General features: G+C 40.5%; 1 non-coding gene and 2 pseudogenes across 1 annotated transcript; all 3 read right to left on the reverse strand.

Moving 5' to 3' along the window:
* Positions 1-2585: 2585 nt before the first annotated feature.
* Positions 2586-48093, reverse strand: LOC107975631 (suppressor APC domain-containing protein 2-like; annotated as a pseudogene).
* On the reverse strand, positions 21445-22281 carry LOC129144571 (borealin-like; annotated as a pseudogene).
* A 19942-nt stretch (positions 48094-68035) lies between the features above and the next one.
* LOC129135590 (small nucleolar RNA U2-19) lies at positions 68036-68109 on the reverse strand. Its single transcript, XR_008536563.1, has one exon. It is a non-coding gene; the product is annotated as a small nucleolar RNA U2-19 (small nucleolar RNA).
* Between the last annotated feature and the right edge of the window lie 3980 nt (positions 68110-72089).

Below are 72089 nucleotides of genomic sequence, written 5' to 3' on the forward strand. Positions count from 1 at the left end.
AAATGAAGACATTTCCAGATTTTTTCCCCTTGTTCATATTTCCAGAAATCTTTTTTATTTCTTTAGATATATAAAACACTGTTACTTTATATTCTCTCTGACAATTCCAGTATCTGGGTCTACAGAGTCTATCTGTTGCTTCTGCTGGGTCTCACAGTGTATTGTTTCCTTGTGGTATTGGTGAATTTTTAAAACTGGAGATCTCATTCTCTTTTCTTTTCTTTTTTTTTGTAGAGATGGGGTCTCTCACTATGTTGCCCAGGCTGGTCTCAAACTCCTGGCTTCAAGTGCCGGGATTCCAGGCATGAGCCATGATGCCCGACCAAGATGTTCCTTTTCCTTGGAACTTGATCAACATAAAATCCTGAGGCCTGGTGTGGTTGTGTTCCTCTGGGGCAGATTCTCAACCAGGGACATTTCTGCCCCCAAGGACATATTTTGACATCCTAAGACATTTCTGGGTGTCATAACTGTGTGTGCACGCACGTGTATGTACCTGCACATGCAACTGGCACCTCGTGGATAGAGGCCAGGGATGCTGCTCACATCCTGCAAGGAGACTGACCCGCCCAGCATCACTAGGGTGGGCTCCAGGCAGGGTCCGCATGTGCCTCTGCCAGCCACCTAGACCCTGCCAGCTGGGGCCTCTTTAAATTCTCTTTAAATTAGCTGGGTGTGGTGGCACATGCCTGTAGCCCCAGCTACTTGGGAGGCCGAGATGAGAGAATCACTTGAACCCAAGAGACGGAGGTTCCAGTAAGCTGAGATCACACCACTGCACTCCAGCCTGGGTGACAGAGCGGGACTCTGTCTCAAAGAAACAACAACGAAAAAAGACAATGTGAGAATATTGAAAGCTCAGAGAAAAGAACAACTCTCACAGACAAGGGATCTGGATAACATTTGCAGCTGATTTCTCGGCAGAAAGTGGTCTCCAGGGCCACACACTAGCCTGATTACAAGCGGTAAACTTGGAGGACCTATTTTGTTTTCACCTTGCATGGAATACCAAGGCTGAGATGCAGTTTTTCCAGAGGTGACAGCCTGTCTCACATTTCTACTTCAGCTGTGGGGTCAAGCTCTACGTGGGCGGTCTCCTGATGAAGTCACCCTGGGACAGACACTGTTCTGTCTTCTGCTTGCAGTCCTATAAAGATGCCAGGATCCCCCAGGGCATGGTAGGCACCCTCAAAGGCAGATGTGGGGAGGCCCTGGTGGACAGACCCCAGCATGCTGATGAAGTGCTTCTCTCCAGCTGCCACTGGCCCACCCACTGCACTGAACTCCACCTGGTGCTGGGGCTGTGGGGCACAGGCCTTCAGGACCCGCTCCCTTTCCTGCCCAGGAGGTCCAGGCCTGGCATCCTTATGTCCCCTGGAAAGCCCACTCCCATCCTCAGGGTAAGGAGGGCAGCTGCACGCTGGGCTGACTTGGGCCTGTCCTGGGACACCCCTGCAGGCCGGGTGCAGCAGGGGATGTGGCTCTGTGGGGTTGCTGTAGGCAGGTTAGCATGGAGCTGGGTTCTGGAAGGGTGTTGCCGCGCTGCCTACTAGGACCCCTCCTCTGAGACACGGGTGCCTTGTGGGACAGTGCACAAAAGTTCCCTGGACACAAGAGGTCCCTGCGCGCCACACACAATGACCCCGCATCAGGGTCCCTGCGCCCCACACACACTGACCCTGGATCGGGGACCCTGGGCTGCAGAACCCATCCATGATGTTGCTGTGCCCCTGGCTCTGGTGGCACTGGGACCCTCCAGGCTGGGCTGAGCAGGGTCCCCCCACCAGTGTGTTCCAGCGGGAGTGGGCCTGGATTGGGGGGCAGGGATTGACACCCAAGGGGACCTGCCCCAGCCTCCTCCTGTACTGTAGGGGTTCTCGTTTTCCTTGGCTGAGGGAAGTGGCCTCTCCCTGCTGAAACTTGGGGTCGGGCTGGGTGTGAGAGGAAATGGGGGTGAGCAGGACTCCAAACCTTGGGAATCCTGAGTGTGTGTTTGGGAGGGTTGGGGGGGCAGGCCTATGATGTGCCTGGGACCTGTCTGGGGGCCCTCCTGGGGAGCCAGGCTCACACACTGTTGTGTGGGGCTCAACGTGGGGCAGTGTCCTGGCCAGGATGAGGAAAGCCATCACCCCGGGGTCTGCGGGAGACACATGCAGGCTAAGATCTCGCCCACCCGGCTCCCCGATCCACTGCAGCCAGAGTCCCTCAGCCTTGGCCAGGACCTGAAGTCCGAGCGCCATCCCTGGGTCTACCCGGCCAGGCGGGCAACCCCCGCTTACAGGTCATCCCCACCCCCTCCATCTGCTTCCGTTAGAGTGACAGCTACCTTGTCCTGGTGCCCTGGTTGAGGGGGGAAGCTGCCCTTGGACCCGCATCGGAGCCGCGCAGCGCCTTCTGTTGGAGGTTGTTGGAAGTGCAGCCTGGCGTGAGCAGTGCCTTTCCCTGTAGATGGGACCCAGGGCAGCACAGCTGGAAATGCGGGATGGTAACTTGTGGAGGGGATCCCCACTGTCCACTGACAGCGGCAGTAGTAGCTGCGGACTATGCAGACTCAAGACAGCCCCAGCCCGTGTCAGCACCAGGAGCTAAAACGGAGTCAAGGGTTTGGTGTGGGGACCAGCCGGGGGCAGGCCTGGGGAGCCCATTTGGCAATGGGGGCAGGAAGGCGCCCACTCTGGGACTGTGTCTGGGCCGGCCGGGGGTCTCCAGCCAGAGAGGGTGGGTGTGATGGGGCGCCCAACCTCGAAGGGCTGAGTGCCAGGCTGGCCCTGGGGGCCCGCGCTGCCCACACGGACTAGATGAAGTCCAGAGGCGCCCACGTCCCGCTGGCTCAGGGCACGGGCCTCAAACAGCTGCTTAATGAGTGCTGACTTCTCCTGCTCCAGCTGCGTGATGCGCTCACTCTTCTCTGTCACCTCCTGGGTGAGGAGTCGGTTCTGCTCATTCAGCATGAGGATGGTCTGCTGCTGCCGGCCCAGGGACGAAGTGGACGTGCGGGCAGGATGGGGTGGGGGGCGGAGGAGGACGTGGACAGGGCCTGGCTGGCACAGGCCGCAGCCAGCAGCTCCCTCAGGCACCGGGCCACCTCCTGTACCTTGGGCAGTAGCCGCCCCAGTGGGCGGGGGCTCCCGCAGCCCCGTAGTCGGTGCTGGAGCTCCTGCACTCATTGCTGCTGCTGCTGGTACCAGCCGCGGCCCCGCGCCGTCATCTCCAAAGCCTGCAACAGCACAGCCTTCTCTGCTCCAGCTTCTTTATCTGCTTCAGCAGGCCGCAGTCCACGCCGCTGGTGATGGTGTGACTCCGACGTTCCCCTGGGGCACTGGGGGCCCGCCAGGCATCCCCTGAGTCCGCCTCCCTGGCCCTGGGCCCTGCAGGCCACTGCACCTGCGTCCGCACTCTGGCTCGGTTCCAGCGCGGTGCTCTGGGACAGCTCCGGCTCCACGGGGCGGGGCGCCGCCTCGGCCCGGGAGCACAGCTGCTCCGGGCTGCGGGCCGCGCCGCTGGGACGGCCAGATGGCCACGCACGCCCAGGGGCTGGGGCTTCCTCTCCAGGACCGTCTGCGGCTCTTCAGCGGGCGCTAACACCAGGCGCTGCCGCGGCGGCGGCGGCGGCGGCGGCGGCGGCTGGTCCCTGGTCCCGGCCGGGGCGCGTGTGGGGTCCCAGGGGCCGCCATCGGGCTCAGCAGCGTGGTGCGCAAGCCGGCCACGAAGCGCTCGAAGGTCAGGTAGCCGCTGGCCTGGGCCACCTGGCACAAGCCCTCCAGCACCCCGCGTGGCTGCTCCCACGTGTTGGCGCCCTGCCAGCGAGACTGGATCTCGTGCAGGTGCCTGCAGCCGCACCGCCTGTTGTCCAGGATGTGGAACAGGGTGTGCAGGCTCTGCAGCAAGGCGCGCGGCAGCCCCTCAGTGCTGGGCGCGGGCGCAGGCACGGGGGTAGGCAAGCGGCCCCGCTCGGCCACGGCGGCCATGGCCACAGGTGCCCGGGCTCGGTCCCCTCCTCCACCCGCGTGTGTTCCCGGGCGGCCCCATGGAGGGGCCGGCACAGAGCGCTCCCAGATTTTTTAAAGCTGAAAAAAATTCATTTATCTCTAAATTTGCCATACAAGTAGTGTTAAAGTCCTTCAGGTTGAAATAAATGAACTTTAGGCAGTAACTATATAAGTAAATAAGCAAGCTATATGAATATATAAAGCTCTTTGGTAAAGGTGAATACTTAAACATAAAAACAGTATTATTATAATTTTGGTTTGTAACTCCGCTTTTTATTTTCTACAGAATTTAAAAGACAAATGCATAAAATATAATTATAAATCTGGTAGGTGGTATACAATGAATAAAGATAATTTGTTAGGTGGTATACAATGAATAAAGATATAATTTGTTACATCAATAACGTAAAAAGAGTAGAGCTATATAGCAGTAGAATTTTGGTATGTGATAAGTTGATATAAATTCAAATTAGAATGTTATAACTCTAGGATGTTGTATGTAATTCTCATAGTAACCAAAAACGAAATATTCATCGAATATAAACAAAAGAAAATGAGAATAGAAACAAAACGTGTCACTACAAAAAAAAAAACCTAAAGATAAAAGAAGTAAATAATTGAGAAAATGACTGGCAAAAATCAGTAACTTTGACTTATTAAAACTTTCCATGCTACATAAATCTGAAAACTCTATTTCACATAAAACTGGAGCTGAAAGAGACAAATATTTACTTATAAAGTTAAAAGTTACATAGGAAACAAACACTAATTTTTTTTAGAAAAAATGTGAAAAGAGTAAAAATATGCCTTATACTATCATATAACTTCATGTTTTATAGCTCTGGGAAAATAGAAAATAAAATGTTCTCTTAGCATGAATCCTTCTGTGCCCCAAAAAAGCCCTATGGATTATACCATTATTACCTAAGAAGTCTATTCTCAAATGCAGCAGAGTGATAATTTTTACAAGGTAGATATTATTTTTAGATATGGAATAATATTGGTGATTTCAATTTTAATAACACTGGATTAAGGTGAAATAATGAGAAGATAAAGGTCCCTCAGCAACATGACTCACAAACATTTTCAAAAGCAGTAAGAATTTACATTAATTATCTTTTTAAAGTCAATAATCTACATTTTTAATGTATGCATATAGCATAGATAATGTACTATTGCTGGGTCCATTTATTCAATGAATAATTGCCGCTATGTATCAGACATTGTTCTAGGCCTAGGAATGGATACATAAGTGAAAAAAGCAAAGATTCTGGTTCTTGTAGAGTTTCCATTAAAAGACCATTTAGTAAAATTGTCTTTCCCCCAAGTTTTAAAATCCGTAAGATCATTTAATAACACGTATAAAAGTCATTGTGGGCCGGGCACGGTGGCTCATTCATACCAGGTGTGGTGACTCACAGTGCTCTGTCACCCAGGCTGGAGTGCAGTGGCACAATCTCTGCTCACTGCAACCTCTGCCTTCTGGGTACAAGTGATTCTCCTGCGTCAGCTTTCCAAGTAGCAGCGACTACAGGGGCACACCACCACACCCGGCTAATTTTTGTATTATTAGTACAGATGGGGTTTTGCCATGTTGTCCAGGCTGGTCTGGAACTCCTGACCTCAAGTGATCCCCCCACCTCAGCCTCCTAAAGTGCTGGGATTACAGATGTGAGCGATCACACCCAGCCTGATTTTCTACAACTTTGATAACTTTAGCATATACCCCAAATCTGTAAGACATAATATTATCATTCAAATGCAACTCATGGCTTCTCATTGTACTCTGACTTTCTCTAGCTTTTGAATTCTTGATTCTAATACCAGTTTTAAATCTGTCACAAAAGCATGGGAGTTCTAATCAAAATCCAACCTTTTATCATAATAAAAACTATCAAGAAATTATTAGTAGAGTTTAAGAAGGAAAATAAGCCTATTAACATAATATTTTATGCCTATGGGTCCCCAACAAAGCCTGCAGCTTCTATTTAAATATGAAATGTAAAAGTCACTACTGGATCCACAAACAGGTCTATGGTAAAGAAATTTCTCCTCCTAAACAGCTCCTTTTACATGATGTTACATGTTTCTATTGTTTTTTTCATTTTGGCAAATATTGATTGAATGTCATCTTTGTGTTTATGTCCTAAGTGCTGGGATACAGAATCTGAAAAGATGGACACAGCACCTGCGTTCAGGGAGTTCACACTTTTTTTTTTTTTTTTTTGAGACAGAGTCTTGCTCTGTCAACCAGGCTGGAGTGCAGTGGCGCGATCTCTGCTCACTGCAAGCTCCACCTCCTGGGTTCACGTCATTCTCCTGCCTCAGCCTCTCAAGTAGCTGGGATTACAGGTGCCAGCCACCGTGCCTGGCTAATTTTTGTATTTTTAGTAGAGACAGGGTTTCACCATGTTGGTCAGGCTGATCTTGAACTCCTGACCTCAGGTGGTCCACCCACCTCAGCCTCCTAAAGTGCTGGGATTACAGGCATGAGCCATCACACCCCACTAGGTGTTCATGCTTTAATTGGGGAAAATATACAATAAGCAAGTGAATTTTTAAAATGAGAGCTGCAATCAGAGTTAAATGCTACAAAGACAATCTCACAGGAAGACGGGGTGTAGAATATAAGGCTCTCAAACAGAATAATAAGAGAAACTAATATTTCTTACGATCTTTGTCTTTGTATTAGTGCTCAACTGAGTCTGCCGTGCTTCAGAAGCAGCCTTCATTTTATAAAATCTATTATTTCTCCTTCCAGTTTTTTCTCTTCCTCAAGCTTCCTTATCTCCTCCTGTTGAATCATTTTGAGATGCTCGAACTTGTCCTGCAGCTGTGAAACCAATGTGCAGTTGTGACACCAAAGCATGATGTGGCTGAACACCCAAAAGAATATGCTTTTTTCTGATTATCGAACACACCCAAATCATCACAGTAGAGCATGATCTTAATAACAATCTGAAAAACTCAGGAGTTAAACACTCAGATATGGAATTTTTCTTTTCTTTCATTTTTCCTTTTTTAAGATGAAGTCTCACTCTGTTGCCCAGGCTGGAGTGCAATGGCATGATCTCAGCTCACTGCAACCTCTATCTCCTGGTTCAAGTGATTCTCCTGCCTCAGCCTCCTGAGTAGATGGGACTACAGGCATGCACCACCACGCCCAGCTAATTTTTGTATTTTTAGTAGAGACAGGGTTTCACCATGTTGGCCAGTCTGATCTCGAACTCCTGATCTCAGGTGATCCTTCCACTGTGGCTTCCCAAAAACTTTTTTTTTTTAATATAGAGACAAGGTCTCACTATGTTGCCCAGGCCGGTCTCAAACTCCCAAGCTCAAGTGATCCTCCCACCTCAGCTTTCCGAAGTGCTGGGACTAACTGGATGCAGTGGCTCATGCTTGTAATCTCAGCACTTTGGGAGACCAAGGCAGGAGGATACAAATACAAAATTAGCCAGGCGTGGTGATGCATGCCTGTAATCCCAGCTACTTGGGAGGCTGAGGCAGGAGAATCACTTGAACCCAGGAGGTGGAGGTTCTGGTGAGCCAAGATTGCACCACTGCACTACAGCCTGGGCAACAAGAGCGAAACTCTATCTCAAAAAAAAATTGCATATCTTGACACAAATGAAGATAAAAAAACAACATATCAATAGTTACGAGATACAGCAAAAGCAGTTTAAGTTCACTCTCAATAAATGCCTATATTAAGAAAAAAGAAAAAGATCAAATAATGTAATTTCACACCTCAAGGAAAGAGAAAAAGAAAAACCAAGTGCCAAGTCAGTAAAAGCAAGAAAATAGTAAAAATTTGGCTACGTGCGGTGGCTCACACCTGTAATCCCAGCACTTTGGGAGGCCAAGGCGGGCAGATCACCTAAGGTCAGGAGTTCGAGACCAGACTGACCAACATGGAGAAACCCCGTCTCTACTAAAAACACAAAATAAGCCGGGCGTGGTGGTGCATGCCTGTAATCTCAGCTACTTGAGAGGCTGAGGCACGAGAATTGCTTGAACCCGTGAGGCAGAGTTTGTGGTGATCAGAGATCATGCCATTGCATTCCAGCCTGGGCAACAAGAGTGAAACGCTGTCTCAAAAAAAAAAAGTAAAAATCATAGCAGAAATAAGTAAGCTATACAACAAAAATAAGAGAAACAACAGCAAAAAAAAATTAGTGAACTAAATCTGTTTTTAAAAGATAAACAACCCTTAGAAAAACTAAGAAAAAAAGAGAAAACTCAAACAAATAAAATCAGAAATGAAAGGTGATACATTACTGCTGATACCAAAGAAATACAAATGATGAGACTACTATGAAAAATTATAAGCCAATAAAATTTGATAACCTAACAAAGAAATTGGATAAACTTTGTTAATAAATTCCTATAACCACATAATCTACAAAGATTGCATCATGAAGAAACTGAAAATCTGAAAAGACTACTAATAGGTAAGGAGACTTAATCAGTAACAAAAAATGCTACCAAAGAAAAGGTAGTACTAGGTGACTTTTCTGGGGAAGGCTACAAAATATTTAAAATTGAAATAGTAGGCCAGGTGCAGTGGCTCATGCTTGTATTCCCAGCAGTTTAGGAGGCTGAAGCAGGCAGATCACTTGAGCTCAGGAGTTCAAGACCAGCCTGGACAACATAGTGAGACCCCATCTCTACTAAAAGTACAAAAAAAAATCCAGGCAGGGTGGTGCATGCCTGTGGTCCCAGCTACTCAAGAAGCTGAAGTGGGAGGATCACTTGGGCCTGAGAAATGGAGGTTGCAACAAGCTGAGATAGCACCACTTCACTCCAGCTTGGGTGACAGAGTGAAATCTTGTCTTAAATAAATAAATAATATGGAAATAGTACAAAAATACATCCCAAACTCTTCCAAAGAATTGGAGAGTACACTTCTTCTTTTTCTTCTTCTTCTTTTTTTTTTTTTTTTGAGATGAAATCTCGCTCTGTTTCTAAGGCTGGAGTGCAGTGCAGTGGTGTGATCTCGGCTCACTGCAACTTTCACCTCCTGGGTTCAAGTGATTCTCCTGTCTCAGCCTCCTGAGTAGCTAGGATGACAAGTGTGCACCACCATGCCTGGCTAACTTTTGTATTTTTAGTAGAGATGGGGTTTCATCATGTTGGCCAGGCTGGTCTTGAACTCCTGACCTGAGGTGATCTGCCTGCCTTGGCCTCCCAAAGTGCTGGGATTACAGGCATGAGCCACCATGTCCGGCCAGGATAATACACTTCTAAATGCATTTGAAGAAGACATTATTACTCTGATACTACAGCCAGAAGAGGACACTATGAGAAAAAAAAATTATAGGCCAACATTTGTGATAAGCAAACTAGCAAATCCTCAACAAAATACTAGCAAACTGAATTAGATCGCACATTAAATACCAGATAGTCCAAGTGGAATTTATTCTTGTAATGCAAGGATGATTCAACTACACAAATCAATAAATGTGACCACATGCAGAAAAACAAAATTAGATCTTTATCTCAAACCATATGCAAATCTCAACTCAAAATGGATGAAAGACTTAACTGCTGTAAGATCTAAAGCTGTACAACTACTTTTAAAAATTAGGGATAAGTTCCTTAACTTGGTCTGAGCAATGATTTTTTGGATACAAACTCCAAAGCATAGACAACATAAGCAAAAACAGACAAATAAAATTATATCAAACTAAAAAGCTCCTGCACAGACAAAAAAAAAATCAACAGAGTAAAGAAAAGAACCATGAAATGTGAGAAAATATGAGAAATGTGAGAAATACATCTGATAAGGGGTTAATGCCCAAAATATACAAGAACTCAAACAATTCAATAGTATGAAAACAACCTCATTCCAAAAATGGGCAATGACCCTGTAATTTTTTTTCTTTTTTTTTCTTTTTTTTGAGATGGAGTCTCACTCTGTCACCCAAGCTGGAGTGCAGTGGTGTGATCTGGGCTCACCGTAACTTCCACCTCCCCAGTTCAAGCGATTCTCCTGCCTCAGCCTCCTGAATAGCTAGGACTACAGGTTTGTGCCACCACATCTGGCTAATTTTTGTATGTTTAATAGAGACAGGGTTTCACCATGTTGGTCAGGCTGGTCTTGAACTCCTGACCTCAAATGATCTGCCCACCTCCTGACCTCAAATGATCCGCCCACCTCAGCCTCCCAAAGTGTTGGAATTACAGGCATGAGCCACTGCGCCTGGCTGAATCTGAACATTTTTTAAAAGAAGACATAAAGTCCTTGCCCGTGCCTATGTCCTGAATGGTAATGCCTAGGTTTTCTTCAAGGGTTTTTATGGTTTTTGGTCTAACGTTTAAGTCTTTAATCCATCTTGAATTGATTTTTGTATAAGGTGTAAGGAAGGGATCCAGTTTCAGCTTTCTACATATGGCTAGCCAGTTTTCCCAGCACCATTTATTAAATAGGGAATCCTTTCCCATTGCTTGTTTTTGTCAGGATTGTCAAAGATCAGATAGTTGTAGATATGCGGCGTTATTTCTGAGGGCTCTGTTCTGTTCCATTGATCTATATCTCTGTTTTGGTACCAGTACCATGCTGTTTTGGTTACTGTAGCCTTGTAGTATAGTTTGAAGTCAGGTAGTGTGATGCCTCCAGCTTTGTTCTTTTGGCTTAGGATTGACTTGGCAATACGGGCTCTTTTTTGTTTCCATATGAACTTTAAAGTACTATTTTCCAATTCTGTGAAGAAAGTCATTGGTAGCTTGGTGGGGATGGCATTGAATCTGTAAATTACCTTGGGCAGTATGGCCATCTTCACGATATTGATTCTTCCTACCCATGAGCATGGAATGTTCTTCCATTTGTTTGTATCCTCTTTTATTTCATTGAGCAGCAGTTTGTAGTTCTCCTTGAAGAGGTCCTTCACATCCCTTGTAAGTTGGATTCCTAGGTATTTTATTCTCTTTGAAGCAATTGTGAATGGGAGTTCACTCATGATTTGGCTCTCTTTTTGTCTGTTGTTGGTATATAAGAATGCTTGTGATTTTTGTACATTGATTTTGTATCCTGAGACTTTGCTGAAGTTGCTTATCAGCTTAAGGAGATTTTGGGCTGAGACAATGGGGTTTTCTAGATATACGATCATGCCATCTGCAAACACCAAAAGCAATGGCAACAAAAGCCAAATTGACAAATGGGATCTAATTAAACTAAAGAGCTTCTGCACAGCAAAAGAAACTACCATCAGAGTGAACAGGCAGCCTACAAAATGGGAGAAAATTTTTGCAACCTACTCATCTGACAAAGGGCTAATATCCAGAATCTACAATGAACTCAAACAAATTTACAAGAAAAAACAAACAACCCCATCAAAAAGTGGGCAAAGGACATGAACAGGCACTTCTCAAAAGAAGACATTTATGCAGCCAAAAAACACATGAAAAAATGCTCACCATCACTGGCCATCAGAGAAATGCAAATCAAAACCACAATGAGATACCATCTCACACCAGTTAGAATGGCGATCATTAAAAAGTCAGGAAACAACAGGTGCTGGAGAGGATGTGGAGAAATAGGAACACTTTTACACTGTTGCTGGGACTGTAAACTAGTTCAACCATTGTGGAAGTCAGTGTGGCGATTCTTCAGGGATCTAGAACTAGAAATACCATTTGACCTCGCCATCCCATTACTGGGTATATACCCAAAGGGCTATAAATCATGCTGCTATAAAGACACATGCACACATATGTTTATTGCGGCACTATTCACAATAGCAAAGACTTGGAACCAACCCAAATGTCCAACAATGATAGACTGGATTAAGAAAATGTGGCACATATACACCATGGAATACTATGCAGCCATAAAAAATGATGAGTTCATGTCCTTTGTAGGGACATGGATGAAATTGGAAATCATCATTCTCAGTAAACTATCACAAGAACAAAAAACCAAACACTGCATATTCTCACTCATAGGTGGGAATTGAACAATGAGAACACATGGACACGGGAAGGGGAACATCACACTCTGGGGACTGTTGTGGGGTTGGTGGGGGAGGGATGGCGATGGGAGATATACCTAATGCTAGATGACGAGTTAGTGGGTGCAGCGCACCAGCATGGCACATGTATACATATGTAACTAACCTGCACATTGTGCACGTGTACCCTAAAAAAGTATAATAATAATAAATAAATAAATAAGACATAAAAGGCAAATAGGGATATGAAAAAATACTCAACCTCATTAATCATCAGAGAGATGCTAATTTAAACCACAATTAGATGGCACTTCATATCTGTTAGAATGGCTATTACCAAAAAAAGAAAGATAAGTGTTTACAATAATGATTTTATAAAATGTTGATGAAAATGTAAATCAGTACAGCTATTATGAAAAACAATATGGGAATTCATTAAACAATTGAAAATAGAATAACCATATGGTTCAGCAACCCCACTAATAGTTACATATTCAAAGGAAATAAAATCAGTATGTCAAAGAGATATCCACACTTTCATGTTTATTGCAGCATTAATTAACAGTAATCAAGATATGTAATCAATCCTAAGGGATCACATAGTTGAGATATCAAAAAGAAACTAATCCCCAGAAAGAAAGAAAAAAAAGAAGCAGACGTACAGGAATAAGGTTCATAACTAAGGGAAGTGAGGTGGGAGAGAAAGAGAAAATTTAAATGGTTGCTTTGGTTTCTGGTCACTTCCTAGTTTCAGTTTAAGTCTTCATGAGATTCAGCTATGCCTCTTGTTCTTGGATGCCATGACATACCCCTGTATACATCCAGACTTTTCCTTTGTACCTAAGCTAATGGATTTTTTTTTTTTTTTGAGAAGGAGTCTCACTCTTGCCCAGGCTGGAGTGCAGTGGCGCGATCTTGGCTCACTGCAACCTCCACCTCCCAGTTTCAAGCAATTCTCCTGCCTCAGCCTCCCAAGTAGCTGGAGTTAAAAGCATGCACCACGAGGCCTGGCTAATTTATGTATTTTTAGTTGAGGAGAGGTTTCATCATGTTGGCCAGGCTGGTCTCAAACTCCTGACCTTAGGTGATCTGCCTGCCTCCGTCTCCCAAAGTGCTGGAATTATAGGTTTGAGCCAGCACACCCGGCCAAAATTTTTATTACTTATATTTCAACTGTCTTTGAGTGAGACATCTGGCCTATAGCACCTAATTACCAATTTATTTTTATGAAAAAGGAAGTTCATGTTCCAATTTACCTAACAACACTAAATGTTCTTAAACTAAAGCCACCTACACTTGAGAGAAAGAAATTATGGTTTCAAAAATGTCTTCACCAAAAACGTATTTGTGGCAATTAAAACTATATTAATAGCCTTCTTTTCCATTTTATTAGAAATGGCATGGAATAAAATAATTTACCAACTTAAAATTTTCTCATTAATCAAGGCCAGCATTAGTCAACATTTGCTTATTTATAAAAGTGAAGACAATTTTCTAGTGCATTAATAGCATTAGACAGTACAAGACTCTTCTCAAAAGTAAATAGCTTGGGTTTGTCACAAATTAAACTTTGTGCATGAAAATTTAAATTATAAATAAAATAAATAAATTTTTATAAAATGATCTTAAGGGTTATTTAAATGGAAAATTATCTAAGTTCTCTTGAAAAAACACTACAGACTATACTTTTGTAAAGGCTATATTCCAATCTACATGGTAAAAAGTTACTTTTTGGAAAACAGCAAGTATCCTCCAAAAACTAAACTCTTGAGATTAAACCCCCAAATTAATTGGGCACCTAAAAATTAGTGCAAATTATATCCAACTTCAGTACTGACTTCTTTTTTGGCTTCTTTAAATGTTGCTTCTTTCTCCTTGACTCGCTGCATAAATCTGTTTCAACTCTTCTTCTTGCCTCTGACATTGATCATAGAACTCTTGTCTTTTGGCTTCAGAGATTTCTTGAAAACTAAAGAGAAATGTTTTCTTAGTCTTATATTAAAATGAGGTAGGAGAATCGCTTGAACCTGGGATGAGGAGGTTGCAGTGAGCCAAAATTGTGCCACTGCACTCCAGCCTGGGAGACTGAGCAAGACTCCATCTCAAAAAAAAATAATGCTAGTATAAACATGTAAAAAATATATATTGTATGTAACGTCCTATATAAGGAAATTTGCCAACATTCTCTCATGTTTAGCAGCACAAAATGGAAATTTCCATATCATAAGATGTAAAAACCAAGGCATAATACTTAAGATCAGAGTATATAGAGAGTATATGTAAAGAATACTAGAATTTTCCAACACTTGTATGAGTGAATTCTTATCCCCACCACTTTCCAGCATATCATACTTCTTCACATCTTTTGACAATAAAATTCAGGGAAACCTCTAATGTATGAGACAATTTTCAAAAATAGTCTAAAATAAAGCAAAGAGTCTTTCAAAATATTATTCATTTAAGATAGTCAAATTTTTAGTGTCTGCAGAGAACAACAAATGATATAACTGGATTATATACACTACAGTGCCATATTTTTGCAGCACGAGTCCTACTTGTGTGTTTTTTTTTTTTTTTTGAGGCAGAGTCTTGCTTTGTTGCCCAGGCTGGAGTGCAGTGGCATGATCTTGGCTCATTGCAACCTCCGCTGACCAGGTTCAAGTGATTCTCCTGCCTCAGCCTCCAGAGTAACTGGGATTACAGGCGCCCGCCACCATGCCCGGATAATTTTTTTTTGTATTTTTAGTAGGGACAGGGTTTTACCATGTTGGCCAGGCTGGTCTTAAACTCCTGACCTCAGGTGATCTGCCTGCCTCGGCCTCCCAAAGTGCTGGGATTACAGGCAGGAGCCACCGCACCCAGCTGTATTCTTCTTCAAGTTAGAGAAGTACACCTGCTCTCAAACTTTTCTCATTTAACTTCCAGGACACTGCACTACAGCTTTTCAGCTGGTTCCTCCATCAAACTCTTCTTAATATCTTTTGTCAAACTTTACTAATATTTTTCTACCTTTTTCTTTATCTTTTTTTTTATTTTGAGATGAAGTCTAGCTCTGTCGCCCAAGCTGGAGTGCAGTGATGCAATCTCGGCTCACTGCAAACTCCACCTCCTGGGTTCAAGTGATTCTCCAGCCTCAGACTCCCGAGTAGCTGGGATTACAGGCGCACACCACCATGCCCAGCTAATTTTTGTATTTTTAGTAGAGACGGGGTTTCACCATGTTAGCTAAGCTGGTCTTGAACTCCTGACCTCAGATGATCCACACACCTCGGCCTCCCAAATTGTTGGGGTTACAGGCATGAGCCACTGTGCCCAGCCTATCCTGTCTTTCATATAATAAATATACCTTTCATATAAATACAAAAAATAGAATACTAGGTTTTTTCTTCAATACACATTTCAGCTTATATACATATTGTATACACATATTTCAGCATAAAAATGAGATCTCACATTGTGTTGTTCCTACTAACTATCTCTATCTTCATCAAAAGATGATAAAAACACCTAACATTCAAGATGTTTTCTTTAGGATGGTTCAAGATGGGAGAAGTATAATTATTCTCATGCCCAAATTATTGTACCTTGTGTTTGTAGGGGACTCCTAAATTATCCATTTGGTTGTGTTAGCAATATTTTTACTCACATAACTGGCTGGTTCCCACATCTGCAAAGCCCATTTTCTGCAGTTTTTGGTACCTATAACATTCATAGTGCTGAGTGTGGGTTTTTTCTTTTAGATTTTCCATATTGGTACAAAGAAGCGTATCTCAGAGCTTAATGAAGTCACAGTGATTTTCATTTTCCACTAGTAAAAAAATAATAATGAATCAACCACACTCATTATCAATCCCTGACAATCATGAATGAATGAAATCATGAAATAATGAATGAATACATGAGTAAAAAACACATTTAAAACAACACACAACTGAACAATTTGATTAATAGCTATAATTCTTTAAACCATGTAAGTGTGGTTGTACTACACATACCAACTATAGGCAGGGATTATTTATAGGTTAGCAAATTTGCTTTAAAGTTATTACCTGAAGAATAAGCAGGAAAGAGTGAAATATTTTATATGCATATATGCTATAGGTTTTTATTAACAATTGTGTTGTATGTTATAAACTACCTCTGGGTATTTTGGAGTGCTAACAGAATATGTAATATAACATCACTAGTGTAAATAATTTTATCAAAGTAAATTCTGCTAGCAAAAAGGCCTTACAATTATACATACTTTAGTTGGAAAGATATTCCATGCAATTAGAAACTAAAAGAGGGAGCACAGAGAGCTATACTCCCATCACAGAAGATAGACTTTAAGTCAAAAACTGTAAAGTGATATGAAGAAGGTCATATAATGATGAAGAGGTCAGTTCATTAAAAAAATTGTAAATATATATGGACCCAATATCAGAGCTTCTAAATATATAAGGCAAAAATTAACAGACCTGAGGGGGAGATAGACTATATTACAATAATAGTAAGAAACTTACATACCCTACTTTCAGAAATGGATAGATTATCCAGCCAGAAAATCAGTAAAAAAAAAAAAATGTCAGATTTAAACTACACTTTACACCAAACAGACCTAACGGACATATGTGGAATATTTCATCTGACAGCAATGTAATACACATACTTCTCAAACAAACACAAGACATTCTTCAGGACAGATTATATGTTAGGCCACAAAATAAGTCTTAATATATTTTAAAAGACTGAAATAAAAATGTGAGTGCAGATGTCTTTTGACAGATCAATTTCATTCCACTAGGGTACATACCCAGAAGTGGTACTGCTGGATCATACAGTAATACTATTTTTAGTTTTTGAGGAACGTTTATATTATTTCCCAAAATGGCTGTACCAACTTAAATTCCCACCAATGATGTTTAAGAATTCCCTTTTCTCTTGGGAATGTATATAAACTGCTGGTGGGAATATAAATTAGTTCAGCCATTGTGAAAAGTAGTTTGATAATTTCTTTCTTTCTTTTTTTTTTTTCTGAGACAGAGTTTCACTCTTGTCACCCAGGCTGGAGTGCAGTGGTACGATCTCAGCTCACTGCAACCTCTGTCCTCCTCTTGGGTTCAAGCGATTCTCCTGCCTCAGCTTCTCGAGTAGCTGGGATTACAGACATCCACCACCACGCCCAGCTAATTTTTGTATTTTTAGTAGAGACGGAGTTTCACCATGTTGACTAGGCTGGTTTCAAACTCCTGATCTCAGGTGACCCGCCCTTTTCAGCCTCCCAAAGTGCTGGGATTACAGGCATGAGCCACCGTGCCCAGCTAACAATTTCTTAATGAAGTTAAAACAGAACTACCATTTGACCCAGCAATCCCGTTACTGGGTTTATACCCAAAGGAATATATATTGTTCTACCATAAAGACATAGGCATGTGTATCACAGCACTATTCACAATAACAAAGACATAGAATCAACCTAAATGCCCATCAGTGGTAGACTGGATAGAGAAAACATACATATACACCATGGAATACTGCACAGCCATAAAAAAAAGAACAAGATCGTGTCCTTTGCAGCAACATGAATGAAGCTGAAGCCATTATCCTAAGTGATGTAATGCAGGAACAGAAAACCAAATATCACACAGTCTCTTTTATAAGTGGGAGATAAATATTGAGAACACATGAACACAAACAGAGGAACAACAGACACTGAGGCCTCCTTGAGGGTGGGAGGAGAGTGAGGATAGAAAAACTACTATGTTTTTCCTTTTTTTTTTTTTTTTTAGTATACGTGCTGCCGAAGCGAGCATTTTTTTGTTTTGTTTTTGAGATGGAGTCTCGCTCTGTTGCCGAGGCTGGAGTGCAATGGCACAATCTCGGCTCACTGTAACCTTGTAACCTCCACCTCCCAGGTTCAAGAAATTCTCCTTCCTCAGTCTCTTAAGTAGCTGGGATTACAGGCGCACGCCACCATGCCCGGCTAATTTTTGTATCTTTTAGTAGAGATGGGGTTTTGCCATGTTGGTTAGGCTCAGGTGATCCACACGCCTCGGCCTGCCAAAGTACTGGGATTACAGACTCGAGCCACTGCGTCCAGCCAGTACTATGCTTATTATGTGTGATGAAGTAATCTGTACACCAAACTCCCATGACATGGAATTTGCCTACATAACAAACTTGCACATGTACCCCTGAACATAAATACAAATTTTTTTAAAAAAGAATTCTCTTTTCTCCATATGCTTGCCAGCACTTGTTATCGTTTGTCTTTTTGATAATAGTCATTCTGACAGACATGAGATGATACTTCATCATGTGTTTAATTCACATTTTCCTGATGATTAGAGATGCTATTTTTTTCATATTTCTTTTGGCCATTTGTGTTTCTTCTTTTGAGAAATGCCTATTCAGATCCTTTGCCCATTTTTCCTTGTGTTGTTTTCTTGCTATTGAGTTGTTAGAGTCACAGCAAAAGTATTGTATATTTTGGACATTAACCCCTTATCAGATGTATAATTTGAAAATATTTTTTTCCAATCTCTGGGTTATATCTTCATGCTATTAATTGTTTCTTTTTGTTTTGTTGCTGGTGCTTTTGAAGTTCTTTTTTCAATTTTATTTTATTTGAGGCAGAGTCTCGCTCTGTCACCCAGGCTGGAGTTCAGCGGCATGATCTCAGCTCACTGCAACCTCTGCCTCTCAGATTCAAGTGATTCTCCTGCCTCAGCCTCCAGAGTAGCTGGGATTACCGGCACCCGCCACCACACCCAGCTTATTTTTGTATTTTTAGTACACGGGGTTTCACCATGTTGGTCAGGCTGGTCTGAAACTCCTGACCTTAGGTGATCCACCTGCCTCAGCCTCCCAAAGTGCTGAGATTACAGGCGTGAATCACTGCACCCTGCCAGATTTTGGAGTTCTATTCAAGAAATAATTGTCATGACCAATGTCATGGAGGTTTTGCCCTATGTTTTGTTCTAATAGCTTTACAATTTTAAGTATTGAGTTTAAGACTTTTATGCATTTTGAGTTGATTTTTTGTGCATGCTGTGAGATAAGAATCCAATTTTATTCTTCTGTGTGTGAATATCCAGTTTTATCCAGTGAAGAGACCATACTGTGCCCAGTATATGTTCTTGGCACCTTGGTCAAAAATCAATTGACTATACTTAAGTTTATTTATGGGCATTCTATCCTGTTATGTTGATTAATGTGTCTGTTTTTATGCCAGTGCCATGCTGTTTGGATTACAATTGCTTTATAATATATCTTGAAATCAAGGAGTACAATACTTTCAGCTGTGCTGTTTTCTGCCAAAATTGTTTTGACTATGCAGGGTTTCTTCTAGTTTTGTATAATTTTAGGATTTTTTTCTACTTCTGTGAAAAATGACTTAGGAATTTTGATAGGAATGGTATTAAATCTGTAGAGCACTTTGTGTAGTATGGACATTTTAACAATATTATTTCTTCTAATCATGAACATGGGGTAACTTTCTATTTATTTGTGTCTTCTCCAATTTTTTTTAAACACAAAACCAGCATGTATTGAAAGCAGGTATCAGCTCTGATTACAACAAATCAGCTTAGAGATACCATTACTCAGAAGAAAAATATATACAAAATATATATGTGTGTGTGTGTGTGTGTGTGTATAATATATACAATATACACAAAAATCTCAAAGAAAGGAGAACAAAAGAACTTAAAAGAATTAAACTTGAAAGGTACTGTATTACTAAAATGGTCTTGTTGTAAAGTAATAACAAATTCCACAATGAGCCCTACTTGAGAAAACCATGTGCCCTCAAGCCTGGGGGTGAGGACTCTAGTTCTCAAATTCTTAGAACACAGCACAGGATTCTCTGGGGCAGAGAGGCTGGCTGCAGCATGAGGGCCTCACTGTTGACTCCATTTAACAAAGTCCATGACCCAGACACAGGCTAAACACAGGGAATGGGGCCACCAGGCAAATCACACCCGCCCCTGCCCCCATGAGCCCCATAAAAGAGAAGTGGTTTCTGAAATCTACAGACTTGGCAGGGACCACTGGGCCATAGATAGCTTAGAGAGAATTATTTTGTGATCAGTCACACAAAAACCCTAGAATCTAAGCCCTACAATTCCCTTATCCAAATTCCCACTGACGAGGGAGGTAGAAGAGTAAGACGTGGAAGCTGTCACCAAACCAGTATTTGGTCTTCTGTAAACAGGGATAAACATAAAACACTGTTTCAGCCAGGCACAGAGGCTCATGCCTGTAATCCTGGCACTACAGAAGGCCGAGACAGGTGGATCACTTAAGGTCAGAAGTTCAAGAACAGCCTGGCCAACATGGTGAAACCTCGTCTCTAGTAAAAATACAAAAATTCACCACGCGTAGCGGCACGTGCCTGTAATCCCAGCTACTTGGGAGGCTGAAGCAGGAGAATTTCTTGAATCTGGGAGACGGAAGTTGCAGTGAGCCAAGATCATGCCATTGCACTCCAGCCTGGGTGACAGAGCAAGACTCTATTTCAAAAAAAAACCCAAAGAACAAAAAAACAAACACTGTTTCACAAGTGGGCTTCAAAGAACTACTGGACACAGCAGGTGAAAGATCCCAAAGTCCCATTGAGCACCTCCCACAGGAGGAGGAGGAGGAAAAGGAGGGGAAGGGGGAGGAGAGATGAGTGCCAGAGGGGAGATGTGCTTGTTCCCTGCTGAGGTTACTGCTGCCAACTGTCCTGCTCTGCTGATTTGTACAGTTCCCCCTACTTTCTGGAATAGCCCTCTCATGGCCCAAATCTCACTTCTCTGAGCCTAAACCCCCCAGTCTCAAGCATAGAGAGCAGAAATGCCAGATGCAAAGGCTTTCTGGGTAGGGGTGGTGGAGGCAGTCTTCTAGAGAACACGGAGTTCTTGTGCACCACCTCGGTTGCAGGCAGGGCAGGGCAAAGAGAATGCTGAGGTACAGGGGGCAGAAGGCAGCCGCTCAGTGGGCAGGGAAGATTCAGCTGGAGACTGACAGGATGTTTCCATGGCATGGTCCCTGTAAGCAATGGCTGGGGTCAGCTGGGAGGAAGGGCTGAACAGCATAGCTCTACCTAACTGGTGTGGGAAGACCATGTCTCTCCCCTTCCTGAATTCCGCCAGAGGAACATGGCTCCTAGCTTTGGAGCTTTACACTCAAACAATAAGCCTGAAGGGAAGAAGTCTTGGCTGGGTGCAGTGACTCAAGCCTGTAATCCCAGCACTTTGTGAGTCCAAGACGGGGGGATTACCTGAGGTCAGGAGTTCGAGACCAGCCTGGTCAACGTGGTGAAACCCTGTCTCTATTTAAAATACAGAAAATTAGCCGGGCATGGTGGCAGGCACCTGTAATCCCAGCTACTCAGGAGGCTGAGGCAAGAGAATCACTTGAACCAGGGAGGCAGAGGTTGCAGTGAGTCAAGATCATGCCATTGCACTCCAGTCTGGGTGATAAGAGCAAAACTCTCTCCCAAGGGAAAAAAAAAAGTCCATCCTGTCAACTTTGGCTTCTCATTTATGGGTTCGTGTGCTGCTGCAGATTTGGGCAAGATGTTTGGAGAGCTTCTTAATGTTTCCCAAGGCCTACGGATCTAGCTGGGCAATACTGAGCCTCTGCAAGTCACTGGCAAAAAATCACATGCACTCTTTGCCACCCGCTGGCACAGTGAGGAAGATCTCTTTGCTATGGGCAAGAGGGCTGCCATTTCCTGAGATGTTGTAATTCTGCTCTCCTGTGGCAGGAGTGCACAGGCCAGGGATCATGAAGACCCTCAAGTCAAACGTGGGTATCAGGCCTGGAGTTGGTTTCACTATGGACACATCCAATCAGCCCACAGTTCGGGTAACAGTGTTAGCACAGCTTGACCTTTCTCTTCTGCCTTTTCCTTGTACAGACTGAGTTCTCTTCTTGGATGGAGTTCACCTTTTGACTCTTGCAGTTTGAAGATCCCTGCGTTTATTTTCCTCCTCTTCATTCTCTTCCACTATCATTTCATCTACTTGTATCACCTTTCATGCTTTAGTAGATTTCAGGGGTGTTTGAATAGCTTCTGCAGTTCGTTTGCTTATTTCGGTGATATCCAGGTCAGCTGTTGCTGCCTCTTCTAAGCCTTGTTTGTTTCCTCCAAAGGAGAAGTAGTTAAGACATTCATCTTTGCGCAGTGCCTTTGGGAGCCACAGGATCTGGATGTTGTAGAGGTTATCCACCTCTTTGAAGAGGTTCTGCCTGACTGACTCAGTTGGCTTGATTCATATTTCCATTTCGAAGTCTTTAAGAAAGGAGGTGAGCTTCCACCTCCCTAAGGAGTTGGTCTTGGCTACCCAACTGCTGCCCTTCCTAGGAGCCATGATGCTCAGTGGAGGCTGCGGGGAGCAACAGATAAGGAGCAGGAAGGCAAACTCTTCTTCAATTTTAAATCGAGTTTTACAGCTTTTTTTTTTTTTGAGGTGGAGTCTTGCTCTGTTGCCCAGGCTGGAGTGCAGTGGTGCGATCTCAGCTCACTGCAACATCCCCCTCCCAGGTTCAAGAGATTCTCCTGCCTCAGCCTCCCAAGTAGCTGAGATTACAGGCATGCACCACCACATCTGGCTAATTTTTATTTTTTTCTTTTTTAGATGGAGTTTTGCTCTTGTTGCCCAAGCTGGAGAGCAATGGTGCAATCTCGGCTTACCACAAACTCTGCCTCCAGGGTTCAAGCACTTCTCCTGCCTCGGCCTCCCGAGTAGCTAGGATTAAAGGCGTGCACCACCACGCCCAGCTAATTTTGTATTTTTAGTAGAGACGGGGTTTCTCCATGTTGGTCAGGCTTGTCTCAAACTCCTGACCTCAGGTGATCTGCACGCCTCAGCCTCCCAAAGCGCTGGGATTAGAGGTGTGAGCCACTGTACCCAGCCTAATTTTTCTATTTTTTTAGTGGAGATGGGGTTTCGCCATGTTGGCCAGGCTGGTCTTGAACTCCTGACTTCAGGTGATCTGCCAGCCTCTGCCTCCTAAAGTGCCGGGATTACAGGTGTGAGCCACTGCACCCAGTGTTTTTTTTTTTTTTTTTTTTTTGAGACAGAGTCTTGCTCTGTCACCCAGGCTGGAGTGCAGTGGTGCAATCTCGGCTCACTGCAATGTCCACCTCCCAGGTTCAAGTGATTCTCCTGCCTCAGCCTCATGAAAACCTGGGATTACAGGTGCCCACCACCACACATGGCTAAGTTTTTGTATTTTTAGTAGAGATGGGGTTTTGCCATGTGGGCCAGGCTGGTCTCAAGCTCCTGGCCTCAAGTGATTCACCTGCCTCAGCCTCCCAAAGTGCTGAGATTACAGGTTGAGCCACCGCACCTGGCCAAGATTTACAGTTCTTAGTGCGCAGATATTTTACTTCCTTGGTCAGATTTATTCCTAAGCGTTATATTTGTCATCATTATTCACAATAGCCAAGATATGGAAGCAATCTAAGTGCCCATCAACAAGGTGCAGAATAAAATACTGTAGAGCTTTTAAAAAGAATGAAATCATGTCATGTGTAAAACATGAATGAAACTGTAGGACACTATGCTAAAAAAAAGTAAACCAGGCACAGAAGGACAAATACTGCATAATCTCACTTATATGTGGTAACTAAAAACGTCACTCTCACAGAAATAGAGAGTAGACAGGTGGTGACTGGAGGAAAGTGGGGAGGCAGAGGGATGAGGAAATGGAAAATACTGATCAAACGGTACAAAATTTTAGTTAGACTAGAGGAGTAAGCTTCAGTGATCTATTGCACTGCATGGTGCCCAAAATTAATAATAAGCTACTGTATATTTCAAAATTGCTAAAATGGGGACTGGAGTGAAGTAAGGTGGCTGAATAGAACCCCTCATCAGTCATCCCCCTACATAAACACCAAATTGAACAATTATCCATGCAAGAAAGCACCTTCATAAGAATGAAAAATCAGGTGAGCAATCACAGTACCTGCTTTTAACATTATATCAAGAAAGGAGGCACTGAAGATTGTAGTAAAGAGTCTTGTGTAGCCTATGCCTGCTGACATTCATCCCCCAGCAGCACCATACTGAACAGAGAGAGAATCTATGTGCTTTGGGGAGGGAGAGTGAAGTGATCGTGGGACTTTGCATTGGAACTCAGTGACTGCCTTGTCACAGTGGAACACAACACAGGGCAGAATTCTGCTAGGGCCCACAAAGGGAACATTTTTTTTTCACCCAGGCTGGAGTGCAGTGGCACGATCTTGGCTCACTGCAACCTCCACTTCCCAGGTTCAAGTGATTCTCCTGCCTCAGCCTCCTGAGTAGCTGGGACTACAGCTACACACCACCATGCCTGGCTAACTTTTGTATTTTTAGTGGAGACAGGGTTTCATCATATTGGTCAGGCTGGTCTCGAACTCCTGACCTCAGGTGATCCGTCTGCCTCAGCCTCCCAAAGTGCTGGGACTACAAGTGTGAGCCACCACTCCTGGCCAAAGGGAGCATTTAACCTAGAACCCACTAAAAAGGAATCCCCCATGCCAGAGATAGATAGGAACTTAAGTTCCAGCTACCTCCACCACATGTTAATTAAAGTGCCCTGGGGTCCTGGATAAATTTGAAAGGCAGTCAGGCCACAGGGTCTGCAGTCCTTGGGCAAGTCCAGGTACTGAGCTTGCTCAGAGCCAGTGGAATGGGAATGCATGTGACCCAGTAAGACACCAGTTTTGGTGGCCAAGAAATGCTTGTATCACACCTCCCCCAACTCCAGGTAGTGCAGCTCAAAGAGAGATGCCTTCCACTTGTGCGAAAGAGAAGGAAGATTAGAAGAGAACTTTGTCTTACAACTTGAGTAGCAGCTCAGCCACAGTAAAACACACACTAAACCGATTCCAGGACCTACTTCCTGGACATTTCTAGACTCACTCTGGGACAGAAGGGAACTTGCTGCACTGAAGAGATGGACCCAGCCGGGCAGGACTCACCACCTGCTGACTAAAGATCCTTTGGGCCTCAAACAAACATAAGTAGTAGCAAGGCAGTAGTTGCCATGGGCCTTGGGCAGGACCCAGTAATTTGCAGGCTTCATATGTGACCCAGCACAGTCCCAGCCGTGGTGGCCACAGGAGCCACTATGTCACCCCTTCCTCAACTCCAAGCAACCTAGCACAGACAGAGAGACTCCTTCTGTTTGGGAGAAAGTGAGAAAGAGTTTGAGAGATTCTGCCTAATAATCCAGGGAATTCTCCCAGATATTATCCAAGACCACTGAGGCAGTATGAGTCGGCTAGAGTCACAGTGTTACTGGGCTTGGGGTACTCCCTAGTAAATTCCCTTTGAATACTTAGAAAACCTTCTCAAGAAGAACAGGCACAATTGAGCCCAGACTGCAAAGATTACAATAAATATATAACTATTCAATGCCCAGATATAGATAAACATTGACAAGCATCAAGACCATCCCAGAAAACATGACCTCACCAAATGAAACAAATAAGGCACTAGTGACCAATCCCAATCACATGTCTCAGGACAGAGATAAGTAACCTTTCAGAGAATTCAAAATAGCTGTTTTGAAAGAGCTCAATGAAATTCAAAATAACACAGAGAAGAAATTCAGAATTATATTAGATAAATTTACCAAAGAGATTAAAATAGTTTTTAAAAAATCAAACAGAAATATTGAAACTAAAAAAACTAATTGACATACTGAAGAATGCATCAGAGTCCCTTAACAGCAGAACTGGTCAAGCAGAAGAAAAAATTACTGAGCTTGAAGAAAGCTATGTGAAAATACAGTTAGAGGAGACAAAAGAAAAATGAATTTAAAAATAAAGTGTACCTACAGGATCTAAAAATAGTCTCAAAAGGGCAAATTTAAGAGTTATTGGCCTTAAAAAGGAGGCAGAGAGAGAGAGAGATAGGAGTAGAAAGATTATTCGAAGGGATAATATCAGGGAATGTCTCAAACCTAGAGAAAGATATCAATGTTCAAGTACAAGAAAGTTATAGAACACCAAGCAGATCTAACCCATAGAAGATTACCTCAAGGGATGTGATAATCAAACTCCCAAAGGTCAAGGATAAAGAAAGGATCCTAAAAGCAGCAAGAGAAAACAAACAAGTAACACACAATGGAGCCTCAATGTGTCTGGCAGCACACTTTTCAGTGGAAAACTTACAGGCCAGGAGAGAATGGCATGACATACGTAAAATGCTGAAGAAGAAAACCTTTTAGCCAAGAATGGTACATCCAGTAAAAATATCCTATGAACATGAAGGAGAAATGAAGACTTTCCCAGACAAATACAAGTTGAAGGATTTCATTAGCACCAAACCTGTCCTAAAATAAATACTAAAGGGAATTCATATATATATATATATAACATTGATGGGCAATAGGAAACCATTTGAAGGTACAAGACTCACTGGTAATATTAGGTTAGCTCAAGAGGAACTGTGGGTCGGGCATGGTGGCTCATGCTTGTAATCCCAGCACTTTGAGAGGCTGAGGCGGGAGGATCACAAGGTAGGAGTTCAAGACCAGCCTGGCCAACACAATGAAACCCCATCTCTACTAGAAATACAAAAATTAGCTGGACATGGTGGCAGATACCTGTAATCCTAGCTACTCGGCAGTCTGAGGCAGGATAATTGCTTGAACCTGGGAGGCGGAGGTTGCAGTGAGCCAAGATCACGCCATTGCACTCCAGCCTGGGTGACAGAGCTAGACTCTGTCTCAAAACAAACAAACAAACAAACAAAAAAAAACAAAAAAAAAAGAAAGAGGAGCTGTGTTTTTTGCCATTACTTTTAATGCCATAACTTCTAATAGCAAAAACTGCAACTATTTTTGCACCAACCTAATAGTAAGTATACAGATACACATGGAATGTTATAACAAGCTTATTGTAGTGGGTAAAGCACTCATATCTGTAGTAGAAATACTAAAATGTAAACCTATCAAAAATGATAACTACAACTTTTCAAGACATAGACAGTATAAGATAGAAATAGAAAATTTTTAAACGTTAAAAAAGTGGAGGGATGAAGTTAAAGTGTAAAGTTTTTATTAGTTTTTTGCTCATTCATTAGTTTCTTTGTTCATTTATGCAATCACTGATAAGTTGTCATCAGTTTAAAATAATGGGTTATAAGATGCTATATGCAAGCCTCATGGTAACCTCAAAAAAAACATACAATAGATACACAAAAAATAGAAAACAAGAAATTAAAGTATACCATCAGAGAAAATCACCTGGACTAAAAGGAAGACAAGAAGGTAGGAAAGAAAGAAGAGAAGACCACAAAGTCACCGGAAAACAAATAACAAAATGATAAGAGTAAGTCCTTACTTATCAATAATAACCTTGAATGTGAGTAAATGGACTAAACTCTCCAATCAAGAAACACAGAGTGATTAGCTGGGCATGGTGGTGGGCATCTGTAATCCCAGCTACTCGGGAGGCTGAGGCAGGAGAATCGCTTGAACCCTAGAGGTGGAGGTTGCAGTGAGCCGAGATTGTGCCATTACACTCCAGCCTGGGTGACAGAGCAAGACTCTGTCTCAAAAAAAAACCAAAAACCAAAAAACAACAACAAAAAAAACAAGACCCAACGATCCGTTGCCTACAAGAACACACTTAAAAAGACACAAATAGACTGAAAATAAAGGGATGGGAAAAAATAATTCCATGCAAATGGAAACAAAAACAGAACACGAAAATGTATACTTATATAAGATAAAATACATTTCAAGACAGAAACTGTAAAAACAGACAAGGAAGGTTCATTACATATGAATAAAGGGATCAATTCAGCAAGAGGCCATAACAACTATAAATATGTACGTACCCAACATTGGAGCACTTAGATATATAAAGGAAATATTATTAGAGCTAAAGAAAAAGAAAGATTCCAATACAATAATAGCTGGAGACTTCAACACTCCACTTTCGGCATTGGACAGATCATCCAGACAGAAAATCAGCAAAAAAATCCTGACTTAATCTGCAGTATGGACCAAATGAACCTAAAAGATAGTTACAGGACATTTCATCCAATGGCTACAGAATGCGCATTCTTCTCCTCTGCATGTAGCATATTCTCAAGGATAGAGCATATGTTAGGCCACAAAACAAGTCTTAAACAATGCAAAATACGAAATCATCAAGTATTATCCCTGACTACAATGGAATAAAAGTGTAGATCAATAACAAGAGGAACTTTGGAAACTACACAAACACATGGAAATTAAGCAATATGTTCCTGAATGACCAGTGGGTCAATGAGGAAATAAAGAAGGTAATTTTAAAATTTATTGAAACAAATAAAAATGGAAATATAACATACCAAAACCTATGGGACACAGCAAAAGCAGTACCAAGAACAAAGTTTATAGCAATAAGTGCCTACATCAAAAAAGTAGAAAAACATCAAATAAACAATCTAACAATGCATCTTAAAGAACTAGAAAAGCAAGAGCAAACCAAACCCAAAATTAGTATAAGAAATAATAAAAATCAGAGCAGAAAGAAATGAAATTAAAATGAAAAAAATACCAAAGATCAATGAAATGAAAAGTTTATTTTTTGAAAATATAAACAAAATCTGCAAACCTTTAGCCATACTGAGAAAGAAAAAGAGTAGATCCAAATAAATAAAATCAGAGATGAAAAAGGAGACATAATGGCCAGGTGCAGTGGCTCATGCCTGTAATCCCAGCACTTTGGGAGGCTGAGGCAGGAGGATTGCTTGAGCCAGGAGTTTGAGACCATCCTGGGCAACATAGTGAGACCCCATCTCTAAAAATAAAAAAAGAGAAAGAAAGAAAAAGGAGACATTACAACTGAGGCTGCAGAAATCCAAAGGCTCATTAGAGGCCACTGTGAGCCACTATATGCCAATAAATTTAAAAACATAGAAGAAATTGATGAATTCCTAGACATATACATACTATCAAGATTGAACCATGAAGAAATTGTAAACCTGAAGGACAAGTAACAAGTAATGAGACCAAAATCATAATAAGAAGTCTCCCAGCAAAGACAAGTCCAGGATCTGATGGCTTCACTGCTGAATTTCAGCAAACATTTAAAGAACCAATACTAATTCTACTCAAACTATTCTAAAACATATAGGAGAAGGGAATAAATCAGATCTCATTCAACAAGGCCAGTATTACCCTGATACCAAAACCACAGAAAGACACATCAAAACAAGAAAACTCCAGGCCAATATCTCTGAGGAACATTGATGAAAAACCCCTCAAAAAATACTAGCAAACTGAATTCAACAACACATTAAAAATCCTTCACCACGACCAAGTGGAATTTATCCCAGGGATGCAAGGATGCTTCAGCACACACAAATCAATCAATATGGTACATCATATCAGTATGGTACATTCCTATCAGAATGAAGGACAAAAACCATATGATCATTTCAATTGATGCTGAAAGGGCATTTGATAAAATTCAATATCCCTTCATCATAAAAAAATTCAAAAAACTGTGGATAGAAGCAACATACCTCAACATAATAAAAGCCATGTATGGCAGACTCTCAGCTAGTATCATACTGAATGGGAAAAAAACTTAAAGCTTTTCCTCTAAGATCTGGAAAATGACAAGGATGCCCACTTTCACCACTGTTATTCAACTGGAAGTCCTAGCTAGAGCAATAAGACCAGAGAAAGATATAAGGGGGTTCCAAATTGGAAAGGAAGAAGTCAAATTATTCTTGTTTGCAGATGATATGATCTCCTATGCAGAAAAACCTAAAGACTCCACCAAAATAAAACTATTGGAACTGATAAACAAAATTAATAAAGTTACAACATACAAAATCAACCTACAAAAATCAGTAGCATTATTATATGCCAACAGTGAAAATCTGAATAAAAAACTAATCCAATTTACAATAGCTATAAATAAAATAAAATACCTAGAAATAAACATGACCAAAGAAATGAAAAATCCCTACAATGAAAACTATAAATATTGATGTAAGAAATTGAAAAGGATGCAAAATAATGAGAACATAGTTCATGTTCATGGATTGGAAGAATCAATAATATTGTTAAAATGTCCATACTACCCAAAGCAATCTATAATAGATTCAATGCAATACCTATCAAAATATCAGTGACATTCTTCAAAGAAAAAGAAAAAACAATCCTAAGATGTATATGGAACCAAAAAAATACTTAAAGCAATTCTGGACAAAAATAACAACACTGGAGGAATCGCATTACCTGACTTCGAATTATACTACAAAGCCATAAGTGAAACAGCATGGTACCAGCATAAAAACAGACACACAGACCAATGGAACAGAATAGAGAACCCAGGAATAAATCCATACAGCCACAGAGAACTCATTTTCAACAAAGGTGCCAAGCACATACACTGGGGAAAGGATAAGCTCTTCAATAAATGGTGTTGGGAAAACTGGATATCCATATGCAGAAGAAAGAAACCATTATCTTTCACCACATACAAAAATCAAATCAAAACGGATTAAAGACTTAAATGTAAGACCTCAAACTATGAAACTACTATAAAAAACATTGGGGAAACTCTTCAGGACGTTTATTGAGTAATACCCCACAAGCACAGGCAATCAAAGCAAAAATAGACAAATGGGATCATCTCAAATTAAAAAGCTTCTGCAAAACAAAGGAAACAATCAACAAAGTGAAGAGACAACCTACACAATGAGAAAATATTTGCAAACTATTTATCTGACAAGAGATTAATAACCAGAATATATTTAAGTAACTCAAACAACTCAATAGGAAAAAATCTAATAATCCAATTTAAAATGGGCAAAAGATCTGAATAGACATTTCTCCAAAGAAGACATAAAAATGTCTTCTTTTGTCTTATTGATAATAGCCGTTTTAACATGTGTGAAGTAACTGCTCATTGTGGGTGTTTTAAAATGCCGAACAAGCAAATGAAAAGGTACTTAACATCGCTGATTACCAGAGAAAGGCAAATAAAAACTACAATGAGGTATCATCTCACCCCAGTTAAAAAAGCTTTTATCCAAAAGACAGGCAATAACAAATGCTGGTGAAGGTGTGGAGAAAAAGGAATCCTTGTACACTGTTGGCAGGAATGTCAATCAGTACAGTCTTTACGGAAAAAAGTATGGAGTTTCCTCAAAAAAACTAAAAATAGAACTACCATATGATCCAGCAATCCCACTAGTGGGTATATACCCAGAAAAAAGGAAAGTAGTATATTAAAGAGATAGCTCCACTCCCATGTTTGTTACAGCAGTATTCACAATAGCCAAAATTTGAAAGCAACCTAAGTATCCATCATCGATGAATGAATAAAGTAAATGTGGTACATATACATGATAGAGTACTGTTCAGCCATAAAAAATAATGAGATCCCGTCATTTGCAACAACATGAATGGAACCGAGGATATTATGTTAAGTGAAATAAGACACGGGAAGACAAATTTCACATGTTCTCACGCATTTGTGGAGCTAAAAATTAAAACAATTGAACCCATGGGGATAAAGAGAGGAATGTTTATTACCAGAAACTAGGAAAGGACTGGGGAGGGAGAGAAGCAGGGATGGTTGATGGTACAAGTAAATAGTTACATAGAATGAATAAGATCTAGTATTTGATAGCACAGGAGGTGACTACAGTCAACAATAATTTATTGTACATTTTAGAATAACTAAAAGAGTATACTTGGATTGTTTGTGACACAAAGAAAGGATAAATGCTTGAGTTGATGGGTACTCTATTTACCCTGATGTGATTACTACACACTGAATGCCAGTATCAAATATCTCATGTGCCCTATAAATACTTACACCTACTATGTATCCATACAAATTAAAAATTAAAAAACAAAGGCCTGGTGTGGTGGCTCATGCCTGTAATCCTAGCAGTTTGGGAGGCTGAGGCAGGCAGATCACCTGCGGTCAGGAGTTTGAGACTAGTCTGCCTAACATGCCAAAACCCCATCTCTACTAAAAATACAAAAAAAAAAATTACCTGGGTATGGTGGCATGTGCCTGTAATCCCAGCTACTAGGGAGGCTGAGGAAGGAGAATTGCTTGAACCCAGGAGGCAGAGGTTGCAGTGAGCCGAGATCACACCATTGCACTCCAGCCTGGGCAACAAGAGCTAAACTCCATCTCAAAAAAAGAAAAAATTTAAAACACAATAAGCTGTTACTTCACCCATGCTAAAATGACTATTATCAATAAGACAAACAAGTGCTGGTAAGGATGTGGAAAAAAGGGAACCCTTGTACACTGTTGGTGGCAACGTAAATTAGGACAGCCATTATGAAAAACAGTATGGAGCTTCTTCAAAAAATTAAAAATAAAACAACTACCATATGATCCAGCAATCACACTACTGGATATATATACCTCCCCAAAATGAAGTCAGTATGTCAGAGAGATACCTACACTACCATTACTCACAAGAGCCAAGATATGGAAGCAATCTAAGTGTCCATGAATGGATGCATGAGGAAAAAATGTGTGGTATATATATGCAATGGAATACTATTCAGCCTTACAAATCAGGAAATCCTATCATTTGCAGCAACATGGATGGAACTGGAGGACTTTACACTAAGTGAATATGCCAAGCACAGAAAGACAAATAGTAAATGATCTCACTAACATATCAAATTTTTAAAAGTTAAACTTATAGAAACAGAGAGTAGAATGCTGGTTACATGAGTTAGGTAGAGGGTATAGTAGGAGAGATGTTAGTCAAAGGATACAAACTTTTAGTTAGATAAGAACAAGTTAAAGAGATCTATTGCACAACATAGTGACTGTGTTAATAACAATATTTTATACTCTTGAAAATTGCTAAGATAGATGTTAAGCTTTCATCACAAAAATAATTGAGATAGCACATGTTAATTATATCAATTTAGCCATTCCACAATGTATATGTATTTCAAAACATCATGTTGTACATGATAAGTACATACAATTTTATTTGACAATTAAGATTAATTAATGAAAAATAATTTGTATGGCTCTCTCCTGTGTTTATCATGTCCAGAAGATTGATAATATATGGTTTATTGTGAGTAATACTGTGACCAAATTTTATACATCAACATATAGTACAGATATATATTTTATAACACATACTAATATATAATACAACATAATATACATTAAAACATTAAGTTTATATATTAAAACATTAAGTTAAACAAAAGTTTAACAAATTTTAAAATTTCTAATATGTCATTTTTTGAAAAACATCATTCGGGGCTGGGCATGGTGGCTCATGCCTATAATCCCAGCACTTTTAGAGGCCAAGGCAGGTGGATAACCTGAGGTCGGGAGTTTGAGATCAGCCTAATATGGTGAAACCCTGTCTCTACTAAAAATACAAAAATTAGCCAGGTGTGGTGGCAGGCACATGTAATCCCAGCTACTCAGAAGGCTGAGGCAGGAGAATCACTTGAACCTGAGAGGCGGAGGTTGCGGTGAGCCAAGATCGTGGCACTTGCACTCCAGCCTGGGTGACAAGAGAAAAATCTGTCTCAAAAAACAAACAAAAAAACCAAAAATATCATTTGGAAACCAGTACAAGTAGAAATCTTCCATTCCCCAATAATTAGTACCATAACTATATGAACAAGATAATAAATTACTGCTTACTACACTATTCTAACTCATTATGATGCTAAATAATAATATAAATGTCAAAGGTATAATCTTTAGCCAAAGGTAAATTGTACTTTGTTTTAAAAAGTTTATCACTCTTTTTTCTAGTGACCAGTTTAAAATGGTTTCTACATTAGCTAGCAATGAGTTTATGCAACACATCTACACACTAGTATTTTTGCTTCCATTTTGTTTAAAGTGCTTTCCAGCATTCTCAATGTCATAATTTATACAAAGACAGATAATATGCACGTGGCACATTGGGAGCATCGGGATAAACAAAGAGGTTCTTCCCAGCCTCTGGAGATTTTGGCTTAAAGCAGCGTTCAGCAGACTTCTATGAGAATGAGTCATTGTCACAGTAAGCATTAATTTACATAAAACAGAGTTTGCATTCCTCATTAGTAATTGTTAACTTACAGATTAGCAAGAGTTACCAATATTAGCTCAATTTAAAATGTTACTTTGAGACTACAAATGATACACATATATTTAACTTAATCATTTCAGAGTCTGCCCTCTTTCATATTTACCTTGCAAAACTCCCCAAGGGTAGTAACAGCCTCTGACCATCCTTTTTCCAACTTTCACTTCAACCATACTCCCTACCACAGCAAATGGTAACAGTCCCTAGAAAACAAGAATGATATGAATTGAATTCTCTAGCACCAGTAAAGCTTACTATATTACTCTCACTCCTGTTATAAAAATGACAGCAATGACAATATTGTAATAAATTTAATTAGGGATCTACCCTGTGTCTCATTTTAAGACTTGACAGTATGCGCTAATTGGTTTCTGTCAGCATCAGTCTCAGGCTGTGCACACAATTGGAAACTGTCTACTGAGCAGAGCCTAAAGCAAGGTATCCTGCTGTAGGAAACACAAAGAAAAAGGATTTTTAGTAGACATCATTTTTCTCACACTATCTTTACCCTGAACCATCTTCACCCTGAACCATCTTTACCCTGAATGTTGAAGAAATAACATGCAAGTAACTTTTAACTCTGGTATAAAAGTTAAAAGACAAAATATTAAAAATCACTACCACTATTATAATAATTGATGGATACAATATAAAATGTATTAATAAGCAATACTCTATATGTCTCAATAAATTATGTTTATTTTTTGAGACAGAGTCTGACCCTGTCACCCAGGCTGGAGTGCAGTGGCATGAGCTTTGCTCACTGCAACCTCTACCTTCCAGGTTTGAGTGATTCTCCTGCCTCAGCCTCCGGAGTAGCTAGGATTACAGGCGCCCGCCACCACACCTAAGCTAATTTTTGTATTGTTTAGTAGAGATCGAGTTTCATCATGTTGGCCAGGCTGGTCTTGAACTCCTGACTTCAGGTGATCCGCCCACCTTGGCCTCCCAAAGTGCTGGGATTACAGGTGTGAGCCACGTGCCCAGCCAAAAGAATTTTTTAAATTTTACAGTACTTAGCATTTAAATTCAGAAATCTATTTAGTGTTTGAGGTATCTTAAAATAAAGGTGATGTAAATCATAGGAAAAGAGAAATGGAAGAAATGGAATTAACAGTTAGTTACAGTTACCTGTTACATTCTAGACTCTGTGTGTCATATCCTGACACACTTCAAGAAAAAAAAACCCTTAATAGAGATGTCATTGATCCCATAGCATAGATAAGTTAACAGTCTCAGGGAAGATGAGTGAATTGTGCAGGATCTTTTGGCTTTTAAGCAGAGAAGCTAGGATGGAAATCTAAATATATATATATACTTTCAAAATTTATCATCTTTTGGCTGGGCATGGTGTCTCATGCCTATAATCCCAGCACTTTGGGAGGCCAAGGTGGGTGGATCACCTGAGGTCAGGAGTTCAAGACCAGCCTTGCCAACATGATGAAAACCCATCTCTACTAAACATACAGAAATTAGTTGGGCGTGGTGGTGGGCACCTGTAATCCCTGCTACTCAGGAGGCTGAGGCAGGAGAATTGCTTGAATCCAGGAGGCAGAGGTTGCAGTGAGCTAAGATTGCACCATTGCACTCCAGCCTGAGCAACAAGAGTGAGACTCCATCTCAAAAAAACAAATCATCTTTCAAATTTTAAGCTAATATTTTAGGCATTTACTAGCATAAAATATTTACACAAATAAAGAGTTTAGTCATCTTTACTACTGCCCTGATTCTAAAACCAGAGACAATACAGCATTCTGCATCCAAGCCCCATCTACTGTTTTTGAGGCAAAGTCCTTGGCAAGTGCATTTGAGAGTTGGAGGCTCCCTTTTACCACTTAAGACCTACTTGTGAAATAGGGGCCCTTCCTTGTATGCAGAAAACAGAGAAGATGGGGGCCCTGACCAACCTTGCCTAGTTCATGAGGCAGTGGCTCATTGTGTGGGGAAGCAATCCAAAGAACCTCAGACTGCTGCTCCTCCACAATGAGCTCTCAGTTACCAGCAGTGCCTGAAGCTTCAGGGTGGGGGGGTAACCTGCCATTGTTTCCACCCACAATTCCAGAACCCTGTCTCAGAGATTTTGGCTTGGAGGGGAAACAGGCCAAGAAACAGAGAAAACCCATCCAAAAATTTAAATGTAATCCCAAGGGACCTGAATAGCCAAAAAAATATTGAAAGACCAAAGTTAGAGATCTCACACTTCTAGAATTCAAAACATATTACAAAGGTACAGTAATCAAAATAGTTTGGGAGTAGCATAAAGACAGACATGTAGACCAATGGAATCAAATACAGAGTCCAGGGTTAAACCTCCCTTACCTATTCTTCTTTTGATGGACATTTGGGTTGCTTCCATCTCTCAGCTATTGTGAATAATAATGTGATTTATATGCTTTACAAATATCTAAGTAAGTCCCTACTTTCGATTCTTTCAGATATATACCCAGAAAGAGGATTGTTAGATCATATGGTAATTTTATTTTCAATTTTGGAGAAACCACCTGTATTAGTCTATTTTCATGCTGCTGATCAAGATATACCTGAGACTGGGAAGAAAAAGAGGTTTCATTGGACTTACAGTTCCACGTGGCTGGGGAGGCCTTAAAAGCATCATGGGAGGTGAATGGCACTTCTTACATGGCAGTGGAACGAGAAAATTGGAAGAAGCAAAAGCAGAAACCCCTGATACATACATCAGATCTCGTGAGACTTATTCACTATCATGAGAATAGCACGGGAAAGACCTGCCCCCCACATTTTAATTATCTTCCACTGGGTCCCTCCCAAAATATGTGGGAATTCTGGGAGATACAATTCAAGTTGAGATTTGGGTGGAGACACAGCCAAACCATATCACCACCATACTGTTTTTCATAGTGGTTCTAGATGAGAAAAACTGTAAAACACTACTGAAAAAATCAGGGACAGGCCTGGTGCAGTGGCTCATGCCTGTAATCCTAGCACTTTGGGAGGCTGAGGCAGGTGGATCACCTGAGGTCTGGAGTTCAAAACCAGCCTGGCCAACATGGCGAAACACCATCTCTACTAAAAATACAAAAAAAAAAAAAAAGGAAACCCTCAGGGACTATCTAAATAAATGGAAAGACATTCCATGTACATGGATAGAAAGACTCAATATTGTCAAGATGACAATTTTCCATAACTTAACCTATGGATTCACCACAATCCCAGTCAAAATTTCACCAAATTATTTTGTGAATAACAAATAAAAAATAATATGTAATAACAAACAAATAATAACAAACTAACTCCAAAATTTATATGAAAAGGCAAAAGAACTAGAATAGCCAACACAATACTGAAGAACAACAATTTACTACAAAGCCATAGTAATTAAAACAGCATGGCATGGGCAAAATAACAGACAAACAGATCAATGGAACAGAGTAGGGAGCCCAGAAATATGCCTACACAAATAGAGTCAATTGATATTTGACAAAGAAGCAATGGGAATTCAATGGAGAAAAGACATTCTTTTCAACAAATGGTGCTGGAACAGGATATTCACATGCAAAAATAAGAATCTATAAACAGACCTTACGTATTTCACAAAATTAACTCAAATTGGATCATAGACCTAAATGTACAGCATAAAATGATAAAATTCTTACAAGATAATGTAGAGTCCCAATTAGGGAAGGGGAGTCAGGCTTGTGGGAGCAGAGGAAAGAAAAAAAAAAGCAGATAAGCTACAAGTATGCCTTTCTTCATAATCCAGAACACACAGCCCTCCTGCACAAATAACTCACAATCTTCCTGTGTCTAGGTATCAGTAGACCCTTGGCTGATACAAAAAGTTGCAAGTTAAGTCACTGCCACTGATAGTGGCAGGAGGTGGACAAATGCCTAGGCAGATAGGGGCAAGTTCCAAGGGAAATCCCACCTCCAAGCCAAAGACAGTTTAAAGCCTGAAAGCCAAGCTACAAGTCAAATCCATGGACTGGATTGAGAACCTGTCTTCCTGCTTGGTGCACTTTCCTCTGACTGATCCCTACCCTTCAGCTGTTTTACATATACCTATGCTTCCTAATTTTTTTTTTAACATAGTTGTGCCCACCTTTGGGTGGTGCCTTTGTTTTAACCTTTTTGCATACTCACAAACCAGTCAGCATGCACTCCCCTATTCTGAGTCCACAAAAGCCCTGGGCTTAGCCACACAAGGAGAGAAACCACCCCCAGGTCCCCTCTCCACTGAAAGCTGTTCCATCACTCAATAAAATTCTTCTCTGCCTTCCTCATCCTTCAATTGTCAGGGTATCCTCATTCTTCTTGGATGTGGGAAAAAAGCTCATGAATCGCCGATCTCAGGTAGAAGCTATAACACAGGCAGGCTAGGGCATGATAGCCCAGCCGCAGGCTGAGCCACTGTGCAAGCCAGACTGGGCCAAGTGGATGGGGAGCCTCCTGTGTGGCAGGTAGCACGCCCAAGCAAGGCCCAGGTGGGGGTGTCACTGGCCAGACATCCCTGGCTGAGAATGACTGAGGAATCCTGCATCACAACCTTGGCATTATCAGCACCACACAAAGCCCTCTTCAGCATACAGCCTAAGAACTATCCTATACAATCTCCAGCAATCCTTTGTTGGTTTGCAGTCAGCTTCTTTCTTGCAAGCTGCCCATTGCCTCCCTAGCAATGTATGTTTCTACTTTCTTTAATAAATCTACCTTCCCTACCTACAGCAAGGTAAATTCTTTCTTTCTTTCTTTCTTTCTTTTTTTTTTTAAGAGAGAATCTCACTCTGTCACCCAGGCTGGAGTGCAGTTGTGCAATCTTGGCTCATTGCAACCTCTGCCTCAACAAGGTAAATTCTTTTATGCCTGTGCCACCAGTCCAGATAGTCATCACTCCCTCACAACAGATAACATAAAAGGAAATATAGGAGATTTTGGGTTTAGCAATGACTTCATCGATATAACACTGAAAACATGATAAATGAATAGAAAGAATAGATGAGTTGGACTTCATTAAAACTAAAACTTCTGGGCTGGGTGTGGTGGCTCATGCCTGTAATCCCAGCACTTTGGGAGGCTGAGGCAGGTGGATCACGAGGTTAGGAGTTCGAGACCAGCCTGGCCAACATAGTGAAACCTCGTATCTACTAAAAATACAAAAATTAGCCAGGCATGGTGGTGGGCACCTGTGATCCCAGCTACTCAGGAGGCTGAGGCAGAAGAATTGCTTGAACCTGGGAGGGGGAGGTTGCAGTGAGCCAAGATCACACCATTGCACTCCAGCCTGGGCAACAGAATGAGACTCCATCTCAGAAAAAAACAAAACAAAACACTAAAACTTCTGGTAGTCAAAGACACTGTTAAAGATAACAAGATAAGCCACAGACTGAGAGAAAATCTCTGTAAAACACACACTTGATAAAGGACTGATGTCCAAAATATACAAGAACTCTTAGAACTCAACAACAAGAAAATGAACAACCCGATTAAAAATGGGCACAAGATCCAAATAGCCACCTCAACAAAAAAGATATTCAGATAACAAATTAAGATGTAAAAAAGATGATCAACATCATACATCCTCAAGGAATTGCAAATTAAAAGAAAAATACATGGTACTACACATTTATTAAATTTCCACCCAGTGAATCTAAAATAAAAGTTAAAAATTGTTTTTAGGTTGGGCACAGTGGCTCACACATATAATCCCAGCACTTTGGAAGGCTGAGGCAGGCAGATCACCTGAGGTCAGGAGTTCGAGACCAGCCTGACCAACATGGTGAAAATCTCTACTAAAAATACAAAAAAACAAAATTAGCCAGCCTTGGTGGTGCAGGCCTGTAATCCCAGATACTTTGGAGGCTAAGGCAGGAGAATCATTTGAACCCGGGAGGTGGAGGTTGCAGTAAGCCAAGATCACGCCACTGCACTCCTGCCTGGGTGACAGAGTGAGACTCCATCTCAGAAAAAAAAGAAGACAAAAGAAATTATTCATTTTGCAAACTGAATCTTTGTATACCCTTACCTATATCACAAACAGAATTTTGAGAGCAGCAAGAGAAAAACATCTTGTCCCATATAAGGGAGCCTGCATTAGACTATCAATGGATTTCTCAACAAAAATCTTGCAGGTCAAGAAACAGTGGGATGATTCAATGTACTGGAAGAAACAGAAAGAAGAAAAGGAATACTTTACCCCAAAAAAACTGTCCTTTAAGAATAAAGGAGAGGCTGGGTGTAGTGGCTCATGCCTGTAATCCTAGCACTTTGGGAGGCTGAGGCAGGCAGATCACCTGAAGTCAGGAGTTCAAGACCAGCCTGGCCAACATGGCAAAACCCAGTCTCTACTAAAAATACAAAAATTAGCCGGTGTGATGGTGGGTGCCTGTAATGCCAGCTGCTCAGGAGGCTGAGGGAGGAGAATTGCTTGAACTCAGGAGGGAGAGGCTGCAGTGAGCTGAGGCCCCACCATCACACTCCAGCCTGGGCAGCAAGAGCAAAACTCTGTCTCAAAAAAAAGAATAAAGAACAATGCTCCCATCTGATCATTTCAGCTGTGGCCTGGCACTCTTCTGAGAGCCCAGCCCCCAGGTAATCTGCCCTGGCGCTGCTGTCATTTTAGCATTCTGCAAGTGCCTGAACATTCTTCCTGCCCCGCCTATGTTTATTGCCAGCTGTGTGGGGGCCAACCTGCCCCTCTCTATCACAGCCAGCACCTGAACCCTGGGTACCTGAGGACACATATGCCACCCTTTTCCTGATGCAGTCCCTCCAGTACTTATGCATGCCATCCAGAACACCATATAGGGATCTGAGAATCAAGAAAATGGCTAGCCTAGTCCACCACTGGCACCTTATCACTCCCTCTGGAGACTAAGTCTGTGCTGACCCAGCTAGCCAACACTACAAGAGCTGAAACCCATCCTCATGTGCTGAAAGGTGAAGCTGCTTCCCCTATGTACACAAAGTAGCAGCATTCCTTCATGAGAGAACAGGCAAGCCGCAGGGCTGTCTGTATTGGGCTGAGGGAAGAGGTCCTACCCTGAGGTTGCTCCTAGGAAGAGCCACAAGACAGGCATTTTCAATGGCTCTTGGCTACATTATGACCTGGAGATAGATGACAGTGTCTGTCTGAACAGAGTCATGAGCTCTGGGACAGGGGTATGATAGGGAAACAGATCATTTTCCTACCTACACAGGAGATAGAGCTGGTACAGCTCCTCCCTCCCTACAGAGACCTGTGAGAATTTCACTAGGAGCTGCCCCAGCCACCCCTGTAAAGGCTACTGTTCACGCTCAACATTGAGATGTTGGTGGGTAAGCTTTGTGGTCCAGCTCTGCCCAGCTTTGTCTTCCCCTCTTTGCTGAACAGGCAACTCAGAGTCTAGGCATTACATAGACCAGCCTATCACCTGAAACTACAGAGAGGAAATCACAGTAAACAAAGATCAAACACACACCATCTGCTTCTGCCATAGCTGGCTCTTACTCATAAGTTCCACTTACAGTCATGCAGGTTAAACTGCACAAACCAATAAAAAGTCTACTGACAGAAGGGCACAGGGCTAAAGAAACAAAGCCAAAGCCCACTACCTGAAATATGCTATAGTTACACCCACAAGGGGGAAAAGCCCCATCTAAATTAAATTCAAAAATAAGAATTGACAACCTCCCCACATGAGAAGAAACCATCATGAGAACTTTGGCATCATGAATTAAAAAAAAAAAAAAGCAGAATATTTTGACACTACCAGAGGACACACTAGCTCTATGGCAATGGATCCTAACTAACCAAAATGAAAATTCTGAAATGAAAGATAATGAATTCAAAATATGGATTATAAGGAAGCTCAATGAGATCCAAGAGAAAATTGAAAATCAACACAAAGATATCAGAACAATGCAGAATGTGAGCAAAGTACAGATATCTTTAAATAAAAACAATGGAATTTCTGGAAATGAAAAACACACTGAAAGGCTGGTTTACAGTTGAAAGCTTTAACAAAAGGCTAGACTAAGCAGAAGACAGACAGAAAATAGGATCCCAGTACCTTCTAGCAGATAAAGTTTCTTCTGAGAAGTCTGCTGTTAGTCTAATGTGATTTCCTTTACAGAGGATTTGAAAATTCTCTCTTGCTTCCTTCAGAGTATTTTCCTTCTAGTTGCCTTTGGATAGTCTGGTGAAGTTCATCTTGCAAAATATTTCCAGGTATTCTCTGAGCTTCTTGCATCTGGATGTGTACCTTTCTAGCAAGGCCAAGAGACTTTTCCTGATTATTCCCTCAGATATGTTTCCAATCTTTTTCCCTTTTCCTCTTCTCTCTCAGGAACGCCCACAACTCATAAGTTTGGTTGCTTTACATAATTTCCTATTTCTTGAACTCTTATTTAAATTTTCTTTATTTTTTGACTGACTGTGTTAGTTCAAAAAACCTGTTTTGTTTTTTGAAAAGATAAGAAAATTGATATGGTGCCAGGCTGGGCACAGTGGCTCATGCTGTGCCCAATTTTGGGAGGGTGAGACAGGTGAATCGCCTGAGCTCAGGATTTCAAGACCAGCCTGGGCATGATGGTGAAACCCTATCTCTACTAAAACACAAAAGATCAGCTGGGCATGGTGGCAGATGCCTATAATCCCAGCTACTCAGGAGGCTGAGGCATAAGAATTGCTTGAACCTGGGAGGCAGAAGTTGCAGTGAGCCAAGATCGCCCCACTGCACCCCAGCCCGGACAACAAAGCAAAACTCTGTCTCAAAAAAATAAATAAAAGAAAGAAAATTGATATGGTGCTAGCTAGATTAACCAAGAAAAAAGAGTTCAAGTAAGCACAAGCACAATCAGAAGTGATATAAGTGACATTACAATGGATACCACAGAAAACAAAAGATCATCAGAGACTAATATGAGTATCTCTATGCATACAAACTAGAAAACCTAGATAAAATGGTTAAATTCGTCCCTCCCTGCTCAGATGTGGCTCAAGCAGGAGGGGCACAGGGCCAGAGATGCCACAGACCTTCGACCCAGAGCAGCTTGAAGGCAGTGAATAATAGCTCTTCAGATCTGCAATAAAAAATGGCCTCTTCTAGAGAATTGTTTGAACTCGGGAGGTGGATGTTGCAATGAGCTGAGATGGCACCACTGCACTCAAGCCTGGGCAACAGAGTGAGACTCTGACTCAAAACAAACAAACAAACAAAAACAAACAAAAAAGCCCTCTTCATAGCTTAAATTACAAAAGTTAACTAAAATACTTGCATGTTTTTTCTTTACCCCAACTCATTCCTTACATGTAGGCTCAATCTTTTCAGTATTTGCTTTACTCGTTCAGCAAAAGCCAGGAAAAACAACTTTGTGGTAATCAGGATGTTATCCAACTGTATATTGTTTACTTTATTGTAAATACTGGTAAACAGGCTGGGCGCGGTGGCTCACACTTGTAATCCCAGCACTTTGGGAGGCTGAGGCGGGCGGATCACGAGGTCAGGAGTTTGAGACCATGGTGAAACCCCGTCTCTATTAAAAAATACAAACAATTAGCCGGGCGTGGTGGCGGGCGCCTGTAGTCCCAGCTACTCGGAGAGGCTGAGGCAGGAGAATGGCGTGAACCCGGGAGGCGGAGCTTGAAGTGAGCCGAGATCGAGCCACTGCACTCCAGCCTGGGTGACGGAGCGAGACTCTGTCTCAAAAAAAAAAAAAAATACTGGTGGACAGTGGTGAATAATAGTTTTATATTCCTTTTAAAAATAAGAAAATGGTTGAACTAGTTTACAGTCCCACCAACAGTGTAAAAGTGTTCCTATTTCTCCACATCCTCTCCAGCACCTGTTGTTTCCTGACTTTGTAATGGTTGCCATTCTAACTGGTGTGACATGGTATCTCATGTGGTTTTGATTTGCATTTCTCTGATGGCCAGTGATGGTGAGCATTTTTTCATGTACAAAAAACCAAACACCGCATATTCTCACTCATAGGTGGGAATTGAACAATGAGAACACATGGACACAGCAGGGGAACATCACACTCTGGGGACTGTTGTGGGGTGGGGGGTGGGGGGAGGGGGGAGGGATAGCATTGGGAGATATGCCTAATGCTAGATGACGAGTTAGTGGGTGCAGCGCACCAGCATGGCACATGTATACGTACGTAACTAACCTGCACATTGTGCACATGTACCCTAAAACTTAAAGTATAATAATAATTAATTAATTAAAAAAATAAGAAAATGGATAAATTCCTGGAAACATAAAACCTCTTAAGACTGAACCAGGAAAAAATAGATACCCAAAATAAACCAATAACAAGCAATAAAATTGACTGAGTAATAACGTAATTTCAAACAAAAAAAAAAAAACAAGAACAGATGGGTTTACAGCCAAATTTTGCCAGAAGTACAACGAAGAGCTGGTATCAATCTTACTGAAACTGTTCCAAAAATTTATGGAATTTTTGGATTGGAAGAATAAATATCATTACAAAGACCTTACTAACCAAAGCAATCTACAGATTCAACACAATTCCTATCAAATTACCAACATCATTTTTCATAGGACTAGAAAAAGTGATCCTAAATATCATATGAAACCAAAAAAGCATCTAAATAGCCAAAGTAATCCTAAGCAAAAAGAACCAAGTCAGGGGCATCATGTGTCTGACTTCAAATTATACTATAGTGCTAATGCTATACTAAATAAAACAGTATGGCATTGGTACAAAAATAGATAGATTAATGGAACGGAATAGAGAGTTCATTGTTAGGAAGGATACAGCTAAAAAAAGGACAAAAAAAATTGTGAAAGAAAAGAGAATAAAGAACAAGTAATAAAGCCACATGCCTACAACCAAGTGATCTTTGACAAAGTTGGCAAAAATAAACCATGGGGAAAGGGCATTCTATTCAATCAATGGTGCTGGGAAAATTGGCTACCCATAGGCAAAAGAATGAAACTGAATCCCCATCTCTTATCATACACAAACTTTAACTCAAGATGCATTAACGACTTAAATGAAAGACCAGAAGCTATAAAAATCCTAGAAGAAAATTTAGGAAAAATTCTTCTAGATATTGGCCTAGACAAATAATTCATAAATTAGACCTGAAAAGCAAATGCAACAAAACCAAATATACACAAATGGGACTTAAACTAAAGAGCACAGCAAAAGAAATAATCAACAGAGTAAACAGATAACCTACACAATAGGAACAAAATATTTGCATCTGACAAAGGACTAATATCCAGAATCTACAAAGAACACAAACAACTCAACAACAACAAAGAATAAATAACCCCATTAAAAAGACTGCAAAGGATATAAACAGACATTTTTCAAAAGAAGACATACAAGTGGCCACCAAACATATGAAAAATTGCTCAACATCACCAATCATCAGAGAAATGCAAATTAAAACCACAATAAAGGCCGGGCACAGTGACTCATACCTGTAATCCTGGCACTTTGGGAGGCCAAGGTGAGTGGATCACCTGAGGTCAGGAGCTCAAGACCAGCCTGACCAATATGGTTAAACCCCATCTCTACTAAAAATACAAAAATTAGTTGGGCGTGATGGTGGGTGCCTGTAATCCTGGCTACTTGGGAAGCTGAGGCAGGAGAATCCCTTGAACCCAGGAGGTGGAGGTTGCAGTGAGCCAAGATCACACCACTGAACTCCAGCCTGAGTGACAGAGTGAGACTCTGACTCAAACACACACACACACACACACATACACACACACAATAAGATATCATCTTACATAGTCAGAATGGCTATTATTACAAACACAACAGATGTTGGTGTGGATGCAGAGAATAATGAATGCTTATTCACTGCTGGTGGGACTATAAATTTGCACAACCTCTATGAAAAACAATATAGAGATTTCTCAAAGCACTAAAAATAGAGCTACCATTTGACACAGTGATTATACTACTAGGCATCTACCTGAAAGAAAATATTATATAAAAAAGTCACTTTCACTCATATGTGTATTACATTCCTACTCATAATAGTAAAGTCATGGAATTAACCTAAATGTCCATTAACAGTGGACTGGATTTTTTAAATGTGGCATATATATACCATGGAATACCACACAGCCATAAAAAAAATGAAATCATGCTCTGTGCAGTAACATGGATGGAGCTGGGGGCCATTATCCTAAGTGAAAATAACTCAGAAACAGAAAATCAAATACCACATGTTCTCACTTATAAGCAGGAGCTAAACAATGAGTACACAAGGACATAAAGATGGAAACAGTAGATAGCGAGACTCCAAAAGGGAGAGATTGGGAGGGGGCTGATGGTCAAAAAATTATCTATTAATAGTGAGATGTGATCACACCACTGCACACCAGCCAGGGCAACAGAGCGAGACTGTATCTCAAAAAAAAAAAAAAAAACATCTGTTGGGTAAAATGTTTTACTATCTCAGGGATAGGTACACTAGACACCAAACCTCACCATTATGCAATATATCTATTTGACAAATGTGCACATATACCCTCTGAATCCAAAATAAAAAAACAAAGGAAGTTTATAGTAGCAAACACTTACATCCTTTTTAAAAAGATCTTGCCCACAAGTGGTGGCTCATACCTGTAATCCCAGCATTTTGGGAGGCTGAGGCAGGCGGATTGGCCGAGGTCAGGAGTTTGAGACCAGGCTGGCTAACATGGTGAAATCCCATCTCTACTAAAAATACAAAAAAAATTAGCAGGGTATGGTGGCGCACACCTGTAGTCGCAGCTACTCGGGAGGCTGACAGAGGAGAATCACTCTAACCTGGGAGGCGGAGGTTGCAGTGAGCCAAGATTGCACCACTGCACTCCAGCCTGGTGACAGAGGGAGGCTTCATCTCAAAAAAAAGATCTCAAATAAACAACCTAACTTTACACCTCAAAAAAAAAAAAAACCTTAAACCAAAAATTAGTAGAAGGAAAGAAATAACAAAGATTGAGCATAAATAAATGAAATAGAGAATAAATTTTTTTTTTAATCAGCTGGGCACAGTGGCTCACACCTGTAATCCCAGTGGATCTCTTGAAGTCAGGAGTTTGAGACCAGCCTGGTCAACATGGTGAAACCCTGTCTGTACTAAAAATACAAAAATTAGCCAGGCGTGGGGGCATGCTCCTGTAATCCCAGCTACTTGCAAGGCTGAGGCAGGAGAATCGCTTGAACCCTGGAGATGGATATGCAGTGAGCCGAGATCGTGCCACTGCACTCCAGCCTGGGCAACAGAGTGAGACTCTGTCTCAAAAAAAAAAATAATCAATGAAGCTAAGAGTTGATATGGAAAAATAAATCAAAATCAAAGCCATTACCTAGACTAAGAACAAAAAGAGAGAATATGTTAATAAAATAAGAAATGAAAGAGAAGACATTACAATTTATTACAGAAGTTTATTTCTTACAGAAATAAACAGAATTATAAGGGACTACTATGAACAATTATACACTAACCAATTTGACAACTTAGAAGAAATGGTGAAATTACTAGAAATATATAACCTACCAACATTGAATGGAGAATAGAGAGCTTAAAGAGACCGATAACAAATAGAGAATCTAAAGAAGTAATTTTCCAAAACTCCAAAATATAGCCTAGGACCAGATTACTTCATGAGTAAATTCTATCAAACTTTAAAAGAAAATTTAATATAAAACATCCTCAAATTCTTTGAAAAAATAGAAAAAGGAGGTAACACCTTCAGAGTCATTCTATGAGGCAAGCATCCCCCTGATATGCAAGAAAGAAAATATACTTCCAAGAAGAAAATTATAAGCCAATATCCTTGAGGAACACGGTGTATGAATTAAATCTAAATAAATCTGTTTACAAAGAATCAATTCTCAAAAGAAGTTTTTCAAAATTAAAAAATTAAAAAATTTTCACACTGGATTCTGGATAAAAACTCATTTATAGCCTCTTTGTCAGATATTGTTACTGAAACTTACATTAATTGAGGAGTTCGCTTGAGCAGCAGTTTCTTCATCTGTTGGGAGCTGATATATCTGGATGCCACTGCTAATCAATTCACTCATTATCTTACTCTTAAAAGTCTGTAAATCATTTTTAGAAATTGTGTCTGCTTTGGCAATCAGCGGTATAATGTTCACCTATTAAGAAAAAAGACAAAATCTCAGCATCAAGGATTCCTTGTTCATCCTATAGTTTTTATAGTAAAGCCTTCACAAACTCTGACAACAAATTGTGAAACTAGATAATCACTGGCTGTCATGCCTTTCTTAAAAATTATTTTCCAAAATTATCAATACTTTTGAAGATTCATCTTTTATCTAAATTCAGGTTTACAAGTCTCAACCTTGTTGCTCTTTTAAAAATCCCTTACACCTCTACACATATGGAGTTAGTAAAACGTAAATAGTAGGACAATGTAAATTACTTATTTTCAACTTTCTTATTAAGCTGAGTGATTAAAGACAAATTGAATGACATTTCATCAAAATTATGGAAGAGATTTTGTCTTTCTACTTTTTCCATCACTTTTTCCATCAATTAATCTTAATTAATGTCCCATTTTCACACACTCTTGCCCCACCTAGATGTGTTTGCAGATAGATTTGATTTTGTTTTCCAAAGGCCACCTAAAAAGATTTTTTTTTTTTTGAGATGGAGTCTTGCTCTGTCACCCAGGCTGGAGTGCAATAGCATGATCTTGGCTCACTGCAACATCCACCTTCCAGGTTTAAGCGAGTCTCTGCCTCAGCCTCCCGAGTAGCTGAGATTACAGGGGCATGCCACCACACCCTGTTGATTTTTGTATTTTTAGTAGAGATGGGGTTTCTCCATGTTGGCCAGGCTGGTCTCAAACCCCTGACCTCAGGTGATCTGCCCACCTCGGCCTCCCAAAGTGCTGGGATTATGGGTATGAGCAACCGCACCCAGCCTGGTTACCACAGTCTAAAGGCTGTGTGTGTGTGTATGTGTGTATGTGTGTGTAAGAGCACTTTGCAAACAAATATACTCATTCTTTTGTAAAAAGATGTAATTTCCACATTGGAAGTTGAATAGTTGCATATTTGAGGTTGAATTTTTACCCACAACGTTTTTTCCTAGTGCTTCAACATGATCACTCCTGTGTTTTGCATTTGCACTTAAATAAACTTTTTAGAAAATAACAATATACAAAATTATAAAATGTTTTATTACTGTTAAAACATCTTATTAAATTATAGCTCCACAAAATCAGTATCTGTAATACAGTACAAATATATAAATATAAATTTTAGGCAGACTGCTTTTGTTTTAGATTGCTCAAAGCATATTTTTCAAAAAATCCATGGACAAGCCAGGCACAGTGGCTCACGCCTGTAATCCCAGCACTTTGGCAGCCCGAGGCGGGTGGATCACCTGAGGTCAGGAGTTTGAGAAGAGCTTCGCCAACGTGGTGAAGCCCTGTCTCTACTAAAAATGCAAAAATTAGCTGGGCATGGTAGTGGGCACCTGTAGTCCCAGCTACTGAGGAGGTTGAGGCAGGAGAATCACTTAAACCCGGGAGGCGGAGGTTGCAGTGAGCCAAGATCATGCCATTGCACTCCAGCCTGGGCAACAAGAGCAAAACTCCTTCTAAAAAAAAACATTAGCCAGGTGTGTTGGCAGCACCTGTAGCCCCAGCTGCTCAGGTGGCTAGGGTGGGAGGATCACTTGAGCCCAGGAAGTTGAGGCTGCAGCGAGCCGTGATCTGACAAAAAACAAAAACAAAGAAACAAAAAACAAACAAAAACAAAAACTCCATAACCTGACCTCTTCGCTATGAACAAAGCTAGATAGGACATCTCTTTTCTCCCACTGTCCATCACGAGGACTGCCACAGCACTCTGTAAGCTCCATCATAAAGGCTTTGGACTGATCACCCTGGCATTTTAGTAGTTCGCCCTGTGGAATTCAGCCCCATCTCCGGACCATTTGGGGTACTCCTTTGTGGGAATTCCCCTGCACCACTTTTGGGGCAGTTCTAGCCAGCCTTGAATTTGACATGACATAACACAGTGATGGTAAATCATTAACATAAAGAAATGGAAACTTTTGGCTGGGCACGGTGGCTCAGGCCTGTAATCCCAACACTGGGAGGCTGAGGCGGGTGGATCACCTGAGGTCATGAGTTCGAGACCAGCCTGGCCAACAGGGTGGAACCCCATCTCTACTAAAAATACAAAAGTTAGCCAGGCATGGTGGTAGGTGCCTGTAATCCTAGCTACTTGGGAGACTGAGGGAGGAGAATCCCTTGAACCCGGGAGGTGGAGGTGGCAATGAGCCAAGATCGTGCCACTGCACTTCAGCCTGGGCCACAGAGTGAGACTTTGTCTTGAAAAAAAAGAGAGAGAGAGAGAGAAAGAAAGAAAGAAATGGAAACTTTCTATGTCAATAATTCCTCAGGTGTTCAGATTTAAGAGGAAAGGCATTCATTGCAAGGAGAACAGACCAACTTGAAAAAGAAGACAAGCAGAGCATGGTGGCTCACACCTGCAATCCCAGCACTTTGGGAGGCTGAGACCAGCAGATTGCTTGAGCCCAGGAGTTCCAGACCCATCTGGACAATATGGCAAGACCCCTCTCTTTACAAAAAATTAAAAATTAGCCAGGCGTGCAGGCACACGCCTGTGGTCCCAGCTACTTGAGGCTGAGGTGGGAGAACTCCTTGAGCCTGGATGATCAAGGCTGCCATGAGCCTGGTTCATGTCACTGCACTCCTGCCTGGGCAACAGAGTGAGATCTTGTCTCAAAGAAAGAGAAAAGAAAAAGACAGTAGCCATATACTCTTGCCTATCCCTTTATATAATGGTTTTGTGAAAATTAGAGATTTTATATTCTGGAAAATGGTTTGATGATAACAGATGAACATGAAATTAAGAGTGTGTATCCCAGCTGAGTGTGGTGGCTCATGCCTGTAATCCCAGCACTTTGGGAGGCTGAAGTGGGCAGGTCACCTGAGTTCAGGAGCTCGAGATCAGCATGAACAACATGGAGAAACCCTGTCTCTACTAAAAGTAAAAATAAAAAAGTAGCCGGATGTGGTGGTGCATGCCTGTGTCCCAGCTTCTTGGGAGGCTGAGGCAGGCCAGGCGTGGTGGCACAAGCCTGTAATCCCAGCTACTTGGGAGGCTGAGGCAAGAGAATCGCTTGAACCTGGGAGGTGGAGGTTGCAGTGGGCCTAGACTGTGCCACTGCACTCCAGCCTGATCAACAGAGTGAGACTCCATCTCGAAAAAAAAAAAAAGTCCTATGCAGTATGAATCCACATTATATGTATTATACAATATGTAATAAATATTATATATGCATATATAATATAGTACATGGTACATATACTCTATCATTTACATATATGTGTATAAATATTTATATATCTATACAACCACATAAAAGGATAAACATTATATCCTGTCATATAAAGAATAAACATTTATCCACATAAAAGGATAAACATAATACCAAGTAGTATTGAACTCTTAATACGTTCCTTAATATACTCAGATACTATGTTCTATATGCCATTTAAGTCTTAAATTTATTTTATACAAAATCATATACGCAAAAGTGTGGATCTAACATGTGTACAATGCAGACAATAAAAATAAGTAGGGCCAGGCATAGTGGCTCATGTCTGTAATCCTAGCACTTTGGGAGGCCAAAGCAGGAGGATAACTTTAGGTCACGAGTTTAAGACTAGCCTGGGCAACATAGGGAGATACCATCTTTATCAAAAATAAAATAAAGCCAAGCGTGGTGGCTCATGCCTGTAATCCCAGCACTTTGGGAGGCCAAGGCAGGCGGATCACCTGAGGTCGGGAGTTCGAGACCAGCCTGACCAACATGGAGAAACCCCAACTCTACTAAAAAATACAAAATTAGCCGGGCGTGGTGGCACATGCCTGTAATCCCAGCTACTAGGGGGGCTGAGGCAGGAGACTTGCTTGAACCCAGAAGGCAGAGGTTGCAGTGAGCCAAGATCGCGCCATTGCACTCCAGCCTGGGCAACAAGAGTGAAACTGCGTCTCAAAAAAATAAAAATTAAAATAAAATAAAATAAAATAAAATAAAATAAAATAAAAAGTTAGCAGGCCAGGTGCCGTGGCTCAGGCCTGTAATCCCAGAATTTTGGGAGACTGAGGCAGGTGGATCACCTGAGGCAGGAGTTCGAAACCAGCCTGGCCAACATGGTGAAACTCCCTCTCTGCTAAAAATACAAAAATTAGCCAGGCATATTGGCACATGTCTGCAATCCCAGCTACTCAGCAGGCTGAGGCAGGAGAATGGCTTGAAACTGGGAGGCAGAGATTGCAGTGAGCCAAGATTATGCCACTGTACTCCAACCTGGGTGACAAGAGTGAAACTCCACCTCACAAAAACAAACAAACGAAAAACATTAGCCAGGCATGGTGACACATGCCTGTGGTCCCAGCTGCCATGGGGGCTGAGGTAAGAGGATTGCTTGAGCCTGGGAGGTCAAGGCTGCAGTCAGCTATGATTGTGCATCACTACGCTCCAGCCTGGGTGACAGAGTGAGACACTGTCTAAAAAAAAAAAAAGAAAAGAAAAGTTAAAATAAAAAGAACTTTCATGTACCCATTTCTCAGCTTTGGCTAGAACACAAACAAGACCTTTACGCTTTCCTTGATTGCAGGTCACCATACCTGCTTGGAAGTCTCTGCTATACTGAAATTTGCATTAACTCTCTTGCTTATGTTTATTCATTTTCTATGGTGGTTACTAAGACACGTAACATAAGGGCTATCCTCTTAAATTTGTAAGTGTACATTACAATATTTTTAACTATAAGCACAGTGTTGCACAGCAGACCTCTGGAACTTTTCAATGTTGCATAATTGAAACTTTATACTCATTGAACAGCAACTTCATTTTCCTCCACCCGCCCCCAGCCCCTGGTAACCAGCATTCTACTTTCTACTTCAATGGGTTTGGCAACCTTCGATACCTCGGATTGGTGGAATTAGGCTATGTTTGTTTTTTCTGTGACTGGCTCATTCATTCACTTTGCATAATGTCCTCAAGGTTCATGCATGTCATTGCAAATGACAGGATTTCTCTCTTTTTATAAGGCTAATTAATATTCCATTTATGTATATGCCATATTTTCTCTATCCATTTATCAGTCGTTGGACATTTACATTACTTCCATGTATTGGCTATTGCAAATAATGCTTCCAAGGACATGGGAATAAAAATATCTCTTCAGCATCCTGATTTCAATTTTTTGGAATAAATACTCAGAATCTGGGTTGCTGGATCTTATGACATGTTTTTTGAGACAGGATCTCATTCTGTTGGCTGAGTGCAGTTGTGTGATTGTGGCTAACTGTGGCCTTGAATGTCTGGGCTCAAGCAATCCTTCTGCCTCAGCCTTCCCAGTAGTTGAGACTACAGGCATGTGCCACCATGCCTGGCTAATTTTTTTTTTTTTTTGGAGAGATTGGGTCTTGTTCTATTGCCCAGGTTGGTCTGGAACTCCTAGCCTCAAGTGTCTTTCTGCCTTGGCCTCCCAAATGCTAGGATTACAGGTGTGAAGCATTGCACCCATCCAAGAATTCTTGGATCATGAAATCAACCTAATTTATTTGAGATGTGTGGCCACTTTTAATACATTGCTGGTATCAATTTGCTATTATTTTGATTAATCTTTTTGCATCTATGCAAGTTCCTCATTTGATTCTTGCATGGTGTTGCATCAAGTTTATGCTAGATTCATAAAATAAATTGTAGAGTGCTGCTCTTTTTCCTTGTCCCTAAAATAGTTTGGATAATATTAGAATTATTTCTTTCTTGAATATTTTTAAACTTCGTGAATAAAACTTTCTCAGCTTAGTGCTATCTTTGTGAAAGTTCTTAAACTGTAATTTTCATTTTGTAAAAAGTTATTGGTTCATTTTGACTTTCTATTATTTCTAAAATATGTACGTTTCAAGTTTTCTCTTAGGTATTTGCTCATTTCACTAAGTTTTAATCCATTACTTTTTTCAAAAAAAGTTTTTACATTTTATTTGTCCTCTTCTTCTGGGACTCTAAGAACACAGATGTTAGAACTTTTGTTATTATTCCATGGGTCTCTGACACTGTCTTAATTTTTTAAAATTATTATTTTTGTTTATTCTCTTCTGTTCAGATTAGATAATTTCTCATTATCTTTTTCCACGATCATCAATTTTTCTTTGTCTTCTTTATCTTGGTCCTGAGCCCCTTCAGTAATTTTTAGAGAATTTTGGTAGTTGCATAAAATTTTGATTCCATTCTTTTAAAATACCTTCTATTTTTCTGGTGAAACTTTCTCAATTTCATTCTATTTCAACAGTGTTCAATCTTACTTCTTGAAGTATAGTTATAACAGCTGCTCCAAAGTCTTTGATAATCCCACCTTCTGTGTCAACTTGGTATTCGTGTCTGTTGGTTGTCTTTTTAGCTTTGTGAGATGTTCAGATTTTTCTAATTATAAAAAATTAGAGGCCAGGTGTGTTGGCTCACACCTTTTATCCCAGCACTTTGGGAGGTCGAGGCAGGTGGATCACCTGAGGTAAGGAGTTTGAGACCAGCCTGGCCAATGCGGTGAAACCCCATCTCTTCTAAAAATACAAAAAATTAGCAAGGCCTGGTGGTGGAGGCCTGTAATCCCAGCTACTTGAGAGGCTGAAGCAGGAGAATTGCTTGAACCCAGGAGGCAGAGGGTTTAGTCAGCCAAGATTACACCACTGCACTGCAGCCTGGGCAACAAGAGTGACACTCCGTCTCAAAAAAAAAAAAAAATAGAAATTTTAAAAGTTTTCTAATTTTCTAATTCTTAATGTGTTGATTAATTTTTTATTGTATTCTGGACATCTTACACACTATGCTCTGTGAATCTGAGTCTTGATAAAATGCTATAGAGTTTTTTTTTTATTTAACAGGTAGTAACCTTGCTAGAGTCAGCCACAAATTCCTACCGACCTTCTGTTTGCATTGGTTCATTCTAGTGCCAATTCTGTTTACAAGGCCCTTATAAGAGGTATTGAGATGTGTCCCACTGGTGCACCACCTAATGGCCAGTTTGGGATTATGGGATCTGGGTAGAGTTCTAACCCATCCTTCAGTTCTCAAAAACTACAGTTTAGCATCAGATTATATATATATATATATATATATATATATATATTCTATCTATATATTCTATCTATATATAATACTAAATATATTCTATCTATATACAATAATATATATATTCAGTTTTCCCCTCCAATTTTAATACTCTCAAATTCTAGTGGTTCATTGAGATCTTTTTCAAATCTTCCTGATTATCTGTACATTCTCTTGTTTATCGTTTTCAATCCACTTTTATTATTTTGATATATTCATTTTTATAGCGTTGCTCATAATCCTAGTATCTATAGTCTTTGTAGATCTGACTCTATACTTTGTTGTTTCTGTTGGCCGTTGTTCATAGTGATTTGTTTTCTTCAGAGATGTGTTTGTTTATTCCGGGTTCCAAGAGAATATACCTATGTGAGTTTGCTTTAACCTAACATTTTGAGTTGAAGTTTTCCAGGACATATATGTGGTATGAATTCTGGCCCAACTTTTCATTATATATTTGTCATCAGGGATTCTCAGAGGCTATGTTCTTTTTTCAGTCATTCAACACAGACCTATGAAAAAAACCAATGAATTTGCCAACATTCATCTCTAGAGAACAGGATTTTCATTTAATGTATCCAGTGAGGGTTTCATTGCTCTAGGCCCCCTTCTCTATGACGAGGCTTCTGACCTGTCCTTCTGTTATGTTGGGACTTCAGACTTTGTTTACATTTTTGTGTGTATGTTTCTCTAACACCCTTGATAGACAAACAGTCATCCTCAGGGAAAAAGCCAGCTTCAAAAACTGCTTATCATTCTTGTATCAATCTTTATTATTTTTTTAATTTTTTTTTTTGAGACGGAGTCTCACTCTGTCACCCAGGCTGGAGTGCGGTGGTGCAACCTCAGCTGACTGCAACCTCCACTTCCCCGGTTCAAGTGATTCTTCTGCCTCAGCCTCCTGAGTAGCTGGGATTACAGGTGCATGCCACCATGTCCAGCTAATTTTTGCATTTTTAGTAGAGACGGGGTTTCATCATGTTGGTCAGGATGGTCATGAACTCCTGACCTCATGATCCACCTGCTTTGGCCTCCCAAAGTGCTGGGATTACAGGCATGAGCCACTGTGCCCGGCATCATTCTTTATTATTGTTTTTCACTTCCAACTTCTATTTAAGCTCAGCATACTTAAAATACGCTTTAGATATGTTGTTGAGCATTTTTAGGTGTTCTATATTAGGAGGTGCTTGTGTGTGTGTGTGTGTGTGTGTGTGCATGCTTGGTCTGATATATAGCTTTAAGTAAAAGTTTGTTCATAATTTTTTCCTAAATTTACTATAAAATAATGCTAATAAGCACACCAAATATCAGCAGTGGTTTAATTTTGAAAGTACTTATGAGTTATTTTTTCTTTAAGTTCTTTTAAATTTTCAGAAATTTAAAGAGGATCATTTGTTATTTTTATAATTAGAAAAAAGTTATGAAAGAAACATTATCACAAGGAATTACATGGTGTAAAGGCAGCAAAACAGGAAGTTAGCAATAAATAAAAGAATGAGATGAGAGAATTCTTCAAAAGAAGGAAATTGTTGAGCTGATTATAAAACTAGTACTCGAATTCTGTTAAGTACACAATGAAATTTCCAATAAATTACATCGCAAAGAAGTATATGTTAATTTTTTTTTGTTAAAGGTAATTTGAAGTGTACTTCCCATACTTGTCCTGAATGTAACCTTGACTAAATCTGACTTCATAGAATTTTTGCAAAACTTAAATGAGATAATAGTTGAAAAATCCTAGCTCGGATGAAACACACAGTTTTGAAAATTTTAGTAGCATTATATTATGGCAATAAGACTTAAGTAATGAAATGAAAAAGCTTCTGGTTATTAAGCTGCTGATTGTATCAGAGTCAAATGGCATATACTTGTGTTTGAAATTCAGGTGCAGACTTTCAATATAAGAGAGTTCACTTTCCTATATTCCAGTAAACAGTACCCTAATCACCATCAATAGCATTTGTCAAGCACATGATATGGGTGTCAGTGTTTGCTAAGAGAGGGAAAGGTTATATAAGGAAGTATTTACCCTTGAATTTCAAATAATTGTTATGGGGATATGAAAACATAGACAATTCCCTTATGCAGCTCAGAATTTATTAGAGGCCAAACAATATAGACACAAGTGAAAAACAAAGTTGAGCTACATAATCTTTAAATATCTTGTAACTAGGCCAGGCGCGGTGGCTCACGCCTGTCATCCCAGCACTTTGGGAGGCCAAGGCGGGCGGATCACAAGGTCAGGAGATCGAGATCATCCTGGCTAACACAGTGAAACCCTGTCTCTACTAAAAATACAAAAAATTAGCTGGGCGTGGTGGCGGGTGCCTGTAATCCCAGCTACTCAGGAAACTGAGGCAGGAGAATCACATGAACCCGGGAGGTGGAGGTTGCAGTGAGCCGAGATCGCGCCACTGCACTCCAGCCTGGGTGACAAAGTGAGACTCCGTCTCCAAAAAACAAACAAAAAGAATGAGAGAGAAAGCAGTTTCAGGGTTAATATGGCTAGGAAGCAGTCATCAGAGAGCTTAAAGTATTCTGTAGCAGTAGTTCTCAAACTTTATCACCTGTAAGGCTTGTTAAACCACAGATTGCACGGTTTTAGTCTCAGCATTCCTAATCTAGAAGGGCATGGGCAGGGTATAAGAATTTACATTCTAGGGCCGGGCACAGTGGCTCATGCCTGTAATCCCAGCACTTTGGGAGGCTTAGGTGGGTGGATTACTTAAGGTCAGGAGTTCGAGACCAGCCTGGCCAACACAGTGAAACCCCATCTCTACTTAAAATAAAATAAAATAAAATAAAAAGCTGGGTGTGGTAGCACGTGCCTGTAATCCCAGCTACTCGGGAAGCTGAGGCATGAGAATTACTTGAACCTGGGAGGGGAGGTTGCAGTGAGCCAAGACTGCACCACTGCTCTCAAACCTGGGTGACAGAGCAAGACTCTGTAAAAAAAAAAAAATATAGGTTTTACATTTTAACAGGTTTCCAAGTGATGCTGATGCTGATATTTCTGGTTCTGGGGCTGCACTTTGAGAACCTCTGCTCTTTAAAAAAAAAAAAAAAAAAAAAAAAAAAGGATGCCCTTTTGTGTAAATGGGTCTCTACCCTCACACCCATCGTCCCAGAACCATATCCAGAACGAGCTTATCTAGAACTAACTACCTATTGCAATTTGAAAACAAAGATCCCTACTCTCACTTCAAATAAATTAATCACATGTTATTCTTATTGGGTGATGGGGAGAGTAAGGAAGAGGAAAGAGTCCAGGACATAATTTGGGAGATGGAGTAATAGAGCCCAGGGAAGTCAAGAGACTTGTTCAAGCTCCACAGCTCATGGCCAATAGATAGTCTGTCAAATTTTCACTATATAAAATTGGCACAAAATGTGCCAAATCTGCATTTAGAACATTCGTTTCTGATTGCCATAGAGAAGATAGAACTAAATTCCAAGTAGAAATGATACTTAAGAGATCTAAATGCCAAAGGAACATTGGCGTTTTTTTGGTTTGTTTTTGTTTTTTGAGACGGAGTCTCGGTCTGTCGCCCAGGCTGGAGTGCAGTGGCGCGATCTCGGCTCACTGCAAGCTCTGCCTCCCGGGTTTACGCCATTCTCCTGCCTCAGCCTCCCGAGTAGCTGGGACCACAGGCGCCCGCCACCACGCCCGGCTAATTTTTTGTATTTTTTAGTAGAGACGGAGTTTCACCGTGTTAGCCAGGATGGTCTCGATCTCCTGACCTTGTGATCCACCCATCTCGGCCTCCCAAAGTGCTGGGATTACAGGCGTGAGCCACCACGCCTGGCCTTTTTTTTTTTTTTACTTTTTTTTTTTTTACATTATTGTTTTTCTGAAAGCAAGATATACTACTGAGCAATGGAGAAAAAAATTAGAAACAATAAAAGTGTTTATGATAATGGGAGAGAAACCCATTAAGAATTTTATTGGATAAGGATGACAAAATTTTTCCCTGTTTTCGTTTTAGAATCACTGAACATTTGTGTTTCCATAATAAAAATAGCAATGAAAAGAAAATTGGACACAGCATTACCCTTTTCTCTCTGTGGGGTGGAGGAGGATGATTTGTCCTTCCTTGAAAGATGAGGAAGGCCTACCATGGGTTTAATTAAGGAGGACGTTGTATGCAGAAAAAGAGCAAGGCTTAAGGTATCACCCTGCAACTGAGTTCCCCATGTTGCATAGTAGTTATGCGCTTGGGCTCTGCACTTGGACTATGTGATTTTGAATATTGCCATGGGGGCCCTCCATTTCAGAGCCCCTGTACCACCTCATCAACTCTTTCTCACGGTTGGAATAGCTCTGACTTTCTCTTTGCCTACTCTTTTAAATGAGTTTAAATGGTACGTGTGATTAGATTGTGCCCACCTGGGGAAACCTCCCTTTTGCTTAATTCAAAGTCAACTGTCTAGTGCAATAATTTGGTAGGGTGCCATCACAAAATACCAGAAACTGGGTGGTTTAAACAACAGAAATGTATCATCTCAGCAGTTCTGGAGGCTGAAAGTCTGAAATAGAGGCATCTGGCGGGTTGGAACCTTCTGAGGACTGTGAGGGAGAATCCATTCCATGCCTCTCTCCTAGGTTCTCCCAGCCTTATGCATTGGCTTGTAGACAGCCTTCTCCCTGTGTCTTTACATTGTCTTCCCCTTACTAGTATCTGTCTGTATACAGATTTCTCCCCCTTTTAAAAATCAGGACATTAAGTCATAATGGATTAGGGCCCACCCTAGTGACTTACCCCATCTTCCTATCTTAACTTGAACATCTGTCAAGACCCTATTTCTTTTCTTTTTCTTTCCTCCTTTTTTTTTGAGACAGAGTCTTAATCTGTCACCCAAGCTGGAGCACAATGATGCCATCATGGCTTACAGCAGAGGTTCCAGGGTTCAAGTGATTCTCCTGCCTCAGCCTCCCGAGTAGCAGGGATTACAGGTGTGTGCCACCACACCCAGCTAATTTTTGTATTTTTAGTAGAGACAGGATTTTACCACGTTGTTCAGGCTGGTCTCGAACTCCTGACCTCAAGTGATCCACCTGCCTCGGCCTCCCAAAGTGCTGGGATTACAGACATGAGCCATCGTGCCCAGCCCATATTTCTAAATAAGGTCACATTCACAGGGACTGGGAGTTAGGAACTCAGCATCCTTTAAAACCCATAAGAATTAGTAACCTGAATTAATCTGCAAAATAAATGAGGAAACAGAGGCCAAAGAGGATAAACCACTATCAGATAGACTAGAACCCAGGCACGAGGACTCGTTACTTCAGCCCTTCATCCTCTGCGTGTGTTCACAATCTCCATTTAAATATATATGTTGTATTAAGGACTACAGTAGTAATTTGGAGTTTGGGAAAATTTCATATCCTGCTTTGATGGACTGGAAGATGAGACGTGCTTTACGCAGAGCCTCTTCATCAATAGGTGAGTGGCTATGAAATGGGGGTAGGAACCCACAGGGAAGAAACTAGATGATCTGCTGAAAATGAGAAGAAAAATGAGCTACTGGACCTGCCAGCTGGCACCACTGCTCAAGTGGATTATGAACTGAATATAGAAAATATTAGGGAACAAAGAGTTACATGAATGTTCACAGCTGCTCTCCTCGCGTGCGTGACCTCTTCCCAAACATTTTCTGAACGAATCACTCTCAGCAGGAAAGTGGTCTCTCTACTAGGAATAACAAACAAGACAGTCTCTACAGCTACTTGGGCAAAGAAGAGCTTTGCCATGGAGGGGTCTGCTCTTACCTATGTTTTGCAGAATGCTCTGCAGAGAAATACTCACTTTGTTCATGACTTGTCTAATTCCTGGAAAACATCAGCACTGTAATTTAGGATTAGAATCTGTTGAAAAGATGTGCCAGCATTAAAAAAAATTAAGAAACAATGCTGTGAACTTCAGACTTTCTGAGAAAGTCAGAATTATCTGGAATAATTTGGCCCACACATTTCCTCTCAATTGAGAACACAAGGTTTGGAATCAGGCCAGGTGACCTAGGTTATAGCTCTGGCTCTAACTACATGACCTTGTCCAAGTTACTTAATGTTCATAAACCTCCATTTATCTATCAATAAACAGGCCCAATAATACATACATACCTCATGGGGATGCTGTGAAGATGAGATGAAATCCATCATCAAGGAATGTTAGCCAGAATCAGAATCCTCATCACCACTACATTCTCAAAGTCTCTTTTGATCCAAATTGAACATTTTCAGGAATAATTTTTAAAAATAGAATCTATCTTTTCTTTGTAAATTTGCTTTTTACTTTAATGCTTAATGTTTTGGTCAGTTGAATGAACTCTTTCAGCATCCTAAAATTATGTTAATATTCAGGAAAATATTGCTTACTAAATTTTTTTGGATTAGAAAATAGTGCATGAATGCAGTAAATTCTCTTGTCAGGACTGCAAGCTCACTCAATTGAAGGAATAGTGTTTTATTTTTCTTATTTATTTATTTATTTATTTAGACAGAGTCTCTGTAGCCCAGGCTGGAGTGCAGTGGTGTGATCATAGCTCACTGCAGCCCTGAATATCAGGGTTCAAGTAATCCTCCCAGCTCAGCCTCCCAAGTAGCTGGAACCACAGATGTGTGCTACCATGCCTGGCTAACTTTAAACTTTTTGTAGAGATGGTGTCTTGCTATGTTGCCCAGGCTGGTCTCAAACTCCTGAACTTAAGTTATCCCCCAACCTTCACCTCCCAAAGTGTTGGAATTACAGGCGTGAGCCACCACGCCTAGCCAGGGAAAAGAATACTAAATGTGAACATCAAGAACCTTGATGTTATTTAACAACCTTGTCACTAGCCAGGGAGATGTCCTCCAGTGCCTTAAATCTTGGCTTCCTTATTCATCAGATTTAGTGACTAATGAGGCATAACTGAGTAAGCAACAAAGGACTCATAAAAGAAAAGGTCTCCATTTGGACAATTGCAAGAATGATAATATTTCTACATTGAAATATGGAATTTAGAAGAAAAAATAGCTTATGTAAAAGAAAAACTTTTTTTAGACATCGAGTTCAAGAACGAGTTTAAGAACAGAAATTTCTAGAAATTAGTTGGCAATCTACAACTGGATTTCAGCAGTAAAGACTGAAAATGTCAAAATTAGGATAATCGCTTGGACAGAATATTTGACATTATTAGAGTGAATGGTAAGTTTCATAAATTTATCGATATGAAAAGAACTAGATGGCCATAAATTATCTTTGGGAAGAAGAGTGGGAACTAGAGGAAGAGAGGTCAGGGGAGATTCACAATAGCCTATGCATCATTATAAATGTGCACATGTCCTGTGGTCAGGCAGTAATGTGTGAAGATACAAGTGAGTGCATGCAATGAAGAAATACAACTTTTGCTAAAACAACATGCTGACCAAAAAGAAAAATAAAAAGAAGGCTAGTTGCAGTGGCTCACATATGTAATCCCAGCACTTTGGGAGGCCGAGGCGGGTGATCACCTGAGGTCAGGAGTTCAGGACCAGCCTGGCCAACATGGTGAAACCCTGTCTCTGCTAAAAATAAAAAAAATTAGCTGGGCATTAGTGGCACGTGCCTGTAATCCCAGCTACTAGGGGGGCTGAGGCAGAAGAATCACTTGAACCTGGGAGGCAGAGGTTGCAGTGAGCCGAGATCGTGCCACTGCACTCCAGCCTGGGCAACAGAGCAAGACTCCATCTCAAAAAAAATAAATAAATAAAAGAAGAAGAAAAAGAAAAGAAAGACAAGAGAAAACCGTCTTTGGGCCTAACAAAGCACTGAGTAGGCATGAGGTTGGGGAGTCAATGTCCATTAAATTTAACCCTTAAGAAAATTTTTTGTGGCTTTCAACACTGCTGGTTCATTAGAGGAGCAGACAGGTTACAAACCATCTTGCTGGGAATCAATAGGAAAGTAAATGATGGGAAAGTAGAGAGAAATTCTATGAGTTTAGGTGTGAAAAGAAGGAAAGACTCCATATGGTAGCCAAAAGGAATGAGGAGGGGAAGGGAAGAGAAACATGGAATCTGTAGGGCTAGAGGGAAGGAAGCATATTATCAGGGACCGGTTGAGGTGAAATCACAGGGCACTCACATAGTCAAGTGGAGTTAAGCTTTGAAATGTTAGCCTAAAATAGTAATAATCTTTAAATATTTACTTATTTGGCAGAATGATTAGCTTAGAAGCAAACTTTTTGTTAAAAGCAACTTCTCTGTTTCTGGAATTCATCCTTATTATTGTAAATAAAGGTAGACTGTAACTAGACTAAGTTATAATGTGTTGGTGTTAAAAGGTGTGATATTACCTTATTAATTTGAATGACTGGTGCTGATTTCCTCCAATTTAAAAATTTTATTTAACTAGTTCTAACAATCCCCAGGGAGTCTTGTTTTGCTTGACAGCTGCCTCTGATGCTGGCGCACAGTCACCTCTTTCCAACCTTCTGCATCCAGCCTTTTTATTTTATTTTATTTATTTTATTTTATTTTTGAGACAGAGTCTCGCTCTGTCGCCCAGGCTGGAGTGCAATGGCGCGATCTCGGCTCACTGCAAGCTCCGCCTCCCGGGTTCGCGACGTTCTCCTGCCTCAGCCTCCCGAGTAGCTGGGACTACAGGCACCTGCCACCATGCCCGGCTAATTTTTTGTAATTTTAGTAGAGACGGGGTTTCACTGTGTTAGCCAGGATGGTCTTGATCTCCTGACCTCGTGATCTGCCCACCTTGGCGCCTGTAGTCCCAGCTGCTCAGGAGGCTGAGGCAGGAGAATGGGTTGAACTCGGGAGGCAGAGGTTGCAGTGAGCCGAGATGGTGCCACTGCACTCCAGCCTGGGCAACAGAGCAAGACTCCGTCTCAAAAAAAAAAAAATTGCAGATTCCAAGTTTTCATACTGGATCTACTGAATCTCTGCAGGAGAGTCCTGCTAATTTATAATTTTAATAAGGTCTTAGGTGGTTCTTATGAAAACCGAAGTTCGAGAACTAGATTTTGAAACATACAACTATACTTAGATTCAGCACTGTTCAGAGGGAGCAAAAATTGTCGTATCCTTTATAATGTGCCAATTTTTCATGCAATCTCTTTACCAGAATTTAAAATGTACACATCCTTTGACACAGCCATTCCATTTCTAGGAATTTATCTGACAGAATAATTGAATAAATGTGCAAGGATATATGTTAAAAAAAAAACCATCCATTACAAAATTGTCTATTGTAGGAGAAAAGTCTTAATAACTTAAATGCCTATCAAGGAATGTTACGTATCAGGTACTGTTCTAAGCACTTCAAAAGCAGTTAAGTCATTTCATCCTCATAACATTATATAGTAATAGAATATAAAATATATATTAAAATATAATCTTAATAATATTATTATTATCCCTCATTTTACAGATGACAAAGCTGAGGCACAGAACAGTTAAGCACTTGTCCAAAATCACACTGCTGGTACGTGGCACAGCCAGGTCACAAAGCCAGGTTGTCTGGTTCTAGAGTCTGTGGGCTTAATCCTGCACTATTTGCCTCTCTCAGCATTCTGCTGCCTTCACATAATCATTATATATTTTTTTTAATTTACAAAAATTAAATTTAAAACATGAGCGAGCTAGTATAGGTGGCTTTCTTTTTCTTTTTATTTATTTATTATCCTTTAAGTCCTGGGATACATGTGCAGAACATGCAGGTTTGTTACATAGGTATACATGTGCCGTGGTGGTTTGCTGCACCCATCAAAGTGTCATCTACATTAGGTATTTCTCCTAATGCTATCCCTCCCCTAGCCCTCCACCCTGTGAAAGGCCCCAGTGTGTGATGTTCCCCTCCCTGTGTCCATGTGTTCTCACTGTTCAACTCCCACTTATGAGTGAGAACATTTGGTATTTAGTTTTCTGTTCCTGTGATAGTTTGCTGAGAATGATGGTTTCCAGCTTCATCCACGTCCCTGCAAAGGACATGAACTCATACGTTTTTATGGCTGCATAGTATTCCATGGTGTATATGTGCCACATTTTCTTTATCCAGTGTACCAATGATGGACATTTGCATTGGTTCCAGGTCTTTGCTATTGTGAACAGTGCCACAATAAACATACGTGTGCATGTGTCTTTATAGTAGAACGATTTATAATCTTTTGGGTATATACACAGTAATGGGATTCGTGGGTCAAATGGTATTTCTGGTTCTAGATCCTTGAGGAATCGCCACAGTGTCTTCCGCAATGGTTGAACTAGTTTACACTCCCACCAACGGTGTAAAAGTGTTCCTATTTCTCCACATCCTCTCCAGCATCTATTGTTTCCTGACTTTTGAATGATCACCACTCTAACTGGTCTGAGATGGTATCTTATTGTGGTTTTGATTTGCATTTCTCTAATGACCAGTGATGATGAGCTTTTTTTCACATATTTGTTGGCTGCATAAATGTCTTTTTTTGAAAAGTGTCTGTTCATATCCTTTGCCCACTTTTGAATGGAGTTTTTTTTTTTTTTTTTCTTGTAAATTGGTTTAAGTTCTTTGTAGATTCTGGGTATTAGCCCTTTGTCAGATGGATAGATTGCAAAAATTTTCTCCCATTCTGTAGGTTGCCTTTTGCTCTGATGATAGTTTCTTTTGCTGTGCAGAAGCTCTTGAGTTTAATTAGATCCCATTTGTCAATTTTGGCTTTTGTTGCCATTGCTTTTGGTGTTTTAGTCATGAAGTCTTTGTCCATGCCTATGTCCTGAATGGTATTGCCTAGGTGTTCTTCTAGGGTTTTTATGGTTATAGGTTTTACATTTAAGTGTTTAATCCATCTTGAGTTAATTTTTGTATAAGGTGTAAGGAAAGGGTCGAGTTTCAATTTTCTGCATACGGCTAGCCAGTTTTCCCAACACCATTTATTAAATAGGGAATCCTTTTCCCATTGCTTGTTTTTGTCTGCTTTGGCAAATATCAGATAGTTGTAGATGTGTGGCATTATTTCTGAGGCTTCTGTTCTGTTCCATTGATCTATGTATCTGTTTTGGTACCAGTATCATGCTGTTTTGGTTACTATAGCCTTGCAGTATAGTTTGAAGTCAGGTAGCATGATGACTCTAGCTTTGTTCTTTTTGCTTAGGATTGTTTTGCTATATGGGCTCTTTTTTGGTTCCATATAAAATTTAAAGTAATTTTTTCTAATTCTGTACAGAAAGTCTATGGTAGCTTGATGGGGATAGCATTGAGTCTACAAATTACTTTGGGCAGTATGGCCATTTTCATGATATTGATTCTTCCTATCCATGAGCATGGGATGTTTTTCCATTTGTTTGTGTCCTCTTTTATTTCATGGAGCAGTGGTTTGTAGTTCTCCTTGAAGAGGTCCTTCACATCCCTTGTAAGTTGTATTCCTAGGTATTTTATTCTCTTAGTAGCAATTGTGAATGGGAGTTCACTTATGATTTGGCTCTCTGTTTGTCTATTATTGGTGTCTAGGAATGCTTGTGGTTTTTGCACATTGATTTTGTATCCTGAGATTTTGCTGAAATTGCTTATCAGCTTAAGGAGATTTTGGGCTGAGGTGATGGGGTTTTCTAAATATACAATCATGTCATCTGCAAACAGAGACAGTTTGACTTCCTCTCTTCCTTTTATTTGTAAGCCCCTGACTGGGGCTGCTGCCTTTCTTTCAGAGATGCCCTGCCCAGAGAGGAGGAATCTCTAGAGGCAGTCTGGCTGCAGCAGCTTTGCTGAGCTGCAGTGGGCTCTGCCCAGTTCGAACTTCCTGGTGGCTTTGTTTACACTGTGAGGGGAAAACCGCCTACTGAAGCCTCAGCAATGGTAAATGCCCCTCCCCCCACCAAGCTTGAGCATCCCAGGTCAACTTCAGACTGCTGTGCTGGCAGTGAGGATTTCAAGCCAGTGGATCTTAGCTTGCTGGGCTCCATGGGGGTGGGATTCTCTGAGCTAGATCACTTGTCTCCCTGGCTTCAGCCCCCTTTCCATGGGAGTGAATGGTTCTGTCTTGCTGGTGTCCCAGGTGCCACTGGGGTATGAAAAAAACTCCTGCAGCTAGCTCAGTGTCTGCCCAAATGGCCGCCCAGTTTTGTGCTTGAAATCTAGGGCCCTGGTGGCATAGGCACCTGAGGGAATCTCCTGGTTTGCGGGTTGTGAAGACTGTGGGAAAACCATAGTATCTGGGCCGGAATGCACCGTTCCTCACGGCACAGTCCCTCACTGCTTCCCTTGGCTAGGGGAGGGAGTTCTCTGACCCCTTGTGCTTCCCGGGTGAGGCAACACCCCAACTTGCTTCGGCTCACCCTCCATAGGCTGCACCCACTGTTTAACCAGTCCCAATGAGATGAGCCAGGTACCTCAGTTGGAAATGCAGAAATCACCTGTCTTCTGCGTTAATCTCGCTGGGAGGTGCAGACTGGAGCTGTTCCTATTTGGCCATCTTGCCAGCCACCTAGACCTCTTTTTCTGAATTAGAAATTTTATTTTCTATTCAATCTTTCTTTTACTCTACCACAAAGAAATAAGTTTTCTCTTTTGAAATAAATAACATTTGAAAAAATATGTTTGATATGATCATGTTCATGTGGAAATGCATATTTATGTATGCATTTTAAAATTAAAGAATTTTAAAGAAAAGAATAGGCCTTAGAAGTGGGCACACAAAGTTGAAGATAGTGGTCTGTGAGTGAAGTTCTGAGTGTTTTCTATTTTCTGCCTTTTGCTTGTCTATGGTTCCTTTTCATTTTTCCACTAATTAACATACTTTGTTCTTGTAAAATGAAAAACACAACAGCAATATGTGAATGTGCCTACCATGCAAATATGTATAAAGTTTATGCTTTTGTAAGAGTGGCTTTTAAGGATAAACAGATGAAATTACAAATAGAGATGAGGGAAAATATATCTTCTTACACTGTTTTATAGTTTTGCTTCTTAAAACCGTAGAGCTCATGCAAGACTGGAAGGTCTTCTGATGCTCAAACTTGCTTATTTTCATCATCGATCCACTTCAGTAAGAGCAGATCTCAGAGAACAAATAAACTTTTCTATTCCCATATTCCCTTCCTGCATACTAGTCCACTGTGTTTCTTGCCTGCCAGTCTTCTCAGCTAGGTTTCTTTTTCATGAGCAAACGAGTATAGGTGGCTTTCCTTTTTCTTAATTAGCAATTTTATTTTCTATTCAATCTTTCTTTTTCTCTACCACAAAAGAATAAGATTTCTCTTTTGAAATAAATAACTTTCTTTGCCTCATCTATTAACTGGATGTGATACATTTATTTCATGAAGTTATCTTGGGTCCTTCAGGGAAGCCAGCTTTATTCAGAACAATCTGAATTATATGCATTGATAAACCAATCAGTTGTGATTCATCCAAGGTGACAGAATTTACGAGGGCTTCGAAGTGGCTATCACACTAAACTCTGGGCAATATTAATGTTGGGCTAACTGAAAATTATAACTAGGACATTTCTTGAACTTATTTTCCTTTAGTACAGGCAGGTAAAATTGGTTCTCTTCGTTTTATAAATGTCATTCTTCAAAAAGAATCTGGTAGTATAAGATGACTTGCTTGCTTTCTGAATATTTTAATTATGGATTGTTGCTGGTAAGTTATTTAAGTTATTTTAATTGATCATATTGCTTTTAAAAATGAGACTTTAAAAATATTTTTAATTTGTTCTCAATTTGGGGGGTACATACACAGGTTTGTTTCAAGGGTATGTTGTGTGATGCTGAGGTTTGGGCTTCACCCAGATAGTGAACCAAGTGCCAAATGGGAAGTTTTTAAAGCCTTGCCCCTCTCCCTTCCTCTCTCCTTTTAGAGTCCTCAGTGTCGATTGTTCCCATCTTTATGTATGTGTATAACCAAGATATAGCATCCACTTATAAGTGAGAATGTGTGATATTTGATTTTCTATTTCTGTATTAATTTGCTTAGGATAATGACTTCTAGGTGCATCTGTGTTGCTGCAAAGGACATGATATCATTCTTTTTTATGGCTGTGTAGTATTCCATGATGTATAAATACCACATTTTCTTTATCCAGTCCACTGTTGATGGGCACCTACATTGATTCTCTGTCTTTGCTATTATGAACAGTGCTGTAGTGAACATACAGTGCATGTGTCTTTTTGGTGGAATAATTTATATTCTGTTGGGTATATAACCATAATGGGATTACTGAATTAAATGGTAGTTCTATTTTTAGTTCTTTGAGAAATCTTCAAACTGCCTTCCACAGTGGCTGAACTAATTTACATTCCCACCAGCAGTGTATAGGCATTTCCTTTGCTCCATAGCCTTGCCAACATCTGTTAGTTTTTGACTTTTTAGTAATAGCCATTCTGACTGATGTGAGCTGCTATCTTACTGTGGTTTTAATTTGCATCTCTCTGATAATTAGTGATGTTGAGCATTTTTTCATGTTAGTTGGCTCCTTATATGTCTTCTTTTAAGGAGTGTCTGTTTATGTCTCTTGCCCACTTTTTAAATGAGGTGTTTTTTTTTATTCTCATTGAGTTCAAGTTCCTTATAGATTCTGGATATTTGTCCTTTGTTGTATGCATAGTTTGTAAATATTTTCTCCCATTCTGTAGGTTGTCTGTTTACTCTGTTGATAGTTTCTTTTGCTGTGCAGAAGCTCTTTAGTTCAATTAGGTCCCGCTTGTCAAATTTTGCTTTTGTTGCAACTGCTTTTGGAGACTTTGTCATGAAATCTTTGCTAAGGCTTATGTCTAGAAAGGTATTTCTTAGATTTTTTCCTAGGGCTTATATAGTTTTAGGTCTTACATTTAAGTCTTTATTCCATTTTGAGTTATTTTTGTATATTATGAAAGAAGGGGTCCAGTTTCAATCTTCTGCAACGTTCTGTATATGGCTAGCCACTTATCCCAACACCATTTATCAAATAGGGTCTTCTTTTTCTATTGTATGTTATGTTCGACTTTGTTGAAGATCAGATGGTTTTAGGTGTGCAGCTTTATTTCTGGATTCTCTAGGTCTATGTGTCTCTTTTTGTACCAGCACCATGCTGTTCCGGCTACTGTAGCCTTGTAGTATAGTTTGAAATTGGGTAGTGTGATGCCGCTGTTCTTTTAGCTTAGGATTCCTTTGGCTATTCAGGCTCTTTGTTGGTTCCATATGAATTTTAGAATAGTTTTTTCTAATTCTGTGCAAAATGACAGTGGTAGTTTGATTGTAATAGCATTGAATCTGTAAATTGGTTTGGGCAGTATGGCCTATATAACGATATTGATTCTTCTTATCTATGAGCATGGAATGTTTTTCTGTTTGTTTGTGTCATTTCTGATTTCTTTCAGCAGTGTTTTGTAATTCTTACTGCAGATCATTTACTTCCCCAGTTAGCTATATTCCTAGTTATTTTAATCTTTTTATGGGTTACCAATTTTCTAGCAAAATGTTAAATATTAACTAATGAACATTAATCCTTTTTGAAAGATATTTTTTCTAAAATATATTACTACATATTTTACATTTTCCTACCATTGTAATTTTGATAATTTTGTCTGTTTCCTTTTTAAATCAAACATATAAATTAACTTTATTGTTAAATATAGAAAATTCCTTATTGAATGACTATAATGATTATAAGCACACACGTAATTATGTTCTCTGAAACATTCTGCATAATTTACAATGAACAATAACTCTTTAAAAAGTATTTCAGGTGATTGTATATAGGATCAAAGTCTTCTGCATTTACATAATGTCAAGGAGAAGTAGTTATTGGACATGTTCCAAAGAGCTAAACAGGTGGGTAATTGAACTATAACTGGTAAAGTATATTGCTTGGTCTTTTATGATACAAGTCCTTTCCATTCTGAGTTTTTAAATCCATCCTCACCCCAAATTTTAGATATTAAAAAATTATTTCTACTATTGCAGTTTCACCTGCCATAAAAAATGCTCATTCTTAGCAATAGGTAAGTATATAATATCTAAATAATTGAAAAAAAAAGACTCAAATATTTTAATTGAGTCTATTCGCTATAGGTAGTCCATTCAGTGGTATAACTGAGAGGAACTCAGGATTTATTGCTCTGGGTAAATAGGAAAAACTCTGAAAAATGTGGCTAATATTGAGTTTCAAATGGCTCTTGAAATTGCTCGTGATTATCCACAAAAGCATACACTGAGTTGATGTACGCTAAGGTAACATGGTAAAGCGTTAAGGCAATGCTTTTTGAGTTGGTGTATCTGTTTGATTCTCATTTTTCCATATCCTCATATATAAAACGAGACAATAATAATGATCTATCAAGATTACTGGAAGGTGGTAAATAATGCATAGGAAACTGCCTGCCACATAACTCACAATTAGTATTAGCCTCTTCCCCTTGCATGATAAATATCAGTGGAATATCTACAGACTTTTTAATATGATGGAATTATTTTTCATTCATTCTGCAAATCTTTATTGAACAAGTCAGTCAGGGATTAGGCATGAAAGCAGAAGCCTCTCAATATATTCCAAGTATGAATATTTTCAATGCAGGGAATTAGAGGCTTACCCAGTTGTTAGAAGGCTGCAGAAACCAACGTGAAGAAGGCTGTCAGCAACAATCTCAGCCTTTGCACTATGAGGTTCTCAAGAGCTTGCACAAAAGACCCCTGAAAGAACCTCTGGGAGATTCCCTCTGACCTCTCAGTCTGCAGGAGCGATGCAGGTGATTTTCAGGAAGCTCACCTGGAAACTGCCTCAAATCTTGTATCTTGGTCATGTGGCTGCAGCCGCTTCCAGAAAATAATGACCCCTTTCTCTTCCAAATCTTGTGCACGTGCTTCCCATTGCAATGGGTTTTTGGGAAATGTCATTCTCAGCTTCTCCTGCAGTGGAGACCTTAGAGAGGGGTAGCAGTGATGCCAAGTTGACCCTAGGTAATCCAGCACACCAACAAAGTGCACAACCCTGTGCTCAATGTTGTGAGGAATACAATGGTAACTCATATGTGGATCTTGTT

Source organism: Pan troglodytes, chromosome 6, assembly GCF_028858775.2.
Source record: "Pan troglodytes isolate AG18354 chromosome 6, NHGRI_mPanTro3-v2.0_pri, whole genome shotgun sequence".
Lineage (NCBI taxonomy): Eukaryota > Metazoa > Chordata > Mammalia > Primates > Hominidae > Pan > Pan troglodytes.